Below are 72089 nucleotides of genomic sequence, written 5' to 3'. Positions count from 1 at the left end.
ATTATAAGATCATAGATGAATGTGTTCACGCAGCACAGTGCAGTGGGCTCACGGTATTCGGAAGCCTCTGCCTCTCTATATAGAATAATTTTGTGAATGCCACTATTTCCTTTCCCAAATCTTTGGTAAAGCAACATTGGATTCCCACTCTTCTTTTTCAGGATGATGAGATCAGGATAACAACAGTGACTTTTGGGTGTCTGTGGCCCCATTTCAAACAGTTTGTCCATCTAAGAAATATCGAGATTCTGGGGCTACTGATAAAGCAAAACTATCACATGAACCTTACAGAAAAAGGGGGACTTAAATTTAATGCGTTGTCTCTTCCTATTTGGACAGTGAAGACGCACTCCAAAATCCTTTAGACAGTTCCAAGCCACTAACGAAGCTGGGGAATGAAGGAACCAGTTGCATTTGCTATAGCCATTTTCCGCAGTAAATAAAGGTGAATAATCACTCTTTGCATTGTTCATTCATTCATTTAGCAAATGCCAGTACGTACTGAATGCCCACATGGCAGCTGTTATTCTAAGTGCTGGGGATATTAGCAAGAAAACGGCAAGCAACATCCCTGTTCTCATGGTGCTCATAGTGTAATGGAGAGAGGTATTACATGCGTACTCGTACCTTCCAGCATTGATATATGTAAAGTAATATGTAAGTTAGTGTATAAAGAAACTAAAAATGTTGTTTATATGCAGAGAAATGAAGTAGAATGAGTGAGCGAGTGAGTGAGTGAGTAGAATGAATGTGAGTAGGTTTAGTTCAGGCAGCATTTCAAGGCTTGACAAAGTGAGATTTATGGGAGATCCCTTATTAATCACACAGATAGGAAATGGTAATCCATGTGGACCCAAGACCTCCTTGTCGCAGGTGGACACAGAAAGACCTATTTCTGCACTGGTCCAAACTCAGTGAGTGACTCCTCTGAGTCAGGAGGATGGGTCTCTAGAAGAGCTTTGCTTAAATAAACCATTAGCTGTCATCACCTTAGTTTGAAATCAGACTGGATTCAGCCATCTGGTAGTACTAAAGGGACAGAAAGGCCATCAGAGAAAGCTGCCTGGAGAGACGGGGTCTGTTGGGTCATTACTAAAAGTGGGAGTGGGATGGAGGGGGATGGCGAACAAGACTGAGAGGCCACCTGTGTTGCCTACTATTGATGTATCCTCCCTAACGTCCTCTATGTTAAAACAGTTGCTTGTGAAGGTTCTCTCAGCCCTTCCCCTAAGCAAGCTTTTCTAGCTCACACAGAGCTTTCCCAAGCCTCACTACTGGGGGGAAGGATGTGATGAAGTAATGAAAGGGAGATGGGAGCGTGGTAGCAGCATATGCCTGGATGGGGCTTTTGTCCATGTTCTTGGTGGTTGACCTTCCAGGGCACAATGTACCAGTAATTCAGCTTTCAAAACAGTGGAGTATTCACAACAAAGAAACTCAGACAGAAATACTCTAAAGAACTACACGACTAGAGAGTTACAGATGCAACCTTTAGTGAGAATGTTGGCAGCCCGGAGGGTCTGCTCAGTGACAAGGTTGTGGCAGTGGCCTGCAAGAGAGCTACCGGCAGGTCAAAACCAGCTACTAACAGCAGCAGAAAAAGAAGAATGCAGCAGGTAGCTGGAATAGAGCACGCTACTAGGCAGGAAGGAATCCAGGAGGGTGACAGTAGGTGGCAGAGAGAGCAAGGTCATAAGGATTTGCATCAAGGACAGAAAAGTCCTTACAACAGAATTATTTCTCTAAAGTTTTGGCAACATTCTTAGAGAGAGAGACTTGGGTCCAGGGATTCACAAGCCCAGGACTCTCTCTGGCTGACAATAGGAGACTCTTAAGAAGGAACTATTCCCATTAGGTCATCGCCAAACTTACTCATATATCAGGGTAGCATGTTTGTACTAGGCATTTTATGTTTAAACTGGTTACTCAATTCTGCTCTATTTGCATAGTAGGTGCAGCTGGGATTCAAGGGACCACTTGTTTTTATAATAAAGAAATGTGAAGAGCATTTCCTGGAACAGAAATATCTGAATCCAGGTGTTCCTGTGGGCTGTGTACTAATTGGACTGCTTTTAGGCGAGGTCAAGGGGCCCTCAGCTGGTGTTCCCATTCTCACTAACTGTGGAGAGAAAATCAGATGCTATTGTTTCTCTGAAAGGGGGTGTTAATGATGACCTTCTAAAGAGGACAAGGACACATTTGCATCCTTCCCTCATGTAGTACAAAGATTTGCTTGTACATGTAGTCTGAGAGATGGAAGCAGTTAAGGATAGTAGTTCTACAACTAATCTCTTCTGAACTATAAGTTCTTTCTAAAATGTATTTTTAGAAAAGTTACCACATATGTTTTGTTTGTAGTTTTGTGTATTCAAATGGATTAAAATTAAAATTCCACTTGTGATCAAATGAAGCATTATCATGCTATAATTCTTTACTGCCTTTTGAAGGTTTCTTTTCTGGGTGCCAGGACGCAACTCTCCAAGTGTTCTGCCAGTGGCACCCGCCTCCCCTCTTTAGTCTCCTTTGCTGGATCCTCCTCACCTCCCTAACTGAGGACCTTTCTTCATCTGTTTCTATCCTCACTTGCTCTGTCATCTCATCAGTTGCTTGGCTTTAATTGTCAACTATACACTGTCCACTTACAATTTTACTTCTCCAGTCCAAACTTCTTGCCTAAACTCCAGATTCATAAATCCACCTGCTTGCTCAACCCCAAAGCCTCACCTAATTTCCTCCCTCCTAGTTATAGCTCCATCATTCCAGTTGCGTGGGCCAAAAACCTGGATATCATTCTTAACTCCTCTCTCTCTCTCTCAATCACATTGTCAACAAATCTTCCTAAATCTGCCTTCAAAACGTGCATAGAATGAGGCAGCTCACCATCTCTGCTGTGCTCACCCTGGTCCACCACCTCTCCCTATACTGATGTATTTGCTCTCTTCTTCCTCTCCCTGCTTCTACCTTTGGCCCCAGTAGGCTCTTCCAGCAAGCAACTCGGTCCTATTAGACCCCAAGTGGTATCCGGCCTTTCTCTATTCAGAGCTCTCCAATGACTTCCCGTTTTGCTCAGGAGTGAAAGTCATGCTTCTCCCAGTGACCACAACACCTGCACTCCCATCTCTTCCCACCCTCCACTGCTGTCACTCCCCTCCTGCCACGCTGGCTTCCTAGTTCCACCAACATACCCTGTATGCTCTCGCCTGGTGGCCATAGATTTACAGTTCCCAGACTGCTCTTCCTCAGATGCCCACGTGGCATTTTCTGAAACTGCACCTTCTCCATGTATCCTTCCCTGACCATGCTACTAAATATTATGTTTTTTTCCTCCATACCTTGGTCATCCCTGCTGCTTTTCCTGCCTTATTTTAGCCACAGCTCTCTTCAGCATTTAACATATCACAATGTTACTAGACATTAGTCCTTGTTGTTCATCTCCCTCCCTAGATTCCATAAGGGCAGCGATTTCATCTGTGCTGTCCACTGCTGTATCCCCAGCGCTTGGGCACTCAAGCCATTTGTTGATGCTCAGAAGAAAGTCTTTCTTTGTTTAAGAAGAAAATCGTGGAGATAAACTTATGAACCAAAATCTGATTTAAAAAACTAGCCGCCTTATTATGCCATGCACTCAGTAGACACACTATAAGACACATTTGAGTCAATAACATATTTTATGGATTTTTTTCTGGAAAAAATTGGATCATTGATGTGTGAAATGCAAAACTGTAAATTCTGAAAAAGTTGCTCCAACGTTTTCTTGGACATTACTATTAATATGGGGGCACTGTGCCCCACTCAAAACCATTATTGTAGATTTGAGGCTTTCATAGTCAATTTGATAAAGAATATTCTATTCACTTTGCAGCTGTACCCTCTCCATTAATAAAATTTAAAAAATTAAGTCTAGAATATGACTATGAAAATAATTTAAAGTCAGAAAGAATAGTTATACTGACTAATGCCAATGAAAATTGTTTTACTTCATTAGTTTTCGTTGGTGCTGGTCAAAGGTTGGTGTTACTCTTTAAATAATTTCACCAAAAATAAAAGTGCAAGCTGCACCCATATTTGGTTTCTTAATACCATTCTCCACTGAAAGGAACAAGAGCTTCCTGGAGATACAGTTGATTCCAGGTTTGAGGCGAGGAAAGTGCAACTTGTGCCTCAGAATACTGTTGTGTCTGAAAGTGAGAAAGTTCTCAAGAGCTAATAGGTTTATTTCAAAAGGACAAAAAAGATGCAATTGAGGGGGCTCTTCCTGGTCAAATCTGGGATAAGTTGAGCATCACACACACACAAAATAATGACAGAAACTTTATAACACATTGATTTGAACAAAATCCACAATACAAAAGTGACTTTCCCCAACAGAAAAGAAAAAGAGAGGTAGAGAGAGGCAGAAAGGTGTGTAAGAGAGAAAAGCTCTTCTTAAAGAAGAATGCCAGCTAATAAAGGTAGGAGGAATGACGCAATGAGAAAGCTATCATTTTGCAGCCTATGCTAAAATCATTGGGGGAAAGGCGGTTGGGTTACAGGGTAGCCCCATAGTGCCAAATTATCTATCACCCCAGAGATTGTTTGCTACTCATAAAGAGAAAACTTTAGCTTTTAAATGGAGGGAGATGGCTGTTACCACTTGAACTAATGGGACACCCTCACGTTACAGCTGCTTGTTGCAGTGCAGTGGAAAGTTTACGTGTCCCTGAACTGTTCTTGCCATATGGCTGTATCTGATCAGATCACTAGACCTCCCTTCTCCTTTACCGGAAATATGCAGCATAGATGAGCAGGTGAAACCCATGATGACACACACAGACAGATCTAGTCTAGAACATGGGCTCTTCTCCAAGATAACAGCCTTGACTATTCAAACAAATCCACTGTGTTGAGAAAAAAAGTAAGGAGAATATTCTAAATGTAAAAATTACAGAGATGCAGCAATCAAGTAATATACTGCAGAAAGTTAATTTGATATTGGATAAGAAAATAATCTATAAAAGATACTTTTAGGAAAATTTAAATATGGAATGGATAAGTGATGTTATGAAACTTATTTTACTTTTTTTAAGCCTTTTTCAGTTTAATAATGGTGTTGTGGTCATTAGGAGAATATTTACATTGTTAGGAAATGATGCTGTGAAATAAGAGTTAAGTGACATGATGTTTATTACTCATTTATAGACAATTCAGGAAGAAAAGCAAATAAGGGTGCTTTTATATACATACACATATATCTGCATACACATACATATATATGTATACTGTATATATATTTAAAGGCATGCACAAATGTGGAAAAATATTTAGAATTTTTTAATTGATAAAGGGTAGATAGGTATTTATTATACTTGTATTTCAGTTTTTCTGTATTATTAAAATTTTTTAAAATAAAAAGTTGGGAAAACAAAAATGCATGTAACTTAACTTTTAAAAACACACTACTGTTTTTGTCCTTTGGTGGAGTACTTTTGAAGTATTCTATCTGTGTCATGTCTAGATAAATTCAACTGTAATGTAAAATAGCAGCCACTACCAGGATGAAGAAAACAGAACTTTCTGTCAAGTTCTGGCTGCATAATGCACTGGCTGGTGACCTTGGGCAACTTGCTTTTGACCCTTGAGGCTTGGTTTCCTCATCTGCATAATGGTAATAATGTCCTACCCACTAATAAGACATTGTGAGATAATCCATAATATAAATAATTGTAAGACATGCCTTCAACCCAAGGTGATACATAGCTGGATTTCTTTCTCTCCTCCTGTAGAGTGAAAGTAACTTTGTGAAAGAAGAGCCTGTCACCCTAGGCATTCCTAAGGGACTGACTTACCTTTTAGACCACAAAGCCTGCACATGGCTGCAAACACTGTGGATTCCATCTCGATATTCCTGACACCGGCTTTATATGCTCTCTTCAAGTAATCTACCTTTTTTTCTCTGGAAAAGCTGCACAGTGCTCCATCTAGTCGACCCTGGCCTGAAAGAGAATGGAGAACATTTAGCAATCTGATACTCTCCCACAGTGGCAGTGGTGTCACTAAGAGGCTGTCTGTCTGTTGGGGTACTCTGCAGCTGACTAGAACTCTCATGCCTGCACCCCAGGTAGGATAAACCCCGCCATCTGAGTCTTCCTATCATTGGATCAGGAGCAAGGCTGTGCCTGACTCCAGATCTCATATGTAGAGAATAGTTTCCATGGTGCCGAGTGCCCTACCTCTGGGGTAAGTAACCACTGAGTGGCCACAGCAGCCATCACTGTGCCCAGGGACGATGGAATTAGAAAAATCATCATTTTGCAATGTATGCTAGAATCATTGCATAAAAGACAGTTGAGTTACAGGATATTCACACAGTGCCAAATTACCACCCCAGAGATTACTTGCTACTTTCAAAGAGAAGACTTTGAACCTGAGAGCCACTGAGAGACCTGCCCTTTGAGGAAAATCTCAGGTTGCTCCCATGACTGAGGGACGGCCCTGGGCCAGGTGCTGGGGGAGAAGAAGAGACCTCAAACCTCACCATGCTCTGAGCTACTTGAGGATGAGGACAGTGGTTTGGACATTGCAACTGTCCATCTGCCCTTCATGACAGTGGTGGCCAGAACCAGACATCCCATTTGTCCACCTTCTCTGCCACATAGCTCTCAGGCTGTCTGCCACCCTGTTGCCATCACCTTTTCCCTTCTAGGCTGTTCTTGGTGTTTATTGACCACTTAATTTCACCTGTACCAGCCAGTGGGGCTGGAAGGAGGTGGAAAAAAGTCTGATGATCTAATTCCTCATCCACCCAGCAGGCACCGGGAACAGACATCTGCGCCTCACTCCCAAGGACGGCCTGGATGAAGCAGGGAGGCCAACAGCACTCTGTCACCATGCACTATTTGCTTCCTTTCCTCTTTTTTTACCTTTCAGGCTCCTCCCACCCTAGCTGTCTGCTTCTCCTTGTTCCTTCCTCCTTAGGGCTGCCTGCCAACACCTCTAACACAGCATTATTTAAGCCAATTCAAACTCAGGTGTCCCAGAAGCCAAGCAGGTATTGTCAATGAAGTCTGCATGGTCCAGGAACAGCCTCACCTTGCCTCCATTGAACATAGCCCTGGATGTGGGCTGGGACTGGCCAGGCTGTCATGCATTATTTTATATTTTTTAATGCTATGTTATTTCAAGAAGCCAAAGCTATGGATTTTCATGTGAAATTTCAAGAAATTATAAATGTAGGCAAAAAATTTCACATTTAAAAAATTCTGTGAATGTCAAGGGAAACACTGACTCCAACACACTGTCATGTTCAAACTCTGGCTAAAACCCATCCATGACCCTCCCAACAAAGGGGCCAGAGGCTTTTGACAGAGGGTTTCAACCTTATCAGACCCAACATGATCCCTATTTTATAATACATATGTTATTAAATAAAATGTCACTAACCTAAAGTAACCTTTATAGACATTGTAGCCTATCTCCATACATAACTTAAAAATAAAAAAAGATCCAGTTAGGAAGGAAGGATACACTAACTGGAATGAAGAACAATTTATGGGGAATTAACAGTAAAGTGGATGAAGCTGAGAATCAAATCAACAATTTGGAATATAAGGAAGAAAAAACAACCAATCAGAACAGGAAGAAGAAAAAATTATCCAAAAAAATGAGGACAATGTAAGGAGCCTCTGTGACAACTTCAAGCATACAACATTCACATCATGGGGGTGCTAGAAAGAGAAGAGAGAGAACAAGAAATTGGAAACCTATTTGAAAAAATAATGAAAGAAAACTTCCCTAACTTGGTGAATGAAATAGACATGCAAATCCAGGAGGAATAGAGTCCCAAACAAGTTGAACCCAAAGAGTCCCGAATAAGTTGAACCCAAAGAGGCCCACCCCGAAACACGGCATAATTAAAATGCCAAAGGTTAAAGACAAAAAGAGAATCTTAAAAGCAGAAGAGAAGAGCAGTTAGTTACCTACAAGGGAGCCCCCATAAGGCTGTCAGCCAATTTCTCAAAAGAAACTTTGCAGGCTAGAGGGAATTCGCAAGAAATATTCAGAGTTATGAAAAGCAAGGACCTACAACCAAGAATATTCTACACAGCAAAGGTATCATTTAGAATCAAAGGACAGATGAAGAACTTCCCAAATAAGAAAAAACTAAAGTTGTATATTACCACCAAGAAAGCATTATGTGAAAGGTTAAAAGGTCTTTAAAAAGAAAAAGGAAATAAAAAATATGAACCATAAAATGGCAACAAATGCATATCTATTAACAATTACATCTAAAAACCAAAATAAACAAACAAGCAGAACAGAAACAGAATTGAAGATGTAGAAAACATTTTGGTGGTTACCAGATGGGAAGGAGGTGGGGGGAATGAGCAAAAAGGTGAAGGGAAGAAGTACAAATAGGTAGTTACAGAATAGCATGGGGATGTAAAGTACAGTTTAGGAAATGGAGCAGCCAAAGAACTTATATGCGTGACCCATGGGCATGAACAATGGGGTGAGGATTGCCTAAGGGGGTTGGAGGAGTGCTGGGTGGAGGAGGGCAAAGGAAGAAAAATTGGGACAACTATATTAGCATAATTAATAAAATATAATTTAAAAAAAGAAAAAGAAAGTTTGCCATAAAGATTCACACACAAAAAAATTGAATATAATAGCCTAAGTTTGATCCAAAGGGAAAAATTTATTTAAAATGAAATACTATGTAGTTTGTTGAACATACTACAGCCACACTACAATATTTCTAGAATGCCCTCCAAGGAATGGTGCCAACCCTGGTTAGAATCTTTCTCCTGGAATGAGCAGGGCCTGCCCTTGTCACTTTTTTCTCCTGGCCCCTCATCCCTTGTAGAAAAATGTATTTAACAGTTACCTTCAGTTTGTCCCTCTACTTGATTTGAGACCCCTTCAATCGTTGCTGAGATGAAAAGGACCACCCTGATATCGTCCATCCCTTTGGAATTCCTCCCCTAATATTTCTCCCCATTTTCTGGGTCCAACTCTTTCCAGAGCACCAGATCCCTTTTGAGGTACAGAACTGTACCTCAGAATGGCAGGAATATAGAATCAGCCTGTTCACCTTCTCCCAGAGTCATCAGTTGAAATTAAAGGCATAAACAGAAATAGGATTTTGCCAACATCATTAATTGCATGTTAATGTTCAATTGTCCTTGGAGGATTGAACCCCCTCTCAATATATATTCACCGTAGGTGTTTCTCTGCTGCTTATTATGTTCCTATGCTTTTGGAAGTTAAAAAGGCTGTTTCAGTTCCTTTTTAATTCCCAATTGGTAATTTTCTAAAGTGAAGTTTTTAATATAAATTATGGGCTTGAATAACAAAGAGTTGCTTTCACAATTTATACATTCTTCTCACCTTCATAAAAATCATAGGTACACATTGTATGTCCAATGAGAGCTGGGAAGTTGGGAATTTCTTTGCTGCAGTTGAACAGTTCCTCAGCCAGTTCCTTGTCAAGTTCAGTATTTCGGGTGACAATGTTGTCCAAGATTACCTGTTCAAATCTGGGCTTAAAGAAGGAGTCGACAGCTGTATCTGTTATTACGACAGACCCCGGTGCGATCCCTGTAAGGTGGGAATAAATAAGTGGTTACTTTTGACACATAGTATGTAATCTATTCTGCCAAAGATTAATTAATGCTACTTGCTAATGATTATCCTTCTTTTCATCCTTCAAATTATTTTTTCCAAGTGCAATTAAATAATAACATTCAGAACAGGCATTTACATTTGCTGTCTTTCCAGATTCACATTTACAGTGTGATGGGGTTTAGATTCCAAGAAAAACATGACTCTTGGGCATGCAAATTAGTATCAGCCTTCGGGCTCAAATTTGAATAAATTAGGTCAGGAATGAACTAAACGAGCCCGTCAGCAAGTAGCTTTCAAAAAGTGATGTGACTACTTGATAGCTAATCTTCTCTGCAGGCCCTTGATCACTGTAGTTTCTCTGCATCTCTATCCTCCCTTCCTTCTGATTCTTATGATACACATCCCTCCTCCCCTCTCCAACCCCATGTAAATTAGGCCACTTGGCTGACCTTCCAGTGCTACAGTCTGGCTTGCTCATGGGACTTAGCAAGTCAAGTCACTGGGACTTGAGAAACCATCTTCTGCCAAGGTTGTTCTTCCTGCCTGGAATGCTCTTTTGTCCTCCCCCACAACTTCTCATCAGACTAACACCAACTCATTCTTCAGGAGTAGGCGTGAGTCACTTCCTTTAAAAGGTCTGAATCCATGGAGGAGGAAAAAAATAAAAAGGCAACACATTTAGGTTACATTAAATTTCCCCAGGCCCAGGTTTTGACCGAGTGCTTGACCCATTCTGATTTCTGTTTAGAGCCAAAATAAGGGAACAGATAATGATAGTGCCCTACACTGTTCTAACATTCATCTTATTTTGTACAATTACTCATGTGTTTCCTATTGTCCTGATTAAACACAAGCTCTATGAATGCAGGAGCATTTTCACTATTGTCTCCCCAGGTCTAGCATTATGCTTATTACATTACAGATGTTCAATAAGAATTTGTTGAATGACTGAACACTTCCATAGAGGTGCCATAGGGCAGACATCTGCAAACTACAATCCATGGGCCAAATTCAGACTGTCTTTGTAAGTAAAGTTTTATTGGATCACAGACACACACACTCATTACATACCTATGGTTGCTTCCATACATCAATGGCAGAGGTGAGAAGATGCAGTAGAAACCATATGACCTACAAAACCTTAAATATTTACTGTTGGGCCTTTTACAGAGCATAGCCATATCAGTCTGGGTTTTTATAAATCCCAATATTGATCAACGTGGGGTCAATTTAGGAGATCCGCCTAGCGACCCAAGGTGGGCTCCAATGATAGAGCTTTGGTGGGTCAGATATTTTTTTAATAAGTCAAACAAGTGGCTCCTTGAATTATCCACTATGTTCTAAGAATAGGAAAATGATTGAAAAGGAAGTTGAAAATGTGGGCATCAAAAATGATGCCTTCCCAATATTCAGATGTTTTAGTTAAAGTCTTTCCAGGCTAAAAGGAGGGTATCCAGAAGGACCCAAATCTAACAATGATTGCAAACATTCTCCTCTTTCTGGATGGACATCCACAAATGTCTTTTTTTTTTTTTAATCTCATCTATGAGAGCCTTGGGTGGACTTTATTCCTGTACCACAGCTCTAGAAAGGGCCTAATCTTTTCAATCATGTCTTTCTAGTGAATCGTGTAGCTCTGTGATACTGGACAAGTCACTTCTCTAGTTTTTTAGTTTGAGAATTTCTGAAGGTCCATTCCAGCTCCAAAAATGTATAGTTCTAAGACAAAAATCTCAGCCCTTTTTATAATTCCCATTCAGTTCTGTCACTCTGTCAACTAAACTCTTCCAGTTACAATGTGCTGTCTTGTTTTTGCATTTGGTGACTTGTGAGGGAGTACAATCACTCCCTCACAAGGTCTGGTCCTGAAGAAAAGATTGAAAGAGAAGGCTTCTTTATAACTTGACCTCAGCTCAATATAGAAACATAAGCAAGGCCCCTGACCAGCCAGGAAGCAGGGAGAAGGGAAACTCAGAGAAAACCTTGGGAAGGATCAGCTGGCTCTTCCCTAAAGGTCCGGCTTGGTCTGTTCTGCTGTGTTGATGAGACAAAGACACAGCCAAGGAAAGAGATGTAGTCATCCACATGAGCTTAAAGCAGTATATTCCTAAAAACTTTGAGGTTTGCTTAATTAGCTGACAAACAAGATGATTATTAGTGATTGAAGGCAGTTATTTCTGCCATTTATAAATTCTTACATCGCAAAATTTAATGTAACCCTCAAAACTTACTCTTATCCTCAAAACATATTTCCTAGCAATTCTTTTACTCTTTCTCTTAAGAACACCTAAGTTTACCTGGGCAATAGGCAGTGGGATCTCTCACTCCAGGTTTTCATAGAGAAAAGGAAGGAAGATAAAAAGGGTAATGTATTTTTTAATTTCTTTAAATTTCAATTTCTTTCAAAGTCTTCAAGCCTAACCTCCTCACACTTTTTAGCCCATCAGGTTTTCTGCTTAGAGCCAAGGCTGGGCTGTGCTTTTGTTGGTGTATTTTGGCAGCTACTTTGTATGGGACAATCACTGGGATTTAATAGTAGAAATCAAGCATCTCACCTATTCCCCCTGATGTACCAATTCTGATGATGGTAACATCACAGCACTGGGCATGGTGCAGCAATTTGATAAGTTCATGAAGCATGATAGACATGGAGGGGATCCCCATACCATGCTGCCGAGAGAAAAGAGAAAGTCATTACACAAACTGACACATGCACAGCACATAGTTTCTTCCTTCATTACAAGTTAACAGCCCTCAGATACATTTACATAATGCCAAAGCTGAGGAAACCATAAATCAGCTCTAGCTGACGCCTACATGACAGGCTGATAGATGTGTCCATCTGTGAGGATCAGAGCGAGGCATCTCCCTGCCAGTTGAACTGAGCTCAGCCCTCACCATCAAGCGTGGAAGTGGGCGATGGCACGGTGCACTGGGTTGTCAGGGCACGGCTAGTTTTCATCTCCCCCTGGGCTCTTGACAGGGAGCCTTTGAAATAGAGCTTTTTTCAAGATTGACTTGATTTCAAGGAAATATAAATTTGGCTGCCATATAAATCAGTCCTTTCCCACCATATGAAATGAAATAGTAAGCCCATGTCATGGCTGTCACGTGCCCTTGTTCGTGTGCTGCCAGTTCTGGGGAGCTCTGAATGATACGAGAGTGGAGACGTGGGTTACATCCACACACGATGGTTCAGAGCAGATGGTGAATGCGCAGGTGAGGTAAAGTTGCCATAATCTTGGTTTTCCTCAGCATTTGGAATGGCAGAATCAGTGTCACCAGAAGAGTAGTCAACATGAGTTAAGGGCTTAGCCACGCCTGGTGGTCATATGTTCTAAGAACTCTCCAGAAAGGTCCTCCATGCCGGAATTTGTAGTAGCTGGAGCTGAGTTCAGAATAAGTGGCTGTTTCATTCCTAACATAATAATGTCAGAGAGTCAAATGTGTTCTTCACTTCTACTCTTGGCCACAAAGTTTGCATGCAGAAAATCACCAGGGGCATCTTGGTCTTTAGGTGACATCTGCCACCAATTCTCCCATTAGCACATCTGGAAAACCACTGCAGCCATGACCGTGATGTCCTCTCCTGGGTTCCCTCCCTCTCACCTTCAAGAATATTAAACTATAAAAAGTTTGAACCTCTAGGGTTCCCATTTTTGGTTTCCGTTTAATCTGTCCTGACTTCCAAATGCATTGTAAGTCTCCTGGAGACATGAATCAAACCTGAATCACTTTGCATGGCCAAGATTAATAAGTTTGGGCTTTGGCACTGACTCTGCCACTAATGAGTAAACTCTCTAAATCTCATTTGCTCAACTGTAAAAGAAGAGAATGAACCATGATTTGATCTATTAGGTTACTTCTAAGTCAGATATTTGATAGGTCTATAATTATCACTTATTATATAACATGGCGATAAAATGAAAAATGGGCTTGTGTGTTTCTGCTAACACTCTCTCTCTCTCTCTCTCTCTCATGCGCACGCACACACACCCCCCTCAACTGCTGGAGAGGAAGAATTTTCAAATAAGGGGCCCAAATTGGAAATCCTCTGCCTGCCTAGTGAGGCCCATTTCTAATTGGCTGACCTCTGGACATCATACTTATTTCAGCTCTGTTTCCCTAACAGGACAGCAAAATCCATTTACTGCTGTTTTTGTATCTTACTGTTAAGTTTTACTGCTTGTTTATGTTAATTTCACGTTTTTATAAACCTTACTTTTGTGTCCTTACCCATTTTTTTGTGCAAGAAAAAATGACAGTTGTAGTCTAAATGTCAAGCAAAAGTTAATGAGACAAAATCTGCCTAGATCAAACAATATTCAGTTTCCTTTTAATGTAGATATTCTATGAACAAATGAACAAATGAATGGATTCTCCCATGAGCACAAAGCAAGTTTCAGACATTCTTGACGCGCATGGGAGATCTATTTAGCTGCCCCACTGATGTTGTATAATTTTCTCTCTGTGCTCCAGGCTTCCAGCCACGATCGCCACCCTTCCCTCATCAGGTACTTGACGATGGGTGGCTCTTCCCTGGGTGCAGGAGCCACATACAATTCAGCTCCTTAGAACAGTCACACCGCTGCAGAAGATTCTTCCGCATTCCCTAGTATGACTGGCTGCCCTCTGAGAGGACTGCAGTACCAGATGTGTGACAGACAAGAGCTATCGTTTCAGAATACAGCCCTGTGGCAGAGGCAACCTTAGAAAGGCAAGCTAGGTGCACACACATACCCACTTTCCTCTGTGTATGCAACCCCGAGTCCAGGAGGGAAGTGGTCTACGTAGTCCCTAAACTCACAAATTATTCCACGTTCATTTTGTCTTAGGGCACTGTGTATGTCCATAGCTGTTAACGTATTTTAAATACAGGACAGTACTTCACAGGAGCTCTGTGGAAATGCATTTCCAGCTTTTCAGCAAGCTTATTTATTGTAGGGTTTAAACGGCAGCCTTTGGCAGTCTTGAAAATTGGCCCCTGTATACTTAAAAGTTCAACACTGGCAAAGCTGGAAAAGGGATGGAGGGGGGGAAATTACTGGTGGCTTAATCAGTTACAAACTAAAGAAAGGAAGTGTGCTTTGAGGGGTTTTTCTCCTAAGTTGAGTAGCTAAGTGGTAACTAATAATCTAAACGGACACCGAATGCTATGTTCTGCCCTTGGGACTTTTTCCTACAATGAATGCCACACCTGGAAGCTTAATTTAATCGTGTGAGAAGGCAAAGCAAGAGGGGGAAAAACCTCGTGTCTTCAGAAGTTCCCTGTCTTTCTGCCAGCTTGCGCTGACTCCCAGAGTGCAGGTGTGGGGTACTCACACTGACGGCCAGCACGGGGCCGGTTTTGTACATGCAGTATCTGTCCGTCCCAGCACAGATGTCTCTTACGTCTTCCCCACTTTCCTCCAGTCGGAGCTCCTTATGCATGAACAGTGCAAACGCTTTCATTCTGTTGGGGCTCCCGCCTACGCAGACAAACTATGAATAAAAATAAACAATTACCTGCTTTAATGACTGCGATAAAAACCAAGGGTCAGCTTTCAACATTAATATTTTTATTTTATTTTTCATTAATTTACTTAAGAGTATGTGTAGATGTTATGGGTTATGCTCGAGTTCACTAATTTGCGTCATTAACCTGTAAATAAGGCAGCCAGACACAGCGTTTGATGTAGTTCATTAGTAAAGAAGAAGATCATCACAAAATCAAAGTGAGCGTTGCTTTTGGTCTAGTCGGTGTTTGTTGGTGTTTTAGTTACAGTGAACATCAACCAGCTCTTAGCTGATATCAACAGCTTATTGTTGGGCATTAATGGACTACATGCTTGGTATGTAAATACCAAGCACATGAAATGTAAGTAACATGAGAACGAAGGGAGAACTAGGAGTCTTACATATGTTTTGTCATTCTACATCCCCCAGTCGTTATTGTAAAACATGCTATGTTAAGTTAAAGCTTTAAAAAGTTAATCACATGAAAACTTCCCAACCTCTCATTCAGAAGAAATTTTCTTGGAGCAAGCCTTATGGTGGACTCCAAATCTCACTACAGTATTTCATCAACTCCAAAAATTTGGTTTGGTTTTGTTTACATTTTAACATATCTGAAATTACAATAGGTATTTCAGTCAAGAGTGTAAAATCTAATGCACTATGGTCATAAAATTGTCTGAGAGTTTCTTGTGCAAGAGCCTGTCAGGGTACATCAGCCCCAGGAATGGGGGAGTGGGGGTCAGAGAGGATCGGAATGGCCGGCAGCAGCGTGGATGAGCAGCCAGCCTGGTGAGTACCAGGGTCGGCAGTGGTGAGGATGAGCAGCAGCAGATGTCAGAGACATGAGGGCACACAGCTCACAGAAAGGCGTGTGGCGCAAAGCCATCAGGGAACCGAAGCTAAATGGTGAGGCGCACAGTCTGAGGAAGCTCGGTCAGAGATGAGGCAACGCAGCGGTTAAGGGCCTACCTTTTGAGATAAATCTGGCTTTGCAGCCCAACTCCATCACTGGTTAAGTAACTTGCTAGTGTTACACCTGCACTTTCTACGTGCCTCAGATCATCACCTCCAAAGCAGAAAAACAAAGTACCTTTGTGGGGTTTTTGAGGATAAAACAGGATTGACTATGGCAGAGAACATTACACAAATCTTTCTGAGCACTCAGCAAATGCTAACTGCACTACTATTTGTCAGCTCATGTAGCAACTTCCTGGCACTGCTTTGGAGCTTGCGTAGTGTTTCTGTATTGCAGAATTCAGTAGAAATGAAGTTTATTCAAATCCAGTAAGGAAAAGGCAGTTGGTGGTGCCTGACTGATATGGGCAGCAACAGGCGGAGGATCAGAAGGGCTGCTGGCGAGGTCCCACGCCGGAGAGAGCATCTGTGTGAGGAAGTTCCTGACTGAGGTTGTAGAGCAGCACCCCCACTCACAAATGATTCGCTGTGACTCCTCGGTGGTCTGATTACATGATGCATTCTGTTCCCATTTAGCAATAATTCCCGTGTCACACTCATTTTCAGCTATGGGATATAATTGTCCTTTTATCCAGCCCCTCTCCTTCTCTTCTACCCCCATTATTGTCTTTTCTGTGGCTTCTGAAGAGTTTCCCTGATGGGGCTTAAAGTTGGTAATGAACTACATTGGAAGTTAACCATGCCGGCTGGGCAACAGACAGAGTAAGACCATGGTCTAAAGTGAATTCTTAAATTATTATTGATTACTTATGAAATGTTTCTCTCTATTGGTATAGACAATTAAGACTTAGCTCAAGATCTAAGTACAAAATGGGTTTTGCTTTGTGTGGTTTGGTTTGGTTTTTTACAGACTACAGTAGTTTGAAAATAATCTCATTGTGTGGTGCCAGTGAATGTAAATTACAACTATTTATATTGACCATAAAACAAAAACAGATGCTAGAATAGCCTACAGTTTGAATTCTTTGAACCCTAGATATTGCTGTAATCAACAGGAATTTCTGAGTGTTTCTGGAGACATAAAGATGATAGTTATAGACAGAAGCTTTCTCATTTTTGAAGCCTTACTCTTAACTCAGACTCACTAAACATCACCTCTAGACTCAATTTTAAGGCTGGCTGCTTTAATGAGAAGTAAAATATGGCTGAGGACCACCAAGCAATGCTGACCATAAGTGACACTCACTGTGATTTATGTCCTGAACAAAATGATCATTTGTCTGGCTTTATCAAAGAAGATAAAAGTACATTGGGAAAGAGTCTGAAGCATTGCAAAAATGTGTTAAGGACTTTGCTATATACTGTCCGAATTAACTCACTTTCGAACCTGCCTACTGTCTTAAAAGACTTATCTTTGCCATGTTGTCTTAACCTGGTGCTATTGCAGTTTACGTATGTTGTATATTTAAAAGGAGTATAAATAATCTTAAGACGCGTATTACAGAGTGTTACATGGTGATGCTTTTTCATGTTACTTGAAATCTCTAGGGAGAGATTGGAGGATATGTTAATAATTTTATAAAAGACATATTTGAATGCTGAGTTTGAGTAAATAATGTCTAATGCTCCTCCACTATGTTTTTTAACTGTTTGATTCATTCCAGTCAGTATGACAAAGTCTGATTAGCTGTTTGCCAAAGCTGTTTCTCCTTCTTTCCGGGCACACAGCGAAACTGAACTTCCCAGCCTCCTCTCCAATTACGTAAGGCCGTATGCCTGAGTCCCGGGCACTAGAACATGAACAGAAGTGATGGGTGCCACTTCCTGTCCTAGCCCACGGAAATGTCCCATTGGTGATCCCACAGATTGTCTTCTCCTGTCTGCTGGACAGGTGTTGACACTCAGAAAAATCTTTGCAAGCCACTCCTCAAAGGTGACAGGGCCCCAGGATGGAAGGAGCGTGGGTCCCTGAATCACCAGTTGGAGGAAAGCCACCCATCAACTGGAAACAGATATGTTATTTATTAACATAAATATGTTAAAACAGTTATGTTATTTATTAACATAAATAAATATCTGCTAGCCCCACCTAAAAGGGCTAATGTAAAGACCAAGTGCGACAGTGGATATAAAAGCTTGTTTGTTTGTGTTTGTAATTGCTAAAGAAGTGAATAAAAGTGGGATGGAAACTGCACGACTCTCTCCCGTTGGGACTGTGAATAGGTATAGGCCTTTTGGAACACAAAAATTCTTTAAAAAGTTTATTGCCTTTGAATATTTCTGTGAATATTCAGCCTTAGCAAATAGATATAAATGTAAAAAATCTTCAGGTCTGAAAATATCCACTTCAGTGGTGTTTATAATAGAAAAGACTTTTATATAAAAGTAGAAAGTGGACTATATAATGTGCATCTTGACATTCATAAACAATATATTTCAAAGAAAATGTCATAATATTGGGAAAATGTTAATGACATAAAGTTAAGTGAAAAATTCAGGATGCAAAGTTATACAATTCTAACTATTTAAAAATCTGTTTATTAAAAAGGATTGGAATAAAAGAAAATAGGTTGATATCTATGTTTAGATATCTATGTTTAAGGGTTTTTAAGTGTATTTTTAACAACTATTGGGTTTTTAAAAATATTCTTCAATTTAAAATAATGGACATAAGCTACTTTAATTATATATAATCATACATGTATATCATACATACCATATATCATATATATGACAAAATAAATACTAGAGAAGTACAATTTCCCTAGCAGTATTCCATAAAGAATTTTCTTTTCATATTTCTTGTGAAATAACAAATCTTAATAATATGAAATATTGAATAATGGCTATTTTCAGGATTGCATTGTTACTTTTGCTGAGCTATGGCATGCTTCCATAAAATGTGAATTAGTGAAGTTCTGCTCTAAATGCAGGTGTTAAACTGTGGACTGAATCATAATGAATTCTCAGCACCCAGCAGTGTTGTCAATGAAATTGTATTTATCTCTAGGAACCAGAGCAGCCAAACAATCACGTGTGAATTAGATTTAGTTTCGGGGACCTTTATGTCTTGTTGGGGTGGAAATGATTGTCCATGACATACACAATTTCAAGTTGTTTCAGAGAATGAGGATGACTTCAGTTCCTAGTGGGAACTCTGACATTTTGCTAACTGAATGGGTAAAGTTTGTGTTGGGAAAATAAGAAGGTATATCAGCAGAGGAAAGAAGAGTTTTTTTCCTCAAGTTAGAAATACTTTCTTACCTTTACATCCCCAAACATCTCTGGTAGGTTGTGTGTTTTTGTTCCTAAATCCAAGTGATAGAGAATGTCTTCATCCATAGAATCCAGGTAAGGATTTTTAACATGAACAAATCTTTTTCTGGGAAAGAGCAATATGAAAAAGATGTAAAGAAATTTAGATAGAAATCACACAAAAGAGAAAAGATATCAGTCTATACCTATGATAACTACTAACCCAAATCCCGGACCCAAACCTTCATTTAGGATTAAATGATTTTTTGAGAAGCAAATATTATTACAGTATTATAACAAAACCAACACCAATAATAATAATGGCTAATATTTTCTGTGCACATGGGCATAGCCTTAAGCACGAAGATTGCATACTGCCATAAAATTAATGTGTAATAAATACATTATATCATTTAATCCCATAACCATTCTATTAGGTAAGCAATACTAGCTAATCCAATTTACAAATGAAGGAGCCAAGACTTACAGAAGTTGAGAAACGAGCAAGATTTTACAACAGGTAGATTACAGAACAGTCTGTTTTCTCGAGTTCTATCTGGCCCTTGTGGTCATTTTCTTCTCTGTGTGGGAGGCTGTGTAACATAAGCTACTAGGATCTGTAGTCAGATTGCCTGGATTTCACTCCCGGTTAACTGTACATACATATATACAGTTGAAAGTTTCCTTATCTGTAATGGGTATAGTGAAAATAACTGCTTTGCGAGATTGCCCAGAGGAATGCATGAACCTAGCTGAGTTACTGTCCTTCCTCTCTATCAGTAAAATAATGCAAGACAGTGAACTGTCTTTGGTTATTACAGTAGTGATTATACACTACTTTAATTATTAGTGATAGATTATCTACCCCATATCACAAAGGGTCAAACCATCTTTGCCAAGAACTATCTGACTTCTTTGCTCTATGTTCCTTCCATTTCTCTGTAAGTATCTCTAAACATCTTAACAAAACTTTTGTATTTTTCTATATTTCCAGTGATCTCCAACCATTAAAAAAAAAACATTTTAAAAACACTGGTGCCGAGGATGCAATGAATTTAGACTCTGAAAGTAGGTTTTCAATCTTCCCAGATGATCTGATGGGCAATCAAAATTGAGAATCCCTCTCCAGGCCTTTGTTCCTGAAACACCCTTCCCCTTTCCCTCCATTGTTCACAGATCCAAATCCTACTCACTGTTCAAGGTCAAATTCAAATATTACCTCCTCCAGGAAGGCTTTCCCAAGCATTTCCCCTCGCCAGTTCATATGAATTCCCATTCCCCCACTGTGCTCCTAAAGCATTTATTTCACACCTAGGCTGAGAGATAGGATTTCATGTGCTAATTTTCTGTCTCCCCAGAAAAATTGTGAATTTCCTCATGCAAGCTGTCATATATATCGTTTTTTTAATCCCCAAGTCTTAGCAAATTATATTTGTTGAATTAAATTTAACTGTTCAGGAAGTGGAACCAAATACTATTAATTTTTTCCTCAAAAACAGTTAGGGTAACAGATTCTTAATTAGTTAGTGGATCAAAACTGGTTTCAAAAATAAAGCATTCCATGCTGTTATAAACTTTACTACTTCCGAACAAGCCTCAAAGCCTCAAAGCAAAAGGATCCCTCCTTTCTTCTCCTGGTGAGGGGCAAGAGGACATTTGCCAGTACCCCCTTGTTATAAAAACTGTGGGCAATAAACCAGCAGTGCTGTGGGGGGAACTTTTTAGAAATGAATAATCTCAGCCCCTGCCCTAGACCTACTGAATCAAAACCTGCCTTCTAAGCAACTCTTCTGTGATTTCCGTGCACATTAAAGTTTGAGAAACACTGCCATCCACTTTCTCTTCCAACTTCTCTTACACTTTGTTAGACTCTGCCAAAACTGCTTTCCCTCTCTGGAGGTTTTTCTTTGGATTCCCAACTGAATCTATAAATCCTTACTCTAGAAAAGAGTTTCCTTCATCTGCTCCAGTGATTCTAAACCCTGACTTCCTATCAGAATCTCCTGGGGTGCTTTAAAAAGTGCTGGTACCTGACCCCCACACCCAGAAATTCCGATTCAGATTGTCAGGAAGATATGAGCCTTGGTATTTTAAAAATCACTGATGTGCTCCAACTTTCCTATTTTCAAAAAGAAATTCTCCAACCATTAACTATATTCTCTTATATTAATTGTAATATACTGTTAATTCATTAGTTTAGGAGACATTCTTTGGTTTTCCTTGATCTGTTCAATAGTTAATGATCCCTTGGTCAGAAAGTGGGGGAGAGGGCATGTCTGTAGATTTGTATCCCTTTGGGCTCATCAAAAGCACTTGTGACACTTCTGGCCAAGAGGGAGGCATAGGTCAGTACACTGTGCCTCCTTGCACAACCAAAAGGATAACAACAAATTTAAAAAACAAACAAAACTGCCAGAAAATCAAACTGTATGGAAATCCAACAACCAAGGAGGTAAAGAAGAAACATTTATTCAGACTGGTAGGAGGGGTGGAGACGGACATCTAGAGCAGAGAGGACTCCCGGCAAGGTGGTGGTTGCAGGAGTGGGGTGGGTGAGGTGGCAGGCAGCTGGTGGACCAGTGGCCCCACATTTGCATGCAGATAAACTGGGAGGAACAACTGGAGAGTGAGGCAGACAGTGCAACCCAGGGTTCCAGCAAAAGAACCCTGGGAAAAGAAAGCCTCGATATCTCTAGCAGTAAAAACCTGCAGGGGTTGTGGTGGCCAGAGAAACTCCCAGCCTCACAGGAGAGTTCACTGGAGAGAACCACAGGGCTCTAGAATGTACACAAACCTACCCACCTGGGAATCAGCACCAGAAGGGCCCAATTTGCTTGTGGGTAGTGGAGGGAGTGACTGAAAGCTGGCCGAGAGCCGAGCAAGCAGCATTGTTCCCTCTGCATGTCCCTTTCTGACATACAGCACCACAATGCAGTGACATGGGTTGCCCCACCCTGGTGAACACCTAAGGCTCTGCCCCTTACTACGTAATAGGCACACCAAGACAAAGAAATATGGCCCCAACGAAAGAACAGATCAAAGCTCCAGAAAAAATACAGCTAAGCAATGAAGAGATAGCCAACCTATCAGATGCAGAGTTCAACACACTGGTAATTAGGATGCTCACAAGAATGGTTGAGTGTGGTCATAAAATGGAGGAAAAAGTGAAGCCTATGAAAAGTGAAATAAAGGAAAATGTATAGGGAACCAACAGTGATGAGAAAGAAACCAGGACTCTCAAATCAATGATTTGGAGAAGAAGGAAGAAATAAATGTTCAACCAGAAGAGAATGAAGAAACAATTTTAAAAAATGAGGAGAGGCTTAGGAACCTCCGGAACAGCTTTAAACATTCCAACATCTGAATTATAGGGGTGCCAGAAGGATAAGAGGAAAGAGCAAGAAATTGAAAACTTACTTGAAAACGTAATGAAGGAGAACTTCCCCAATCTGGCAAAGGAAATAGAATTCCAGGAAGTCAAGGAAGCTCAGAGAGTCCCAAATGGGTTGGACCCAATGAAGCACACACCAAGGCATATCATAATTTCATTACCCAAGATTAAAGATAAAGAGAGAATCATAAAGGCAGCAAGAGAAAACGAGATAGTTACCTGCCAAGGAGTTCCCATAAGACTATCAGCTGAGTTCTCAAAAGATACCTTGCAGGCAAGAAGGGGCTGGAAAGAAGAATTTGAAGTCATGAAAGGCAAGGACCTCCATCCAAGATTACTCTAGCCAGCAAAGCTATCATTTAGAATGGAAGGGCAGACAAAGTGCTTCCTAGATAAGGTCAAGTTAAAGGAGTTCATCATCACCAAGCCCTTATTATATGAAATGTTAAAGAGACTTATTTAAGAAGAAGAAGGAGATCAAAACTATGAACAGTAAAATGACAACAAACTTAAAACTACTAAGAACTGAACCTAAAACAAAAACAAAAACAAAAACAAACTAAGCAAACAACTAGAACAGGAACAGAATCACAGAAATGGAGATCACATTGAGGGTTATCAGTGGAGAGCCAGAGGGGAAGAATGGGGAAAAAGGTACAGGGAATAAGAAGCATAAATGGTAGGTACAAAATGGACAAGGGGAGGTTAAGAATAGTAAAAGAAATGTAGAAGCCAAACACATATATATGACCCATGGACATGAACTAAGGGGGGAAATGCTGGTGGGAGGGAGGGGTGTGCAGGGTGGAGGGGAATAAAGGGGGGGGGGATTGGCCAACTGTAATAGCATAATCAATCAAATATATATTTTTAAAAAAAATTTTAAAAAGCACTTTTAAGATGATCACTGACCAAAGGAAAGACCACCTTAAGGTATTATGCCAAATTCAATCCAGTATGAATCTGGCAATAACAATTTTTTTTTACAATGCTTCAATCTTCCCCAAATATATAATATTTACTAGATAGACTGTATGCACTTTTTCTCCTCTACCTTGTTTTGCATTTTCTTTCCTTTTTCTAAAATGTGAGCCCAAAGGTGGTGCTGGGAATACAGCCTCTCAGCAAACCATGACACAGCATGGTCAGTATTAGATACCGCTAACCAAAGAAAAGTGCTGGCCAAGAAGCAGTCTTTTCATTCGACCATTACCTACCTACATCTTCATAATTTTTCCTTTTCTGCTTCCTTGGCTCCCCTGAACCAATGAATGTGGTAGGAGGCTGCTCTGTTTGGGGTGGGTAAGTGGAACATTTTCTGAAACACCTACATGATGGAGGCTCTAAGCAAGGCATTGGATACAACTCAGCCAATCAGAAGGAATGCACAAAAATTCCTTAAGCTTCCTGAAGATTAATGCTCTATTATGTTCTGTGAACCTGGGGCAAGAGTTGGAGCTAAATTTGCAGACAGCTTTGGCAGATTTATGCCCACTCATGAGATGAATAACATAGATGGTATTTTAGAAGTGAATTCTACATAAAGTCTATCACAAAGCATATGAAATCACTTCATATTGTGCTGCAACACAGTTAAATCTCCCTTAGGCACTGGGAGGCCCCTGTAATTATTTCTCAGATATTTCAGTCCATGGTCCTGGAATTAAAGACTGAACCTCATGCAGGTTAGTTAATCTTAGTTAAAGACTTTATTTATTTAATTTTAGAGAAAGGGGGAAGGGAGGGAGAAACAGGGAGAGAAACATCGATGTGGGAGATATATTGATCAGTTGCCTCTTATACTACCCTAACTAGGGATCTGGCCCCCAACACACAGGCATGTGCCCTGACTGGGAAACCAACCAGCAAACTTTTGGTTCATAGGCTGATGCTCCAATCCACTGAGCCTCACCAGCCACTTTTAAAATAATTGAGATATAATTGGCATATTGCCCCACTTTCTTAGATGAGTCAAATTCCCCCAAGAACTAAGGAATGAAACTGTCATTGAAGAAGATTTGCATTGTATTTATTTTGTTTTGTATTCTGAGCTGTGTGTTCCAACTATATCATCTCCAAATGGTATAGTTGTTGATCTCTATAGTTACTTAAGAAATATAAATAACTGTAGAGGTCTATCTTCTAAACATTTAATATACGATCCAAAGAACATCAATCTGGTCAAAATAAATTAAAAAATTAAAACTACTTACCCAACATATTTATTCCTGTTAGATCCCATGGATGTATTGGAAGCAGGTAAAACTGAAGCCATACTTTATACTGTGTGGATAATCACTCTTCAATTGATGTCAGGAAATAAATATCAAATTTGATATGCTATCAAATTATAGGGCAACTATAATAGTTCAGCTCCAAGTTAGAATAACACCCTCCCTTAAAACCTATGTTTTCTTCTAAAATCAGTAATGGAACTTCACTCTTAGTATTCAAACTCCCTTACCAATTCAAAAAATATCCTCCCTGATATGGCCTTTTATACTATAGATCAGCTCTTGAAGCAGCACTTCCCTAAGAAGATAGGGCCATTTGAAGGTGTGGCATCCTATCTCCCCAACCAGGTTGGTTACCTTGTTGACTGTTGACCAGTGCACCCTTCCCTTACTCTGGCCTTTGTCCCAGCACGGGTCTGGTGTGGCACACCAACTTACTTTGGGACAGCTGTACGTAAATTCAAGTCCTTCATTGGTTTCCATAATAACTCCACCACACGTTGTCTCAAAAATGTGTCCAGTACACGTGAGAACTTTCCGTTCCTGAACATTTTATTTTCTTACCCCATCCTACCCCTCACCAACTTGTTTTCATTCTGTGTTCACAAGTAAGAAAAACATAAAAGTCATGACCTCAGGATGCCTCTTCATCTGAACTCTGCCCATCCAATTCACACAGAAGCTCTGATAATTAAACAAAATCTGTTTCCAGGGCTTCATTACACTAAACCCTAGGCTGCCCATAAAATCCAATGAAGCAGCTGTTGGAGGTCAATCCAAGTAGAATGACAAAATAAGGCCTAATGTTTTCAGAAAACAATCTCTTTTTAGAAATCCATAAATTCACTGCTTTTCTGCTGCTTCTTACTGTATACTTTTGGGATGGAAGAATCTAGAAGCCTTTAAAGGAACTTCATACTGTTTTTTTTTTTTTCCTCTCTCTCTCTCTCTCTCTCTTTTTTTCTCAGCTTCCATGGCAATGAGCTAAAGTTCTATGCTGGTAAGAGCTTTAAGAACATTCGTCTCCTGGCTTGCAAGCAAACCAGAGCTTAAAATGTCCACAAACGCCCAAACAGCAGCAGACACCAGGCATTTCATAATGTGCATGAATTTCTCTGTAAGAATGTGCATCACAGTGAAGAATCAAATGCTTACATCTTAACTTTTAGAAGACACTCCTCTTCCTGGTGATAGTCACTTTGGACAAACTCCTCGAATTCTGCGCTGGCCTCTTTCAGTCCATCTTGGCTAGCTAAATATTTACAAAACGAGAAGGAAAAAGAATAGGGAACTAATGCAGTACTCTAAATCTTGCTACTGCTACTACCAAATAGACATTTGTAACTTTGCCCAAAGGTATCCAGAAATCCCCAAGGTAATGACAACTTTGAGGCAAAATAAGTCCGAACTTCTGTGTTGCTTGTGTAACATGGGAGAGTAGGTCCCGTTTTCAGTTATAATAAAACCTCGTGGCCCACCTCAAAGTGGTCTGCCTGCTGGCAATTAATTAACCTCTACCACCACTGGCAATTTTGAGACTCAACATGCCCACCGCCCACCTCGGGGTGGGGGCACACCACACTTTTATTTATTATTTCATGCTGTATCTCTAAATATTTTTTAGGGTATAATGAAGAGGACTACCAAGTTCTAGTCTGGCATTTACCTCTGGCTCTGACAGGTGAAAATGTTGGCTAATTAAATGTGTTAATAATTAGTTACTCCATTGAATTAATTAGACTAATTAACATGTCTGTTTCCAGTGCAAATTGTCAGCCAATGATCTTGATACCAACAATGCCAGGGAACACCAGCAATGTTTTATGGACCCCATACAACTGCTCCTGATGACATTAAGGCAAGTAGTGTTCGTCATTTGGGTGAGGTGAAGAATAGTCTTGTAAAATCTATGAAAGTAGAGTACTAATTAATGTCTTCTGGATAATCTGAAATTATTTTCTTTAGTTTTCATTTTTTTCAGGTCTCGATCCTACCCTTAGAGTAGGTTGTTACTTAACCATTTTTTTTTCTTTTTGATTGTGTAGCAAGAGGTCAGTCACCTGAATGGGAATGAAGAGATGTCACATTTTTAGAAAGCATGCAACACAGAAGTGCACAAGGCAAACTCAGGCCCAGCCACTGGGCGTTTGTGAAAGACAGCTATGTGCCAGGTAGAGCCCCCTGACTCAGCACAGCCTGGAGACCAGTAGGGCCTGCCTCAGCTCCACCAGCTCCATGCTCCACAGTGTCTGACCTAAGACAAAACACATCACTTCCTCCACGGTGCCAGCATTCCCATGTTCTCACTCCCATGAGTTTTCTACCTGATGATTATACCTTGGAGCACAACTGGGTGGTATTTGCATCTCTCCACAGTTGGCTTGCTTTCTGTTGGACCAGTGAGATTCACTCATGTAGATTAGAACCATACTCACCCCCTAAAACAGTGCTGCTGTCTCCCTGGGGGGCATAGCTAGGAATGTGGGGCTCCCAGAACCTTGCTCTAACCTGGGCATCTACCTCGAGGCAGGTGCTGAGAACACAGAAGATGAGAAGGATGGCGTCTGCCCTAAAGGAATGTACTCTCTAGCGGGGAAGAGATGAACGGTCAAGAACATGACAGGTGCTATGAAACTCAGAGGAGAGGCCATGAACCCAGACTGGTCGATACAGGGTACTTCTGGAAGGACGGGATGCCTGGGCTGCATCCTGAGGAAAGACGTAGTCCCGAAAATATTGCTGAGGGTAGGGGCGGGTGAATATGAGAGGCCTGTGATCCTGGCCCTGGGAAGAGTGTGTAAAATTCATAGAGGTGAGAGAAAAGTCCCATTTAGAGAACTGCTAGAAGCTCTATGTGATTTTATTTCCACATATTTGCACCAGATCATCTCAGTTGGGGCTTTGTGGCTAAGTTTTTGAGATTCCTGCTATATTAGAAAATAAAGGCCAACACAGGGTTACATTAGTTATAATGTACTCATTTAGTCTATACTAGTCTGTTTTGAGGTAAATGGAGACTCCACATAGGAGATGTCACACTTACTACACAGCGACCATTAAGCACCTGCTACGTACTAAGTTTGTTCTCACTTGAAGTTGCGTAACAATGTAAGAGAATGGTCCTTGTTCTCAGGGTCATTTTCTGGCAACTTTCAAACAGAAAGGATTTAAATTACAACTGCCTGGGCCATTTCGATGGCCTTTCTCACTGCGATTACAATCCACACAGTGTGGCCAAGGCTTAAATTTACTGTTCCCCAATGACTGACCATAACCAACACCGGTGAGAAACCAGGGAAGACCAGCAGTGCCTCAGGTGGTTTGTTCAGCAGGGGAACTTGAGACTGAAAACACATGGCTTCTGAACACGCTTGACTTCAATGTTTAGAATGTTCCTGTTCTTAATGATGTTTGAGAAAAGGAAATGTGAGGCATAGGGTATCAAGCAAAAATTCAAGAGATGTTATTTTGTTGTAATGGAAGCATGATATTTTGAAATAATAGCAGTAAGAAATAAAATTTAAAAGCCTTTCTTCTTTTTAAAAAGTATATTTTATTGATTATGCTATTAAAGTTTTCCCAATTTCTTCCCTTTTATCCCACCTCTGCCCCACACCCTCCAACCCTCCAGCTCTCCCCCCCTTAGTTCATGTCCATGGATTGTACATACAGGTTCTTTGAGTTCTCTGTTTCCTATACCATTTTTGATCTTTCTCTGTCTATTTTATGCCTGCCAATTATGCTTTTTCTTTCCTGTACCTTTCCCCCCCTATTCCTCCCCTTCCCCTCCCCACTGAAAACCCCCCGTGTGATCTCCATTTCTCTGATTCTGTTCCTGTTCTAGTTGTTTGCTTAGCTTTTGTTTTCATTGTTTTTCTTTGTTTTAGGTTAATTTGTTGACAGTTGTGAGTTTGTTGTTATTTTACTGTACATATTTTTTATCTTCTTTTTCTTAGGTAAGTCCCTTTAACATTTCATATAATAAGGGCTTGGTGATGATGAACTCCTTTAACTTGACCTTATCTGGGAAGCACTTTATCTGCCCTTCCATTGTAAATGATAGCTTTGCTGGCTAGAGTAATCTTGGAGGGAGGTCCTTGCCTTTCATGACTTCAAATACATCTTCTCAGCCCCTTCTTGCCTGAAAGATTTCTTTTGAGAACTCAGCTGATAGCCTATGGGAACTCCTTTGTAGGTAACTCTCTCCTTTCCTCCTGCTGCTTTTAAGATTTTCTCTTTATCTTTAATCTTGGGTAACTTAAGGATGGATGTGCCTTGGTGTGTTCCTCTTTGGGTCCAACTTCTTTGGGACTCTCTGAGCTTCCTGGACTTCCTAAAAGTGTATTTCCTTCGCCAGATAGGGGAAGTTTTCCTTCATTATTTGTTCAAATAAGTTTTCAAGTTCTTGCTGTCGTTCTTCTCCTTCTGGCACCTCTATAACTCGGGTGTTGCAAAGTTTCAGGCTGTCCCAGAGGTTAGTAAGTCTCTCTTCATTACTTTGAATTCTTTTTTCTTCATTCCATTCCGGTTGGATGTTTATTTTTTCCTTTTGTTCCAAATCATTGATTTAAGTCCTGGTTTCCTTCCTGTCACTGTTGGTTCCCTGAATATTTTGCTTTATTTCATTTTGTATATCTTTCATTTGTTCGTTCATTTTTTGACCAAACTCAGTCGGTTCTGTGAGCACATTGATTACCAGGGCTTTACATTTTCTGTCAGATAGATTGGGGAACTCATTGCTTATCTCTCTTTCAAAAGTTTTGCTCTGTTCTTTCACTTGGGCCATATTTCTTTGTCTCGTCACACCTGATAAGTTGTAAGGGGCCCGTGTGTTAGGTATTCACCCCTGCAGGGCAACCCTCTTTGCTGCACTGCAGAGCTGCCCTGTGGGGGAGGGGCCAGAGAGGGGTAGTGCAGCTCACCTGCTTGTCTCTAGCGCACTTTCCAAAGAACTCTAGTGTGAGACTGGGAGAGTTTCCCGCCTCGGCAACCGCTGTAGTACACAGTCAGTTCTGAGTTTCAGTTTCCCCTTAAGTCAGCCCCACCCTGGTGGTCCATCGCCTTGCTGCGGGTTCTTACTGGTCTGGTTGGTCTGTTTGATTGTTTCTTTAATTCTAATTCCTTGGTTGTTGTAATTCCATGCAGTTTGATTTTCTGGCACTTTGGGTTGCTTATTGAGTTTAGATTGGTTATTATCCTCCTTTTGGTTTTGCGAGGAAAGGAAGGGTTTCTACCTATGCCTCCATCTTGGCTGGAACTGAAAAAGCCTTTCTTTAAGTTCAAAATAACTGCTTTCAACTTGGAATGGAAATCTGAAGGACAAGAAAAAATTATTTAAAGAACATGAAGAAGAAGAATGTCAGTAACAACAGGATAGGCTCTGGACTATCGCATTCAATCCTCACAACAACCCTGTGAGTTAAGTATTATTATTTTTTCAATTTTCAGATGAGGAAATAACAAACCAGAGAGGTGAAACAAGGTGTTTGAGACCCTATTATGAGTTAACCAAAGCCAGAATTCAGACCTACTTTTGCCCAGCTACAAAGCCATGGAAACTTTTTATATTTGCAGGTGCCCTGACCTGGAATCAAACCAGCTACCTTTCTGTTTGGGGAAGGCACCCAACCAACTGAGCCGCACTGGCAGGGGCAGATGTTGGGGTTCTTTAAAGAAGACAATAGTCCAAGGAGAATGGCATGAACAAGAGGAGAGAATTCAATCTGGATCTTAAAGGTGAAGTGGGAGTTGAATGAAAAGAGTGTCTCTTTACAATACACCTTTCTCTGCTGATTTCATTCATTTATGGAAAGGGGTACATAGCTAAGCTATAGTGGGTGTATGTTATGGGAATGCCACTGAAGAAAATGGCCCCGTTAAAATGATAAAAGCCTCGTAAATGCTGATTTTAAAATCACCTCCTTGCCAAAATTTAAAATGATCTTTAAAATGTTCCACAAACACACTTTAATTTACAGTTTAACTCATCTCAAGCTTACCATTTCCCTATGATTTTACGCAAAGAGCTGGGTCTGATCCAATATCCTGCCTGCAGCTAGTGCTGTCTGCTCCAGAGTGGGCCCCGGAGCAGGGGTAAAGGCACTGGGCTGAGAGTCTCCTAACTGCCTGTGGGGCTCCCATTCCGGTAACTTCATGCCCTGGAGATTAAAGCCCTGTTTGTTTTTAAGCACCAGATGAAGGTGCCCCAATCAGAACATAAGGTACCCTGGGAAATCTGTTGGAAAGAAGCTCTGTGAGTTTGACAAACCTCACACTGAAATGAGAGAAGGGGCTGTTTTTCTTGGAACTCAAGAAAGGCTCAGTCCTAACCTCTGACAAAAAAATGAGGTTATTACTGCTGCTGCCCAAGAGGGTTCAGATGGGAAAATAATGCTAATCCATCGTGGAGGTGGTGAATTCCAGCCCCAGAAAGTCATGAAATTTCAAAGCTGACTGATCCTAATTTGGGTTTGGCTAAGTGACAGATAACAGTGTACTTTCTTCTACTCTGCTAACACTACTAAGTGCAGTACTTTGAGTTAAACATTAATTTTTTTCTAAAGAAGTAGAAAACCTCGAGTACATAAACATGGTCACATTCACTTTTCTGTTAATGCTTCACCTCAGGAATGTCATGACTTTTTCAAAGTGTGATTCCTTTGAGTCTTTCACCTTGGACTTGCATTTCATTTTTGGTTGTGACGAATGGTGGTGTTTCTGTGATTATTTTATGTTGGTCAGTATTCTTTAAATTTTTAATTATAAAATATTTCAAACATATAGAAATGTGAAGTTTTAACAGATGTCTGTGTAGTTGCCACACAAATTTAACAATTGCTAATGTTTTGCCATATTTAATACAGACTTTTAAAAAAAAGAATCCATTAAAGCCCTTTCTATCTTCTTTACTTTTAGATTACTTTTGCTTTCTCCCCAGAGTAACCACTACACTGAAATTGCTGGATATCCTTCTGGGGCACACTTAAAAACTATTACTTTAAAAAAAACACAAATTTCTTTCTTTTTTATTTAAAGATTTTATTTATTTATTTTTAGAGAAAGAGGAAGGGAGGGAGAAAGAGAGGGAGAGAGACATCAATGTGTGGTTGCCTCTCGCATGTCCCCAACTAGGGACCTGGCCTGCAACCCAGGCATGTGCTCTGACTGGGAATTGAACCAGCGACCCTTTGGTTCACAGGCTGGAGCTCAATCCACTGAGCCACACCAGCCCGGTCTAAAAACTACTACTTTTTAAAAAAGATTAAATGTATTGGAGTGACATTGTTTAATAAGGTTAGGTAGGTTTCAAGTGTACAGTTCTATGAAACATCATCTGTATATTGCATTGTATAAAACGATTACTTTTCAGCACGTACTTAGTGTGTATGTACGTATAACTAGAGGAGCAGTTTTCCAGGTTTTGGGGTCCAATCCCCACCTACGGCAGCCAGGACCGTGAGTGTGTACCCTGTAAAACCCCAGCTGCCTTGGCACGAGGGTCTACTCCAAGGTGGATCCTCGCTGGACCACAATGACATCAGCTTGTGAGCTGACATCATCATTTCTAAATCAGGCTCAGCCCTTTCATACCTGAGAGCTCACCCATGTAACTTTTGCACAGCAGTCATTTTGCTTCCTTTAGAAGAGACGTCCACGTGACTTAGTAGTCCATGCTGCTTGCACGTACTTTGCTTAATAAGCAAAGGTAATACTGTAAAAATTAGAAAAGGAGTTTTTGAATTAACTTGGTCCTCAGGCAAAAGAAAAACATTGTTCAGTATAAAGAATATGGTACAGGGTTCAAGTTTTTCTTTAAAATAGCTTTGATTTTCATTAAGCACTAAAAATGGCCTCTCTCTCTGTTAAGCACTAAAGAACTGACACAAGCAGGTTTTGGACTTATGATCATGTCTTTCCAATATCAGCATTTCACACAATTCTGCTATATTGTGTTATTTTCTTCATGAGAATATGTCTGTGCCTGGTAATGCTTGATTTTTATGTCTCCAGCTCATTGGATGTGCAAATCGCTGCAAATCAACATTTAGAATAGGACACAGCATGACACACTACATTATTTAACATCAAATTTTATTGGAAAATATTTCAAAATAAATGTGTATAAGTCAATATTTTAAAAATGTTAAACATGTGGTTTCCTAACAAACAGCCCGGTTCCTGGACATTTTTCCTCTCTGCTCATCAGCACCTGGTTCTTTAGCCTTTGCTGGGATGAGAAAGGGTCAGGGAAACGAAAAGCAAAGGTGGTCCAAGCCTAATGCGAATCCTCTATTTCTTCGCCTAAATCCCATCTTCATTTCTACACCCATGAGAGCATAGTCTGGTGAATAAAATGCAGAGGCTGGGATTTTGGTATAAGTGTCACAATTCTGTTTCAAAGATGAAAAAAAAATTGCAAAGTTTTCCAAGTTTTGATTTGAGTTGAACTAGCTAAGGAAGAGAACTATGGCCTTAATAAGCTTGAAGAGAGTAAAGCATCAAGATTTATAAGAATAGACCAACAATATGCCAAATGATACATTGTCCTTGAGTATAATCAGTGTGTGGATAAATGGAAAGTCATTGTATGTAGAGAAAAGCTAAACTCTTGGCTCTGGAAGCAGAAAGAAACCGTAAACACAATTAAATCACAGAATATGGATGCTGCTTTGTTTCAAACCGGTAGACTAACAAATTGCACCTACGGAGGCAAATGGTGTACTGAAAATATCATTCTTATTAAGCCAAATGGACCCATTTATCATTGGACAAGCTCATCATCTCTCCAAACATTACTTTTGTGGGCTTGTTTTCTAGTAAAGTGGACATAATAGTAATGACCATTCAGGAGTGTTGGGAAGATAAAATGAGAAAATACATTGAATACCTGGTTTACAAGCACATAACAAAGGATGGCAATTACTATTTTAATACCATTTATTATCTTAACATACTTATTTTTTTTAATTATGGAACATGCAAATAAAGAAATATGAAATAGAATCAAAATGTCTTCGTCAAAACAGAAAGCTTTGAAAGGGAGATTCCAGGAGAGCTGCGGAGCCAAGGCCAGGTGTGTTTATTTATGTGTCTGTACTGTATCTAAGTGAGGCTCTGCCCCAGAGCCAGACTTCAAACACAGAAGGTGATTACACTGATCAGCCTGGATGTCTCTGTGCAAAGAGTGTCTGGCAAACAGGAAAGCGATTCCTGTGATGCATTTTGCTGAACGCAGTTAGTTTTCCATTTATCACACTGATTATGCCCAGGAACAATGAATCAGGCAGCATGTAGCTCACCCTTCTCTCAATGACTCTGACACATTCTAACTCATTTGGCCTTTCTCTGCTAGATGCGCACGCATCACTGGAGAGCACACACAGTCGCAGGCAGGGGAGAAAATGTTGGAAAACCTTTTCGTAATTCCTTTCCTTTAAAAAAATGAGATTCTGTGTATATATTCAAAGGAAATAAAAATCAGGACTTGGAAGAGAGATCTGTACTCCCACGTTCATTGAAGCATTATTCACAATAGCCAAGAAATGGAAACAATCAAAATGTCTGGTGACAGATGATTGAATAAAATAAAGTGGGCCCTGGCCGGGTGGCCTGGTTAGTTGGAGCATCGCTCCAGACACCAAAAGGTTGTGGGATTGATTCCTGGTCAGGGCACATACCGAGGCTCTGGGTTCAATCCCCCAGTCAAGGTGCTTCCAGGAGGCAACCAATCAACATTTCTCTCTCTCTCCTTTCCTCTCTCTCTGAAATCAATGAAAACATATCCTTGAATGAGAATTTTAAAAAGTGCTATATAAAAAAAGTGGTGTGAATAATATTAAGGCTCAATATTATTCAGCCTTAAAAAAGAAGGAAATCCTGCCATTTGTGACAGCATAGAAGAAATGAAAGGGAACTAAGCTAAATGGAATAAGCATCTATGTAGATTCTAGAAGAGAAACTCGGAAGCAGACAGTAGAATGGCGGTTGCCAGGAAGGGGGTTGAGAAATGGGGAGTTGCTGGTCAAAGGGACAAAGTTTCAGTTACAGAAGACGAGTAAGTTCTGGAGATTCTATGTGCAGCATTGCCACCACAGTTAACAAAACTGCATTGTGTCCCTGAAACTTGCTACGAGGGGAAATCTTTAGTGTTCTCATCACACGCACACACGTAAAGATAGGAAGAAAGAAAACAGCAATTATGTGAGGTGATGGATATGTTAATTCACTTGAGTATGGTGATTATTTCACAATATATATGCATATCAAAACATTGAGTTATACACCTTAAAAAAGTACAATTTTTATTTGTCAGTTATACCTCCATAAAGTTAAGGAAAAAAATATAAAAAGCACCTCATTCTTAAAGTCATGTGTAGTATCTCTAATTTTATCTTAGTGTAACATCATGTAACTGTGACAGTGTAAATAAAATCATGACCTTTTATAATCCTAAAAATAAAATAAAATAGAAGTGAGAGAAATGTGCAAGTAGGGAAATAATTGAGTGAAATGAAATGCATTCTGCATGACTTAATTGCCTTTTTATTTGTCTGCTTCTAATTGTGTCTAATGATGATAGGTGATTCAGGATGTGATCTCGTTTCCTCTTTGCAACCACCTTATGACGTAGATACTTTCATTTCACAGCGACTTTAGTGCATTTGCCCCAGGACCCTCTGGTGAGTAGCCCAGGTCTCTCTGATGCTAAATTCCCCATTGTTTTCCAAACCCTCTTTCCTCTACCTGAGAAGCATATCTAGGATCAAACTTTTATAATTTGACTACCTTACAGGACCATATGCAAATAGTTGTTTAATTAACATTTTTGGTGAAAAACATGAGTGTGGCAGAAAGGCAGGAGCACCAGATTGGGAATCAGGAGAGTAGGGTTCTAGTCCCAGTTCCACAATAAGCTGGCTGTGTGAATATAAGGAAACCATGTAACTTTCCTTATTCTCAGGTATCTATTAAATGGGTTGGATTCTTCACTCAAGGCAAGAAACTTGAGCATAGATTGTAAGGATGTCTGATTTCTAGGTAGGGACAGGTAGGGACATCTTATCTGGACTGGGTAGGGGTGTCTTGTGTAAATGGCACCAATGCGAATGGGAGAGCTGCTGAGAGCTCCAGGATAGTTCAGGTTTGGATCCATTCATGAGACAGGAACCACACAGTCACTCGAACAAGGGACCATTTAATATAAAGAATCACAAACTATAGAAATAGATTAGAGTTACAAGAGATTGGCTAGAAAGAATATAAAATAGCAGATGTGAGATCAGCCACTACACTGAAGGCTCAGACAGAGCACCTGGGAAAGAGCCCCTCCAGCCAAGGCTGAGAATCCACAGCTTGTTAGAGGGCATGGCTGTGGCTCACAGGATGCCACAGAAGTCCTTGTGGTGCCATAGCAGTGGGACTTGCTGGAAATCTCCTCTAGGGTGTCAGGGAAAGCTGTTCACAGGGAGGTGTCTTGCCACAGGTGTTCTGCTACAAGAGCGTGCAAAGGCTTCCAGGGAAGTTGCTGACCACTGAGCACTGCAGGAGCCAGGCGCTAGAGAAGTCATGTGCACTAAAGCAGAGAGATATGGGAGAAGTCACCCACTGCGTAGGAGCTGGGTGCTGGAGAAGCTCAACACCCTACAGGTGCTGGCCACTGGAGAGGTGGCTATGCTTCAGGAGCCAGGTGCTTGAGAAATCACCCACAGTGCAGAGCTTGGCACTGAGGGAGTCACTGCACTGTGGTGGCTGGCACTGGAGAAACTGTCTGCAGTGCAGGAGCCGAAGCTTGAGGAGTCACAGGCACTACAGTAGCCAGGCACTGGACAGGCTACCGCACTGCAGGAGCCCACCAAGAGGGCTCTGGGCATCAGGAAGCAAAACTCCTTCTCCTGCAATGTCTCTTCAGCACCACTTACTAACATAGCTTCCCTTGTGCCAGCCGGCATAGGAAAATTATTAAAGGGCCCAGCTCTGTTTTCACAGAGCAAGCAGAAAAGATAGTCACTTGCATAGACTGACAGCAAAAGCCATTTCCTAAAAGAAAAGATTATAGTTTCATGGAATATGACTTCTTGCACCTTCCCAATCATTCATTCCAGAGGCAGCCGGCCCAAGGCCTGATGGCCAAACCCAGGCCCTATGGACAGCAAAAAGTTTTAAAGTTTTGAATTTAAATGCTTGAAGAAAGGCCATCCATATTCAGGTTTCCCACAGTCTTCAGTAACTCCCTGTTCGCTTGATCCCTATGGTAGACTTCACACAAGTACATGCCAGGTCTCTGTGATCATTTGAATCTGTGAACCTTGACTGCCTGTCTGTTTCATTTTACAGATGAGAAAACTGAGGCTTCGAGAAATAAAAGGGCATCCTTAAACTACTTATGCCATCTCTGTCCCATTCAAACAAAATACAGATTTAGAGGTAATAAATAAACCTATCTTTCATATTAATTTGCACTGGATTTGAGCTGTTTGTATTGCAGACTTTTCTTATCTACCTAAAGTCAGGAGATTGATGGAAGAAATGTGTTCAGGTAATTCTCTGTGTCAGGAAATAGCCAGGAGCTTGTCAAGGCTCGTTCCTCCCCAGGTTAAGCACCATGATACTAAGTATGCCCTCATGTAGAATCCCACCCAGAACCTTTTAAAACCAAATCAGCACTTCACCATCTGTAACTGCTATGACAAAAATGATTCCACAGATTCTTATTTTATCCATCTCCTGTATTGTCAAAGCTATTACTTTCCATGTGAGGATATTATAGAGATTCCTATCACCTTACCAGAATGGGGAATCTATACTATTTTCATCAAACTAAATGTTAGGTGATTTCCAAATTTTAAAAAATTTCACACTCTTGGCAAGGTGAGGGAAAAAATCTTTATGTCAAAGTTGTCTCAGGATTGCTGACAATGATGATAGTAGTAATGCCTTTCTAATAAAGAATATGTGTGGTATATGATATGCTTTTCTATACATGATTTCATTTAAAATGAATCTTCAGAAATTTTATCTGCTACTACCCATTTACTTTTTAATAAAGAAGCCTAATTTGACATACAATGCAGCTTAAAGCTGTTAAGGTGAAACATAGACTTCCAGCCAAGATGGAGGTGTAGGTAGACACACTGTGCCTCCTTGCACAACCAAAAGAAAGACAACAACAATTTAAAAACAAAAAACAACCAGAACTGACAGAAAATCGAACTGTTTGGAAGTCCAAAAAACACAGAGTTAAAGAAGACACAATCATAGAGACACATAGGAGGGGCGGAGACAGGCAGCCGGGTGGAGAGGACTCCCAGCAAGGCAGTGGCTGGAGGACCATTGAGGCGGTGGCTGGTGGATCAGGTGGTCCCACATTTGCATGCGCATAAACTGGGAGGAACAAATGGGGACCAAAACAGACCACGCAACCGAGGGCTCCGGTGCAGGGAAATGAAGCCTCAAACCACTGATTGAAAACCCCTGGGGGTTGAGGAGGCAGTGGGAGTAACTCCCAGCCTCACAGGAGAGTTCCTTGGAGAGACCCACAGGGTTCTAGAATGTACGCAAACCTACCCACCTGGGAATCAGCGCCAGAAGGGCCCACTTTGCTTGTGGGTAGCAGGGGAAGTGACTGAAAACAGAGTGAGAGCCAAGCAAGCCGCATTGTTCCCTCTCTGACCCCTCCCCCCCATACAGTGCCACAATGCAGCAACATGGGTTGCCCCACCCGGGTGAATACCTAAGGCTCTGCCCCTTTATGTAACAGGCACACCAAGACAAAAAAAATGGCCCAAATGAAAGAACAGATCAAAGCTCCAGAAAAACTACAACTAAGTGACAAAGAGATAGCCAACCTATCAGATTCACATTTCAAAACTGGTAATCAGGATGCTCATAGAATTGGTTGAATCTGGTCGCAAATTAGATGAAAAAATGAAGGCTATGCTAAGTGAAATAAAGTAAAATGTACAGGGAACCAACAGTGATGGGAAGGAAACTAGGACTCAAATCAACAGTGTGGAACAGAAGGAAGAAAGAAACATCCAACCAGAAAAGAATGAAGAAACAAGAATTCAAAAAAATGAGGAGAGGCTTAGGAACATCCAGGACATCTTCAAATGTTCCAACATCAGAATTATAGGGGTACCAGAAGGAGAAGAGGAGGAGCAACAAATTGAAAACTTATTTGAACAAATAACGAAGGAGAACTTCCCCAATCTGGCAAAGGAAATAGACTTCCAGGAAGTCCAGGAAGCTCAGAGAGTCCCAAAGAAGCTGGATCCAAGGAGGAACACACCAAGGCTCATCATAATTACATTACCCAAGATTAAAAATAAGGTGAGAATCTTAGAAGCAGCAAGAGAAAAGGAGACAGTTACCCACAAAGGAGTTCTCATAAGACTGTCGGCTGATTTCTCAAAAGAAACCTTGCAGGCAAGAAGGGGCTGGAAAGAAGTATTCCAAGTCATGAAAGGCAAGGACCTACATTCAAGATTGCTCTACCCAGCAAAGCTTTCATTTAGAATAAGTGCTTCTCAGATAAGGTCAAGTTAAAAGAGTTCATTATCACCAAGCCCTTATTATATGAAATGTTAAAGGGATTTATCTAAGAAAAAGAAAATTAAAAATATGAACAGTAAAAATGACAGCAAACTCAAAATTATTAACAACCACACCTAAAACAAAAACAAAAGCAAACTGAGCAAACAACTAGAACAGGAACAGAACCACAGAAATGGAGATCACATGGAGGGTTATCAACAGGGGAGTGGGAGGGGGAGAGAGGGGGAAAAGGTACAGAAAACAAGTAGCATAAATGATAGGTAGAAAATGGACAGGAGGAGGATAAGAATAGTATAGGAAATGTAGAAGCCAAAGAACTTATAAGTATGACCCATGGACACGAACTAAAGGGGGGGAATGTGGGTGGGAGGGGGTGTGCAGGGTGGAGGGGAGTGAAGAGGGGGAAATGGGACAACTGTAATAACATAATCAATAAAATATATTTTTTAAAGAGCTGTTAAGGTGAAACATAATTTTAAAAACATTCCAGTTAATTCCAAAGAGAAACTTAAGAAATTTCCACAACCTAGTCATTCTACTAAAAAATAAAAGACATCTCCAGAAGTTGATAAGTATTAAAATTTTAGATAAATAAATGAATTTCAGAAATTAATGTGGATCATACTATTTATAACCAAATAAAGAATGGGTATGATCATAACTTGGAATTCGGACAACAGGACTTGTGGGTTTACATATCTTCTCTTCCAGCAATAGGTCATCACTTCACTTCTGGAAGTGTTAGTTTCTTAATCTATGATGCAGGAAGGAGTCCATATTTCATTTTTAAAAAATATATTGTATTGATTATGCTATTACAGTTGTCCCAATTTTCCCTCTTTATCCCCCCACCAGTACCCCCTTCCCTCCCACAATATCCCCTTTAGTTCCTGTCCACGGGTGGTCCCTATAAGTTCTTTGGCTTCTCCCTTTCTTATACTGTTCTTAACATCCTCCTGTCTATTTTGTACCTACCACTTATGCTTTTTAATCCTTGCACCATTTCTCCCATTCTTCCCTTTCTGCCCCCAGCCCAGCTGATAACCCTTCAAATGCTCTCCATACTTAGGATTCTGTTCCTGTTCTGGTTGTTTGCTTAGTTTGTTTATGTTTTTTTAGATTCAGTTGTTGGTAGTTGTGAGTTTGTTGTCATTTTATTGTTCATAGTTTTGATCTTCTTTTTCTTAAATATATCTCTTTAACATTTCATGTGATAATTGCCTTGGTGATGATGAATTCCTTTAGCTTTACCTTGTCTGGGAAGCACTTTATCTGCCTTTCATTTCTAAATGATAGCTTTGTTGGATAGAGTAATCTTGGTTGTGAGTCCTTGCTTTTCATCACTTTGAATACTTTTTGCCAGTCCCTTCTTGCCTGCAAAGTGTCTTTTGAGAAATTAGCCAATAGTCTTAATGGAAACTCCTTCGTAGGTAACTCTCTGTTTTTGTCTTGCTGCTCTCTCTTTATCTTTAACCTTTGGCAGTTTAATGATGATGTGTCTTGGTGCATTTGTCTTTGGGTCCAACTTTTTTGGACTCTCTGTGCTTCCTGGACTTGTATGTCTCTTTCCTTTGCCAAACGAAAGAAATTTTCTTTCATTATTTTTTCAAATAATTTTTCAATTTCCTCTTCCCCTTCTGGTATCCTTGTGATTTGGATGTTGTTACGTTTAAAGTTGTCCCAGAAGTTCCTAAGCCTTTCCTCATTTTTTTGAGTTCTTGTTTCTTCTTTCTGTTGTGGTTGAATGTTTATTTCTTCTTTTTGTTCCAAAGCATTGATTTGAATCCCAGCTTCCTTCCCTTCACTGTTGGTTGCCTGTAGATTTTTATTTCACTTAGTGTATCCTTCATTTCTTCCTTTATTTTGTGGCCATACTCATTGAGTTATCTGAGCATCCTCATCACCAGTGTTTTGAACTCTGCATGTGGTAGGTTGGCTATCTCTATTTTGTTTAGTTATTTTTCTGGGATTTTGTTCTGTTCTTTCATTTGGGCCATATTTCTTTGCCTCCTCAATTTGGCAGCCTCCTTGTGTTTGCTTCTGTGTATCAGGCAGAGCTGCTTTTAGTTCCTGTCTTAGTAGCATGGCCTTTGTAGCAAAGGCACCTGTAAATTTTGTGGGGCAGAGCCTTAGGTAAATGCCAGGGTGGGGCACACTGCTTCACTGCTCCACGGTTCCGCTTGTGGGGGAGGGGGCTGGAGAGGGGACAGTGCCACTGCCTGGCCTCTGGAGGTCTGCCTGGTGTTCACCCTGTTTCCAGTCACTTCACCCACTTCCTGTATACTATTTGCACTCCTCCAGCTGCTCCCCCAGGGTTTGCGTATGTTCTAAGTTTACATGAGCCTTTTAAGTGGCAAATAACCAGCAGTTTCTTTCGCTGCCCTAACACCAACTAGTTTATACAGCCAGATGTAATGGGAGTTTATCTTCTCCATGCTGGAACCCTGGGCTGTGCGGTCTGGCCTGGGGCCATGATCTCTTGTTCGTAGGGTATCCCTCCCAGTTTTTCTACCACACATGAATGTAAGACCATCCATGCTGCTGCCACTATTGCTGCTTGTTGGTGCCACACTGCCTCTCTGCCCTGTCTCCACAACTCCGCCCTCCTACCTGTCTGGATGAATGTGGCTCCTTTAAGTCCTTGGTTGTCGGACTCCAATCAGCTCAATTTTCTGACAGTTTGCATGTTATTTGTTTTGAGATCTTGTTGTAATTCTTTCTATGGTTGTGCAAGGAGGTGAAACATGTCTCCCTGCACCTTCATCTTGACTGGAAGTCCATGTTTCTTTATAACATTTGCCCTCACTATCCCCAGCAAAGGTGGATGCTCTATGTAGCCTTTATCTCTTTCAGAATTTACCATCACCATGGTAGGGAAGGAGATTTGTTTGTTTTTAACATAAAAATTATACTATGAGAGACAATCCCGATGTTTTTATTCATTCAAAATTTTGCGCACCTTCTTCCTCTGTCAGGCACTATTCGGTGTACAAATACAACAGTAAACCAGAGAGTTCCTGCTCTCATGCAGCCTCCATTCTGAAGGGGAAGACAGGAAAGGAGTTAATCAGGTAATCATGGGGTTCGATAGGTGGTAAGTGCTGTGGAGAACAGTGAAGCAAGAAGAAGACAGGAGGTGCGGTCACAGGTGGGCAAGGGATGTGGTTCTAAGCAGGTGATCCAGAAAGGCCTTCCAGAAAGGTGATGGTTCAGAAAAATGTAAATTATTCACTGGAAGACTGTGTTTATATTGCAAGTATTTCCTCTAAAACTGCTGAAGCATATTCAAAAGGGTGATTGTGAAGCTATGTCAGCTTGGGGGTGAGGGAAAAGGTAAGAAAAGAGGGAAAAAGAAGCTTGGATTCTTTCTAACAATAGATTGAGGGCCTGGGAAACATTAGGTACTCCACAAATGGGTGATGAATCTGACCAAGACAAGCTTATAAACTCATATAGATCAAGTTAATGTAGCAGTCCTATCAAGAACGGTATTTTGGAATGTCGGCGTGATGACCCTCCCTTATAGTTAAGCCAGCTTCTATCTCTGCACCTCATCCATCTGATGGTCCTGGGAAGGGAAAAAGAACAGATGTGATCTCAGGGAGATAAGAATGTAGCCTTTTAAGGAAAGTCCCAGACAAATGTGAATAGAGGGAACCCCTCCCCTCCCAGGACCAATGCACTATGGGAGAATGTTACAGTTTCCTCTTTGCAGCCTATCCCTGTGCCAAAATCTGGGCACAGTGGCTGGTGCTAAGTAGCGAACAGATGATAGATATGGGAGGATCCAGAACATCAGAAATCACACACTTCTCTTCACGGCCTGAGGAAAGCTGCATACCCTAGGTTAAAAACCTCAAATGGGAACACGTGCCCCAGAAGCAAAAATGTAGAAGCCAAGGGAAATGGCCAGAGAAAGTCCTGAGGCCGAGCTCCTGGCTCCCCAAGGCCTGTTCAGGGCCCCTACAACTGCACTGTCTAATATGGTAGCCACTAGACACATAGGCTATTTGAATTAAAATCTACAGTTATCAAAAGTAAATAAAATTTAAAATTTGGTTCCTTGGCCTAGCCACATTTCAAGTGCTGGTGGCTATGGTAGTGAATGGCACAGACATACAACATTTTCATCTTTGCAGAAAGTTCACTTGGACAACAATGGTCCAGAGCAGTGGGCACAATGTTTTCTCCAAAGAACCAGACAGTGAATAGTTCTGACACTGTGGACCAGGCAGTCTTGACCACAACCACTCAGTACTGGAGTCGGAGCATGAAAATTCATAGTTCATGTGTAAATGAATGAGCACGGCCATGTTTCAATGACACTTTACCTTTAAAAACAGGCTTTGCCTGAGGGCCATAGTGTGACCATCCCCGATCCAAAAGTTCCCATGTGATGCTGATCCTGGCCCTTGGGATCCGTGTGTTGTGGCTGAGATGAGACAAATTCACATGGACTACCGAGTCCTGTGGAGGAAAAGGGAAGCCACAACCACTCTCTGAAGAGGAGAGCACTCAACTCTTGCCTTGACAGGCTTTTATTGCTTTTCTGGGCACATTACATTGAGGATGGTGCTCATTTACAATGCAGTTGTTCGCTTCAGGCAGTTACAGAAAACAAAGGAGAGGGCGTTGCTAATTACATAAAAGAGGAAGGATATTTGCAAATGTAAAGGGAAAAGTGGTTAAACTGGTTACACTAGTCCTTGGAAGGTTTAGCATAGATTTTAGGACGTTACTTTAAAGATATGCAGTAAACGTTTGCTGCCTCAATTCAGGGTGGGGGAGTTTTAGCAAAAGCAAGTCTCATAGCAGCCGATGTACAATGCAGGCTTGATTCCCCACAGGAGAACCTATCCATGGGTGTGGGTTCTGTGTGCTGGACCTCTCTCCCCATTGGCCTTTCTGAGTGGGAGCTGGGCCCACACCATGCAGAACAGTCTCCTATACCCATGTGCCTCTGTGAAGAGACAGGAGCTCCTGAGAGAACTGATGGACTAGAGGATCCCTGGGATAGGACCTAACTGTGCACCCAAAGGTGATGCAGGTCCAGGTGCAAATGCAGCAGACAACCACCAAGGACCAGACAGCACACAAACTTGCACACATAGACTCAAGGCCATCTGAAGAAGGAGGAGCATGGGTAGAGGGAAGAAACCGAAAAGACCACCCCCAAGTAGGTCAAATGATCTAGAACAGGGTGCTCAAGTGGAAGAGACAGTGATAGCATTTGTTGGCAAATGTAGGTGTCACCAGTCACTGTCCCAACCCCACCACTCCCTCTTCCCCTCCCCCACACTGGGGGCTGGGGAACTTAGGAGGAAGTTTAGATACCTCCAGAAAACAAATAAGCCACCATTTTTTGCATCTCTCAGTTAGAGTGCAAATCAAAGTTCAGCACTGCTACACGACTTTTTCTCACATGCACGTGAAGAGGGCTTAGGAAAGGAAATCTTTGCACCCTTCCTAGGGGCTCTGGCATGGGTAACTCATCTCGGCAACCCCACCAGGGACTCCCTGTGGCTGATGACGTGCACAGAAGCACTGGGTAAAGAGAACACTGGCCTCGGAGGGAGAGAGTCTGGCCTCCACCTGTGTGGCTCCTACTAAACCCTTTAACCACTCTAGGCATCAGTGACTTATTCTGCCACATGGGAAGGTGAATCAAATGGATCCTAAGTTCTTACCCAGTTCAGAGAACCATTTCTGTGATTCACCTAAAGGACGTCTGAGTGGAGTTGGAGCCTGTAACTATAATTAACATAGTGAACCAGATCACAGGCCAGTGAGTAAAGTCTTAACTGTGTCAGTAAGTTTCTACTGGTTCACTGAAAAGACATTGGGTACTGAGATAGTTGTAAGATCATCTTACCACTAAAATGGTATTAGTCTGTTCAGGCTGCCATAACAAAATACCAAAGACTGGAGCAGCTTAAACAACAGACATTTATTTTCTCACAGTTCTGGAGGCTGGGAGGAGTCTGAGATCAGGGTGCCAGCACAGTCACATTCTGATGAGGACCCTCTTCCGGGTTGCAGACACTGCCTTTTTGCTCTGCCCTCACATGGCAGAAAGAGAGAGAGCCAACTCCTTGGTGTCACTTCTTACAAGGGCACTTAAATCATGTGGTCCCTCTCTCATGACCTTGCCCAACCCTACTCACCTCCCAATGGCCTCATGTCCAAATACCATCACATTGGAGGTTAAAGCTTCAACACGCAAATGTGTGTGGGACACAATTCGGTCCACAGCACAAACCTTCAAATTACTTTATATGGAGATACTGTATTCTTGAAGTTTGCTCTCTAGTCACGGACAAAAATAGAAAAAAAAAAAGATGCTCTTCTTCTTAGTAGGAAACTTTTGAGGAAGAAGTGTCAAATTGTGTCCCGCTTTTTCTGAGATTCAGAGCAGAGGTGGGATGGGGGAATGACTGCCTTGATTATCAACGATCACAATAGCTAACATTTGCCAGGCCACTTAGTGCTCTCTCCATGAAATAAATTATCTCATTTCACCCTGCAAAAATCTTATTACACCTATTGCAGAGATGAAGACACTGATACATACTTGGAAATACTAAGTAACGTGCATAAGGTCACATAGCTAATATGTGACTAAATCTGCATATGAAGTGTAGCAGGCTAATTCCTGAGCCTGCCCTACTAAACACCATGCTCCACAGACTCTCAGACTGGACACGAATCTTGTGGAGAGTCCCTGTGAGTGCGTGAGTGTGTGCGCACAAATATACACGCCCCCCCAGAGATGTACTGGAACAAAAGAACACACATTAATGTATTAATAATGTGTATTAGTTAATGTATTAATGTGTGTAAGCTATTTATACTTTATGATAGATGTCTTTAACCAGAAAAGCAAAATGCTTTCTCTTAACAACTGGTTGAGATAATAATTTCAGAAAAATGGGAGTTTTGATGAGTGGTGAAGAGTAAGAAGCTGTTGTGGATTGGCGTACTTCAAAGATGAGAGACTTGGATAAAAGGCTGACTTTAGAGGCCATGAACAACTAGGCATAAATGCAAAGGCTTAAGTGCTGGAGGGAAGAACAAGGGTGTAGAGAGAGGGGAAGCCATATTGAGGAAAAGAAGACAGAAAGATATTAAGAGTATGTAGAGTGGATAAAGTGACATCATAATCAGATTGGCATTTCTAAAAAATCACTCTGGCTGCAGTGCGTACAATAATTTGACAGGGGTGAGGTGGAGCTGGTAGACCAGTAAGACAGCTGTTGCAGTGATTCAGGTGCAGGCTGATAGTAGCATGAACCGGGGTGGTGGGGGAGGAGGGGATGGGAAGGTGTAAGTATACTCAAGAGATATAGAAGGTAAAATTAATTGGACTTGACAATGGATAGGTCATGAGGCTAAGAAAAAGTAAGAGAAGTCAAGGATGACTTCTAGATTTCTAGCTTGACCAAATGAATGGATGAACATGTCATTCAATGAGACAGAAAAACATGGGAAGCCTAGAATAAAACCAGCCTTGTCAAATGTCTTGGCATTTCTAAATGCATCGAGCTAGTTCGTGTCTCATTGCCTTCTAACATTCTGTCCTCAGGACTTGGAAATCTGACTTCTCCTTTCCCTTGCTTTGTGGGAACCATGTCGTCTTTCATAACATATACTTGTCACCTAATACAATGCCTAGATGTAAGGAGTTAGGACAACTATAAAGTTATAGAATACAGTCCCCAAGATTACTCTCACTTTTGACACCAACTGCAAGTTGAGAGGGTTCCCAGACAACCCTCAGGTTTGACAATTCACTAGAAGGAAGAGTACAGCTCACTAAGAGTGATTATATTTATGGTTTATTACAGGGAATTGATACAGATTAAAATCAGGCAAGGGAAGGAGTGAATAGGGCAGAGTCCAGGAGATGTACCCAACACAGAGCTTCTGTTCTATCCCAATTCTGTTCTATCACAATTACTGCCCCAACACCCAGGTGTGACAAAATGCAGTGAGTACTGCTAACCAGGGGAGCTGGCCGAATCCTTGGCATTCAGAGTTTTATTCAGATTCTACCACATAGAGCTGATGGACTGATTGATTGATTGTCCACATGGCTGCCGGGAATCCCAGTCTCTAGGTCAACAGCTATATCCTGGCCCCGAGCCACAGTGTTAATTTTTCTGATCTGGCCAGCCCCATTCTAAGACTTAGGTATGTGTGGCACTCAGCTGCCCTAGGTCTACGTGAGTGTGGCTAGCCGCCACCATGTTGTTGGACTAGCCAGTCCAACCCAAAGCTCTCAAGCACAGACACTCTTATAAATCTCCAAAGACCCAGAGATGACCTCCCAAAAGTCAAAGGCCAAAGGCAGACATCCACTTTGGGCAAGCCCAACATTTTGTACTACATTCAAGTGCACAGTAGGCTCTCAATAAATGTTAAGTAAGTGAAATAATTAGTTGTTGGCTGTTGTGCCATATTTGTTGGCTAGATGTGATATTACTTTAAAATAGAAACTCCTATGGAGCCACTTCTGTGTTTCCTCCGTACAGAGCTCAGCACAGTGTCACGTAAAATTCATGAGCCCAACTCCTGCTCATCGCGGCACTATTTATTCACAGTGGCCAAAAGATAGAAGCTGTCTGAATGTACCTTGAGAGATAAGTGGACAAGCAACACGTGGTGCATGCATACAATGGGAGCCTTAAAATGTGATAGAATTCTGACACATGCTACAATGTAGGTGGGACCTAGGATATTAGGGTAAGTGAAATAAGCCAGACACAAAAGGACAAATACTGTATAATTTTATTTACATGGGATATCTAGAGTAGTCAAACTCTTAGAGACAGAAACTAGAATGGTGGTTGCCAGGGACTGAGGGGAGGTGGGATGGGGCGTTAGTGTTTAATGGGAGTCAGTGTTTTCTCATCTTTCAATTTTGCAAGATGTGAAAAGCTCTAGGGATGGATGGTGGTGATGGTTGAACAACATTGTGAATGTACTTAATGCTGTGGAACTGTACACTTAAAAATTATTAAGATGGTAAATTTTATGTTGCATGCATTTTACACTGTTCATTGAACCCTAGGCTCATTGTTGAGTTTTCATTTCTTACCTACTTTTTCCTTCAGGTTCTTCCCTTTAGGCAAATGCCCATAACCCTCCCCACATACCTCTGGGTTGCCAAATAAAATACAGGACATCAGTTAAATCTGAATTGCAGATAAACAAATATTTTTTTTAGTATGTCCCATATAATATCTGGGACATTACACAGGGTGTCCTATTTTTTTATTTGCTAAATCTGGCAACCTTAATGCTATCCCAATATTTTTGTACCTAGAAGATGAATTATCCACTGCAGAGTGGAAGGGTATTTTTTTGGAGGACCTTGTGGATTAGGAAAAAGAGCACATGATTTGTTGTTAGGAGATGCATGTGCCAGGACAGCTGGGCAACCTACCTGTATTTTCATACACCTGTATACCAGCCCCACGAGAAGGGAACGATAGCACACTGCTCTCTGGTTTGTGAAGGCTCGGTGAAATATTGTCTGTGAACAGCATCATGCTTAGAAAGATTGTAGTAATCATCGTCTTCTCTCCAAGTAAAATTTGTTAGTTCATCTTAGTCATTCTATTCTATAGTTTGGATTCTGAAAAACAGATATGCACTCCTCAGTATGCTTTCAGCGCCTCAGCACTGTTGGATTCGGTCCCTGGTCCCCCTTCCTTCCCTAGCATCTGACTAAAAATTTTCAATGATCATTGAAGTTGATTTAATCATGAAGTTTAAAAAGCCTCCCTGGGTTTATAAATTCTGTAAGAGAAAAAGTTAAATTAAACAAATTAGGTTGCTATAAAGTGAAAGAGATTCCATATATATATATATATATATATATGTCTCAGAGTATCCCAAATGAATTTTAATAGTTCACAGCCAGTTATATTATCTTCTTCTTTGTGCCACCCCATTTCACATTCCATATTCAAATGATAGCAGCAAATAAAAACCCATATTTAAAAATTCCTTGAATTAGAACTTTTGTTCAATTTGTTCACTCAGTAAATTCCAGATGCTTCTTATTGTAAGATCTCTTTTAAAGACTGGAATTTTGCAGTTGGAGTTAATGTGGTTCTTCATCTTTTACCTTTTCAGGGAACACTGACAGGATCAAGTACTACATGAGAAAAAAAGAAAAAGAAAGAAATTAAGCCAGGTAAAGCATGTAGACAAATTGGAGCCACATTGTTTACTTCTCAGTCTTTTTTTTAAGTATGTTTTATTGATTATGCTATTACAGTTGCCCCAGTCTTTGTCTCCCCTTTATTTCCCTTCCACCATGCACCCCCCACCCTCCAGCATTCCTCCACCCCTTAATTCATGTCCATGGGTTATACATATAAGTTCTTTGGCTTCTCTGTTTCTATACTATTCTTAACCTCCCCCTGTCTATTTTGTACCTACCAATTGTGCTTCTTATTCCCTGTACCTTTCCCCCCATTCTCCTCCTCCCCCTCTCCACTGATAACTCTCCATGTGATCTCCGTTTCTTTGATTCTGTTCCTGTTCTAGTTATTTGCTTAGTTTTTGTTTTTTAAGTTTAGTTGTTGATAGTTTGTGTCATTTTACTGTTTATAGTTTTTGATCATTTTCTATTTCTTAGATCTCTTTAATATTTCATATAATAAGGTCTTGGTAATGATGAACTCCTTTAATTTTACCTTATCTGGGAAGCACTTTATCTGCCCTTCCATTCTAAATGACAGCTTTGCTGGACAGATTAATCTTGGATGTAGGCCCTTGCCTTTCATGACTTCGAATACTACTTTCCAGCTCCTTCTTGCCTGTAAGGCTTCTTTTGAGAAATCAGCTAATAGTCTTATGGGAACTCCTTTGTAGGTAATTGTCTCCTTTTCTCTTGCTGCTTTTAAGATTTTCTCCTTATCTTTAATCTTGGGTAATTTAATTATGATGTGGCTTGGCACGTTCCTCCTTGAGTCCAATTTCTTTAGTATTCTCTGCGCTTCCTGGACTTCCTGAAAGTCTATTTCCTTCACCAGATTGGGGAGGTTTTCTTTCATTATTTGTCCAAATATATTTTCAGTTTCTTGCTCTTCCTCTTCTCCTTCTGGAAAAGTGCTTAAAGTTTCCTATAGGTTCCTAAGCCTTTCCTCATTTTTTTTTGAATTCTTGTTTCTTCATTCTGTTCCGGTTGGATGTTTATTTCTTCTTTTTGTTCCAAATTATTGACTTGAGTCCTGGTTTCCTTCCCTTAACTGTTGGCTCCCTGTATATTTTTCTGTATTTCACTTTGCATAGCCTTCACTTTTTTCTCCATTTAGCAACCATACTCAACCATTTCTGTGAGCATCCTGATTACCATTGCTTTGAACTTTCCATCAGATAGGTTGTCTATCTCCTTGTCACTTAGCTGTTTCTCTGGAGTTTTGATCTGTTCTTTCACTTGGGCCTTATTTCTTTATCTTGGTGCACCTCTTATGTTGTAAGAGGGCAGAGCCTTAGGTATTCTCTAGGGTGGGGCAACCCTCTTTGCTGCGTTGTGGCACTGTCTGTGGGGGAGTGGTAAGAGAGGGAAAAATGCTGCTTGCTTGCTCTGCTAGCCCAACTTCCCAATGAACTCTCCTGTGAGACTGGGAGTTTATCCCACCTTCATGACCCCCACAGTATTTTACAGCTAGAGGTTTTGAGTCTTTAGTTTCCTGTCAGCCAGCCCTGCCAACCCAGCACAGTCCACTGCCTTGCCATGGGTCCTCTCCGCCTGGCTGCCCATATCCTCCCCTCCTACCAGTCTGGATGAATGTTTCTTTAACTCCTTGGTTGTCAGAGTTCCATGAAGTTTGATTTTTCTGGCACTTCTGGTTATGTATTGTTTTCAAATTGGTTGTTGTCCTTCTTTTGGTTGTTTGAGGAAGCAAAGTGTTTCTATGTACACCTCCATCTTGGAAGTTCTTCTTAGTCTTGACTTAGAGTCTTTGCCTTTATGCTTTTGGCAAAGAGTTGCTAACGGCTCTCACAAATTCTTAAAAGTGACAAAATGAGAAAATAATATGTTACCTGTGTCCTGGAGATGGTCTAAGTCAGCATGAGCCCATGGAAAACCTCAGGGCACAAAAATGTTTATTCATTGCTCATGAATCTCTTAGCTAAACACTCTCTGCTAACTGTCTGTGTTTGGAACAAGGCATAAAGCCCCCTACTCTCTGTTGTTGCCTATAATTCTTAACATTTCCACTTCTCCACTCAGGAAAAAACAAAAGAATAATAGATTGAGAAAACCAAGGAGATTGACTTTTAAAACTTAAAAAAATGAATCACCACTGTTAAGGAAGAACCCCAGAGCCAAAGGGACTTTTATTTTATGTTGCAATGGGGCTTTTGGGTCCAAATAAATCATATCACATAAGAGTCATTTTGCTCAAGTCTCTTCCAAGGGAGAACAGTTCACAGGATTTAAACAAATATGTATGAATTCTAATGTATTATCATAAAAAATTAATGGAAAATTTCTAAAACTTCTTCTCCCTGAGTAATATTACCCAGTTCACGTTAGGGTTCCAAATGAAAGCTGACGACTATTCTACTGCAGACTAAGATCTTCGCAATGGTCTTAGATCCCAAAGGCCTCAGTCGGTTAAAGCGCCTGTGCTCCTGCTTCCCGCAGAGCAGAAGAAAGTCTGATCGCTCCAGTCTGTTCTCTCCCCACGATGACTCGCATGCACCTGTTGTTCACAGTAGGGTAAAAGACCCCCTAGTGTATCACTCCCTAAAATAAAAAGAAAAGCTGAACGATCACTCTCTGCTGCTAAAAAATGAGGGCTCCCGAGCTATCTTCCCTCTGTTTCTCCCCGTGCAGCACATGGCATCTCTTTAAGTCAAACAAGTATTTAAACAACCTTGATATGAAGGAAAAGCAACACAAAAATATATTTTAACATTCACTGTTACCAAAGCCAGCCCAATGGGCGACTGGTCTCGCACTGCCCCTGCCCTAGTACACCCTTTTGGTCCAAATATTCCTTCTAACCACATACAGCACAATCCAGGAAGAGTTCTTGCAAAAACCTGTGTTCTTTCTTATTCCATGTCCATTAATGCTTAGCACCCCTTCACGATTGGGTGCTTGGGGGTGAGTCCCAGCAACCTCACCCTTCATCCATTTCTGGTTACACAGCTAGGTATGGGTTCTCAGGGGACCTACCCTTCTCCTACCCTGGGCTGAATGTAGTTCAAGACTATTCAGCCACATGTCTCATCTCTCTTCAGATTTTGAACTGTCCTGGGAGTAAAAACCCCACCAAACAAGCAAGTACTGTAATAAAGTAGGGCCGAGGTGGGAGGAACACTGGCTGAGAAGATTTGTGCCACAGCAATTTACAAAGAGCCTGGCATATAGTAAATTCATTATGTATTTGTTTAATAAAAATAAATTAATATTGAGCCACAGGGGCATTGGATAAAAACAATAAACTGTCCCTTGCCTGTAAATATAATTAAAGGTCCATTTATGTATAATTTGGCTCTATCTTAATCTATTTTTCAACAATTACAGCTGATATATCAGTGAATGTTATTTTCACATATGACACTAAGGAGTGGCACTGAATTAGAAAAAGAGTGCTTCTGGGCCTTCTCCGTTCATTGGTCTCCTGGTTTGGCCTCGGGTAAACCCAGGTTTAACACTGATGTCAGCTACCAAATCCTATATCAGCATGTTCCTCTTGTCATTGACATGAAAACTTGGAAAGGGCAGGTTTTAACTCATGCTGATGCTAGATGAATGAGTAAACCAGCAGCCACCTATATTTCCAAACACCCTAAGTCCTCATGGGGCCTTCCCATGGCTCACCAGGCCCATGCTTGTGCTAAAGTGTAGATCACCTGAAATGGGCTTTTCAACCGGTTCCCCTTAAATGAACCTCAACACCCCTGCTGTGTGAACTCATGGAGTTCCTGACAAAGATGTTTATGAGGTAGGAGCTACATTACAGAACACCTCAAAGTCGCTTTTCAATGGAATGAAACTTGGAATAAATGCAACATAAAATAGAATTATAAACTGACTTAGACTCTAAGCAAAAGGCTCTCAGATGCACATATAAAGAACAATAATAACTGATTTTCATAATTATAACCCAAAGAAACTGAAAATACTGAACTATCTTCTGAATCTTCAAACAAAAATAGTATGTAGTGTGATTTTAATTTATTTCTTTCAATGTATGTTAATTCTTTGAAAAATCAAATTCTACTTACAATATATAATGCCAACATCTCATTAACTGTAACATTTGAGTAGCTAGAATATATAAATAAAATTCTACATAAGAAAGAGTTGACTGACCCCTTGTCCTCATATGGGAAAAAGAAGTGAAATTTACAGAACTCCCTAAGCTTTACCTGGTAGGGGAGAAACTCAGACACAATTAAGGAGAGACCCAGAGGAAGGAATATGTTAAGTTAGAATGTTTTTATACCTTCACAGGGCACCTTCCCCAATTTTCCTTTTGTTATGACTTAAGCATACATAGAATAGTAAAGAATTGACTATTTCTATTGATTTATCTACCTCAAATGCTTTCCTGGAACTTCTCCTAGTTGTGGCTCTCTCTCTCATTTCCTAACCCAAAGGTCAGCTCTCAATCTAGACAACCTGGCTCAAAAAGGACAATCTGAGCCAAGCTGTTTCTCTGACTGGGGCGTCCTTGAACTAACAAATTGTGTGCAAATTAAACACTTAACAATGAGAAATGAAACTGTGAGTAATGATTTGGAGAGCAATGCAAAGTTGTCTGGAAACTCATGAGAGACAATTATTTTTTTAATTAGAGAGAGAAGAAAGGGTAGAGAGAGAAACATTGATTTGTTGTTCCACTCATTTATACATTTATTCTTGATTCTCCTATGTGCCCTGACAAGGGCTCAAACCTGCAGTCTTGGTGTATCAGGGTGATGCTCTAACCAACTGAGCTATCCAGCCAGGGAAATGGACCATTTTGAAGTGAAGTTTTGAGGGAGTGGAAGCTATGAGCAAGCAGACACTCTAGTGGTAGGGTTATAAATGTATTTAAATGACGATTCCACTGTCAAGAGAGAATATAGCTCCTTTGTTGGATTTATAACTCCTTTATTCTGCATTATGAGCCCACATCCACTGGGTAACAAAAGGAACAAAGCAAAATAAAACAAAACATTTTAGTCTAGTTCTCAGCATGAAGTAATAATTTTAACATTTCTTTAGGTATTACTCCATGTTTGAGAATTTTGTTTCTCTTCTCTATTTCAATATGGCGTCTGAGTCTTTGGAACAAGTGGGACTTAAGTGACCCTGTTGCTCTGAACAAAAGGAAGCCCAAAAGGCTTTTGACATCATTAATCTCCTCTAATCTCCAGCAGTGACCCTTCAGCTGGACCTGCCGGATCTCACAGCTGTGTTGGCTGGTCGTATCATTTGTGATTGGACAGTGACTGGTGGCCCTCCCTGGCTCATGTGGCCTCTTGCCACTCTTGCTGATGCTAAAGAGCTGTGACTCCCATTATCTGCTGCAGCATCAGACCTCCCCAAATTCTCAGTTTCCTTCCTGAAAAATCCCCATCACTGGAGCCCTAAAGGGGCCCCATCAGGAAGTTTGTCTCTTCTGCCAACGGCACCACCAGGTTTTCTTCGATGAAGCTCTCCCAGAGAGCTGTGGAGGGCAGCATGGGAAACGGCTGCCTTCCGCAGTCTCAGGTGTGGAGTGGAGCAGAGTCCTCATGCTATTTAGTACCTCAAATTACCTCGCTGCTCCTAAAGCTACCCACTGACCTTCTCCTAAAGCTACCCACTGACCTTCTCCTAAAGCTACCCACTGACTTTCCAGTTTGGCTTCGAGGTGGTGTGGTAAGAGATAACAGGAAGAGAAAAATGGGTGTCTTCACTTCAGCCTCTCTCCTTTCTACCAGAGTCCTATGGGCCAGAAGGGTGAGGTTTCCCATCAGTGTACCTGCATTAGACCATCCTGCCACCATTAATAGTCAAGCCTTGGGGCTTAACCACAGTATTAGATGGGAAAGATGCCATCTCCATACCCTGAGAGGAATTCTATGATCTGACCCTTCCAGGTTAGTTCCTAAAGTGCTTAAGGAATTTAAAAAATCCTCTCTCTCAACGAAGCCTGGTTTTCAAACCTGTTATTTTCTCATAAGACAAGGGACTCATAGCTGTGCTTCTGAGGCAAAAGTCTACAAAGAATATGAGTTGAAAGGGAAAATAAAACATATTAGTTTAATATTTTGCAAATATTATCCTCATTACACTATAGGTAATAAAATATGACTATATCTATATATATATATATACATATGTGTGTGTGTATGTTGTGTGTGTGTGTGTATACAAAGGGTGAGGGAGTTGGCCAGAAGTGAGAGAACTGAGATGCAGACACGTGGAGCAAAATTAAACCTGTTAAATGGTGGAGCATTAAAATGAAACACACCATCTACCAGAGCCACTTGGGTTACGGAAGACTCCAGTTGCCATCTCCCCAAGGCCTCCTTTTGTTTGTTTAGTTTTTCCTGAGTTCCATGCTTGCCTACAAATCTTTAATTACTTGACTTAACTTGTGCATCCCTGTTCCTTATAGCCAACATATCTGCATGAGCTTTTAGTTCAAGCTTTCATATTCTGCCATACATACGTTGTGCCCACGAGTGTCACTAAGTGTCATCTCAGGTTTTCTGTAAATGTTCTTCTAATCCGTCCTCCGCCCTGCTTTAGCCCACAGTTGTCACACCCCCGGATCACTGCGAGATCACCGCAGCTGGCTGGCCTGCCTCCAGGCTCTTCACTCCCTGTTATCCTGCAACCCTTGCCCCTTTAGCCTTCCTGAAACTCCACCTCACCCCATCCTCTCCTGTTCAGAGACTTTCATGCTCAGCTTCTCCCTCCTCTCTATCATATCCAGCTGGATCTGCTTCAGTCCAGTTTTCAGGCTCTGCCCTTGTAAACTAATCTGAATTCCTTCCGTGCTCACCACGCCTCTACTCTGGGCAGGCTGATGTCCAAACTGGCCTGGGGACAGGAACACCATTGCCTGTGTCTTCTCTCACAGTTTTTGCATGTCCAAAATGATTTTTGCACCTTTCCACTGTTAATTTAATCTCAACTTATTTTTTTCAAACCCACCTTAAGTCCACTTTATTTCCTGTTTCTCTAAACTGTTAGTTATTCTTAGGCCATGCCACACTCTTTTGGAGTTTAATTCCATTCCATTTTTGAGTAGTGGATAATTCCCACAGCCAAAATTTATTGTGAACATTTTATGGGCTGAGTGCTTCACAGGAACGGCTTGTTTGACCTCCACTCCCTCCTTGTGAGGTGGGCACTCCGACGTGCACACTGGAAGAAGAGGAAACTGAGCTTGCTGGTGGTTCAGAAGCTTTCCTCAGGTTACACAGCTGGTAAATTGATGGAGGCAGGAGTGGTGTCAAGAAATCAGAGAACTTTCAGTTCATATGGACTACTGTCCTCAGAGAATCGTTCCTTCTAACTTCAGGTGTCTTCATCTTATCTCCCCGACTAGACTGTAAGCACCTATGGGGCAGGACCATGACATCTGTGCCCTCTGGGTCCTCCTAAGCCAGCACATAGCAGACCCTTGAAAGATACTTCTTTTCCTCCTCTGACTGGCCTTTCCCATTGAATCATCATTTTTCAGACATAGAGCAACATAGCCCGTACATCCGAGGTTCACTCAGACGCTGCTGAGGTTATGAGCGGCATTTCTCCTCTTTCTTCCCATGGTGCCCTTGAGGCCCCGGATGGCTAAGGTGCCAACAGGCAGGGGCATCTGGTGCCCTCACGGAGGCTCCACTTCTCTCTCTCTCTCTGCCCGTCTGCCAAGCGTGACTTCTCATGTCCCCAGACCCTGGCCACCACCTGACGCTCTTTTGCAATGCCAGGGTTGCACAATGTTCCTAAATCCACCCTCCAGGCAAACCAGTCCCACAGGATTTTTACAAACAGAACTGTAGACTGTAGGAGGCGGTCTCGGGCCAACTTTCCAGAGGCTGGGCTTTTTGAACAGTGTTTAAAGGAGACCCAGAGATCTCTCATTGAAATGCTCAGCAGGCCTGTGATTTATTTGGAGACAAACCAACTGCCCTAGTGAGAGTGGAGAAATATGTGGTTTGCTAACAGATTTTAAACATTAGAGCTGAGGCCTTCAAAGGGGATTTCCCAAGGGCATTTCTCTTCCATCTCCTAAATGAGAAGCTATAAGGATTTAGAATTGCCTTAAGATGTGGTGAAATGGGGCTTTGAGATTGTCGACATTTGGCTTGAGTCTTTGTGGATGGTGTGTACGAGCTTCGCAGGCCTAGGCCTGGCAGAGTTTCCGCAGTATGGCGCCTCCCTTCCTCACCAGGCAGCAGAGCAGTCTCTCCAGTCTCTCCCTCTCTCCCTCTCCCCCCCCCCTCCTCTCTCTCATCACCCCCCTCCAACCCTGCCCCATTCTCTCTGCTTCCCCTTCCCACCCACTGTCCATTTTGGGAGGAAAAAGAGAGCAGAGCACACGCAAAAATTCTCCCTAATCCCTGATCTCAAGCTTCTTGTCATAATAAGGTCTGGCTGCAGAACAAGGAACAACAAGGTCAATGATGACTCTACACCCGTGATTTTCAATCAGTGTGCTGCAAGAATTTTTAACGCATGCAATACCTGTCTATTTAGTCAGGAGCACTGACCTCTTTTCCCTCAGATTGTCAAATAAAAAAATGACAACTGCCAACACAACAGTAGCTGTCCAGTGTGAATAAACCAAAACTATACCTATTTTTTTGTCACATCAGCAAAAGATACATTTTTATGGTGAGTCACATAATTTTGGTAATTAGTTTATGTGTGCCATGAGATGAGAAAGGTTGAAAATTGCTACTACATGATCTTTTAAGGATCCCCTGAAAAGCCCTATTGTTTGTTTAATTTTCTGCCCACAGCTGCCTGTTTAGGAAATCTAACAAAAGCACCATGAAATCCTGTTTGATCTCAGCTGTATTCACTGCTAATCCCACAGGACAGAAATGTGGAGTTTGTTACAAGATGGGGAAAGGGTAGCTTTTACGATCATGGTAAACATCAGACGCTTCCCTCCCAGACATGTCAGGGGGTGTTATGGGTTGTGGAAGGTGCTCAGGAAGAGAAAAGGTTGTTCTTTCCTGGCCTGCTTATGTCTTTAATCATCAACTCTTCTCGCCGACTGGGAAGAAAGACTTTGCAGGCCTGTAATAATCAGGGCTGCAGGAAATGAGAAAGGTGCCCCACATAGGAATTCACTCTCTTTGCAAGTAGGGAACCTATTTCTTTGCCTGCCCTACCTGGGCCTACTTCAAAATGGTCTTGAACCTGGCCCCTTGCCTGGAGAGAGGAAAATGAGGCAACATTTGACCCCCAACGCATCAAAGAAATGTGGATGTACCCTGCTCTAAGAGAGTGTGATTCCTGGAGATCCGGATTTATGAAAGTAAGATTAAGTCAAGGATTAGGTAGGTTTTTTGTTTTACTTGAAAAACATCAAAGGATGTCTTAAAATAGTATCCCCCAGCCAAGGATTCAGTCTGATTCTTAAGAATTTGATCCCAAATCATATACAGTTTTAGTGAGAGTAGGGGGACTCACTAACTACCTCTATGCAGTTCCAGGACTGGGCGAGGAAGCAAAAATTCTCAGGACAGAACAAGATTCACTAATTAACTGACAACTTTTATAATTAGTTCCCATTTAATCATAACTTCGCATTCATGCCAGCGTCTATCTGCACACGTGGCACTGAGGTCTTCGTGGGACACTCCCAGGTGGTCAGTAACACGATGCAAATCAAATGCAACTTGTCGCAACAAAGTGAAATTGTGTATCCTGCAGACGATGCAGGCTCTCATCCAACTCGGATGAGAGCACAATCTGAGCTTCAAAGGAGAGTAATTTAAATATCAGAGAATTAGAAGAGGCCCTTGGGAGAATAGATAAAGGTTTTTCATATTTTTGCAAAAAGTGACCCTTTCAATAACTGGGAAGCAAATATCAAATAGGAACTAAAGGGGAGGTCTTAAAATGTTGTCTGTCAAGTTAAACCAAAAAAACAACACTTGTTTCGTTTTCTGATATTTAAAATTATCAAATAATTGAAATTATTATATAAGACTCTGGTAAATGTAAGATAAATACTAAATCATTTTCATACATTTCGTATTGAACATTAAAATTTAATGAATATTTTAACCATTTATTGTGAATTTTTGGTTCCTGTTTAAAGTGATTTCTCTTTTAATATTTTTAATATCAACTATCCATGGGCAATGAGGACTACCCAATTCTTTGTCATTTCCTGTATATTATTTCATTTAATACTCACAGCCACTCTATTTGTTAGACTCAACAGCTATTAGCACCGCTTTGCAGGTGAGAAAATTGAGGTCCTGGGGAGATGATTCGACTAGCACTACAAAGTTAGTAAATATTAGCTTCAATTGTCCAGGCGGAGCAAGCTTTCCTATTTTGTAAATAAGAAAATTGTACTTAGTGGCTAACCCTTGGCCACATGGCCACTAATATTAGCCATATCCACACCCAAGACTTCTGACTCTCAGATCAGGCCTTATCCTACTGTACCACCAGATTTCTTTACAGAGAAAAATAGATCACGATACAACCAACATGCTGAGCACTTACTATCCACCAGGAACCGTCCTAAGTGTCTTATGTGTTCCTGTCATTTCTTCCTTGCAGTGATCCCATGAGACAAGTAGTATGCTTGATCTCTATTTTACAAATGAAGAAACTGAGTCTCAGAGAGGTTAAGTGAATTGCTCAGCGTCAGACAGCTGGTAAATGACATCAGCAAGCATTCGAATCCATTTGTCTGTCTGCCCTTAATCCATCTACTAATTTGTCCCTTTTCAGGAACAGATCTGTTCTGCAGGGTAGAGCTTAGGATCTTTTCCTTTAACCACTGCAGTTAGGTCCTCAGTGCGTAACACATTATATTTTCTGGGAAAATTGCCCTGGAACTCTTGTTCATCAGCTGGTTTATTGGAGAGGAGAAGCCTGAAAGGATGTCAGAGGACCGTTCAATTCACAGAGCTCTTTGACAGCAGGGTTGGCAAATAGGATCCTTCCATGTCAGAGGGCAAACCTGCTTGTTGGTAGAGACTTCTAGAATGCAGCCTAAGGCCTAATCTGAGCTCCATGGCAAAGAATATTGTGAGGCTGCCTCTGGAAAGGGGATTGGCCCACGGAGGGGCCACATATTTAATATTTTACTCTCGGGTGTAGGGCCAAGATATGGTCACCTTAAGATTCAATGGACTCATAAAGATGATGTTCTGTAATATTTCACGCTACTATGAGTACACAGGCTGCCTGAGGCGGCATGTGGGAGCAGGAGGTGAGCATAAAAAGAGTCAATACTCCCAATTCAAAAAAGAAAGAATGACAGCCTGTAATTACAGTAACAATTAACTACCAGGTTGGGTTTTAAACCCTTCCCCATCGGTTAATAACAACTTTGAATTGCTAAAAGCCAGCCAATCAGCAGCAGCTATACTTCAGCAAGACTTTACCTGGCAGCAGGTTAGCCCATCCCTGGCCACTTCTGCTTGTAAGAGGCCACCAATCTCTGAGTGCCACGCTGTCCCCAACCCCATGTAAGGGCAGCCACCTGCTCCCAGAGAGACTGTGGCTTAGGAACATAGGTGCCCCTTACTTAGCGAATAGTAAATTCTGCTTCATTTCAGATGTTGAGTAGTGGCCTCTTCCTTGTCCAGGGGCAAGAGCAGAAAAGGAAAAACATGTGGGAAAGCCATTGTTATTATATATCTGAAAAGACAAAAAAGAAATCTTTATCCAACATACATAATGGAAACACAGAAATCCTTGGAAATACATACACTCTCTCTGACTCTGTCTCTCTCTGTCTCTCTCTCTCTCTACTTTTGCCCTAAAACTGTGAAAGGGGGACCTCTAACATTTTCAGGAAACAGGATTGTGTTGCAGCCTCCATTGTAAGGAAGGAGTAATCAGTGTGAGATTAAATTATATGTTTAATTCATTTTAGATTGAGTTAAACTGGCACTGCAGCCATGAATACAACAGGCTATATATTCTCCTTCTTCAGTAACCCATTGGGCCGAAGCACCAGTGACTGAACAGTAAGCAAATGCATACATAAGTAAGACAAAAATAGCATTCAGGTGGTGCAAACCTAAACGTCCCGGCACATTTAAACCTAGCCCAGCAAGGCATCTGTGGGATCTGTTTTTATTAATGGATTTCTATTTCTGGCTTCTTTTTCCCTTCCTGCTCTAGTAATGCTAGATGTATGCACAAAAACCTAGATATTTATTCAGAAATAGGTACTTTACTACTGATGAGTTGATACAAACAATATAACTAGGGCCATTATAATGTTAAGTGAGTTTTGAACAAATAGAGTTAGAAATCCAATTATCTTTTCATGGAATGCTTTTGTGTAGAGCCATTGTTAAATAAAGGAGGGAAGCCAGTGGGAGAGTTAGAATAACCATTTCTCCAGCCTGCAGTAGGACACTGGAGAATTCCATCCCACACACCCATTAATCCGTTCGTAATGGCCTCCCCCCTGTAGTCAGCCCTCAAAGATCTCTTCTGGCCCCTGGAAGCTTTTCTTTGGAAGTAGAGCAGAGAGTCAGGAGCCTGTGGCTTGGGTAAGAAATTAAAAGATGAAACATAGATCCTTGCACTGGGCAAATGGCTCAGAACTGACTTAAGGAAGGAGGCAGCAGCACCCCTCTCCGGGCGCCTCCATCTACAGCTCTCAGAGCTCACCAGAGGTGACAGAAAACAGACATCCCTTGCAGCGGTTTCGGTTTGATTGGCCTCGGTCAGCCTTAGATCAGTGCCTCGCAAACTCACAGATCACCTTGGTGTCTGATTCAGTAGGTTCAGATTTAAAAATATGGAATGTGAGGTTCTGAATTTCCAAAAAGACTGCAGGTAACGCCCATGCTGTTTGTCCACGGACTCTGAGTAGCAAGAATCTAAATTAACCTAAGCCTTAGCGGGGACCCAGTCTGCCTCTGGACCCTCAGCAATGGCCAGTAAAGTCAGGAGGGAGCTTAGAGATCCACTGGTAAATTACTAGCCATGTGACCTTGGACAAGTCACTTTTCCTCTGTCTGCCTTGTTTTTCATACAAGGTTGGTTATGAGGATTAAATAAAATAATGCTTACTTCAGTGCCTTACACAGGGTGGGGCAAAAGTAGATTTACAGCTGTGAGTACATAAAACAGAGTTTATTCTTGTAATATAATGTATTAATTATTGTATTATTTTTCATACAAACAAGTGTACACCTACTTTGCCCCACCCTGTATTCATCATTTCCTTTGTAAGTACGAACTAAAACCATCTGGATTCACACCATCATTTTGCAGATGTAGAGGTAAGTCGTTCTGAAGTGAAGAATCTTAAGTGACACAGCATGCTAACGCCAGAGGTCCAGCGAAACACTGCCTCCTGACTTCTAGGTAAAAGCCCTTGCTGCAGTTTTGTTAGAGCCTGCTGCTAACTGAGGACGCTGGCCCCCGTGTGCACTCAGCACCCTTCCTGCCCCAGCCTCAGCCACCCGCAGAGCAACTGTGGCTGAACCCACACGCCCAAATATTTTTGGTACAGCTGGTCCTGATAGCTCAAGTCTTCTGCCAGTGAGTATGAAGATTACCCACATAATTGATTTAATTGGGAACAGAGAGTACCTCAGTGCGACGAGCCAAAATGGATTAGATCTCCTTGGTACAGCATGCAGAAGCCTTCTGCTGTCGATGGAAGGCATTCCCTCCCTGGGGAAAATTATGGATGCCCCAGCAGCACCTGTGGTATAGACCAGTGATTTGCAAGCTTTTCCATCTCATGGCATAACTGATTCCTAAAATTCTGCGGCACACCCAAAGATATACTATACTTATTGCTGATCTGACAAAAAATAGGTATAGTTTTGATTCATTCACCGCAGGTAGCTGCTGTGTTGGATGTTGTCATTTTCCAATGTGACAGTCTAAGGGGAAGAGGTCAATGCCCCTGACTAACGAGTCAAGTATTGAATGTTTTAAAAATTCTCGTGGCAGACTGGTTGAAAATCACCAGTGTAGACGACGATGCGTAACACCAGTCTTGGTGACCTGGTCCCCAGGGATAGAGTTAAACCTAGTCCAAGTGTTGGGCACAATCAGCCCTCTCCTCTTCCCTACCATCTATTGAAACCCAGAATCAAATTTTAATGCCTGCAGTTGACAGTGATGTCTTTGGGGAGGTCAGAAAGCAGAGAGAACAAAACATTCCCTCCCAATGTGGTTTTGCAGATGGGCATTAGCCAAAGGCTGTTTCAGCTCCCTGGTGAAGAGTAGCACACACTCTTTGCTTTACAGTAAAAGGAACAAAATGAATTCTTACTACAGCAGTGCTGAGATATGAATAACTGAACTGGAAAAAATATGAGCTGTCTGTCTAGGGTGGCTGCATAATACAAAATATATGACTCAGTGATCTGCCCAGCATCTGCACAGGGAAAAGCACAACCACACTGCAAGTGCATGCCACGGAGTATCCTGACAACGGCTGTCCCGTTCCTGGTGCAGTCAGACGGGGTTATCAGTCTGCTTCCTCCAAATCAACTATTTCAGTATCCACCTGTCCTGAAGACACAATGCTTTTTAACAAATCGGCTTCACATCCCTTTAACCTCTGTGAAATATTTTGTTTGTTTATATGTGTATTGAAGCCAAGCTGAGAGCCTGGTGGGTAGAAAGCTGGTGTTATCGATAGAAATACTGGGAGATGTGCTCATGGCATCTTCGAGTTTGTGAATTGAAAGTAAGGTGGTTCTGGGGGCAATGAAACCATGTTTCATCATGCTATAATGGCGATACACGTCGTTGTACATTTGTCTAAACCCATAGAATCCGCACCACCAAGACTGCACCTTGATGCAAATGATAGATTCTGGGTGGTAACCTGTCAATGTAGGGAGAAAAAAAAATAAATAAAATTAAGGAGGTCTGGGAGTTGGTGATGAGATACAGAGCCCATATTTTTTAAGTAACTGTTGACATTCTGATCAGAGCAGAGATGGAAAAATCGCAGGAAGGAAACACTTCTGTCTACTGTGGATACATTGCTGAATGTCTTCACTTCTGTCCAAGCCCCATGAACTTGCCACCACAAACCAAACCTATCTAAGATGTTACCTTACCTGTTTTGGTGATGTTCGTTATTTGATGGAGTCAGGTCATTTCTCATTTCCTATTATGAGTTGGATGGTGTCCCCCTGCCCCAAATATGTCCTAACCCCAGTACCTCAAAATGTGACCTTATTTGGAAATAGGGTTGTTGCAAATGTGATTAATTAAGGTGAGGTCATACTGGAATAGCTTGGGTCCCTCATCCGATCTTGCCGAGTACCTGTGAAAAGACAGCCACGTGAAGCTAGACACAGACAGAGAACATGCTGTGTGAAGGTGGATGCAGAGATGGGAGAGATGTATCTACAAGTCCAGGAATGCCAAGTATTGCCAGCCGTCAATCGCCGAACGTCACTAGAAGCTGGGAGAGGGAACTACCCTCTTGACCTTGATTCTGGACATTCAGCCTTTAGGACTGGAAGAGCAAAAATTCCTGCTGGTTGAAGCCACCCAGTTTGTGGTGCTCTGTTATAGTCTAGGAAACAAATATATCCATCCCCCTTAACCGATTGTTACTTTTCCATCCTCTCTGCCAAGTTAGACCGTGGCTGGCCCTTTGCAATAAGAATGAATCTGAGATTCTAGGAAACAAATGAGCTTGAAGGTAGGAAACTTTCTCAGCCCAAGGCAGGCTTTGGATTGGCTAGTGTTTTGTTGGAGATGTGTCACTTTATTTAAAGAACATGTAGCTGACCTTGGCTCTCCTTGACAGTCTCTCTGGGTCCTGCCAGTGTAAAGCAAAACACATTTGGAAATATATAATTTTGACTGCACCCCTTTCAACTCATCGCTGTTCTTTCATTCAATGAATATTTATCTGCTGCCACGGGGACAGGAATCTGACGTGCTGAGTACTTAGCAGTAACTGGCCTTATCTTCATTCGCCTTTCCACAAACAATCATATTCACAGCATCAGTGTCACAACCTGTAGTTGATTGATTTTGAAGTTGTGCGTTTCTCTGGGTTTTACACTAGCTTATGAACCAATAAGAGCTAGCAAGATTTCTGCTCAGGGTCTCCCCACAAACTTACAGAAGTGGTTATAGTTTACCCTGGAAAGTACGTTTCATCTTTCACGGCACACAGTGAGCCAGCACCCGCAGACCGGTAGCGAATGCCAAGGCTGATAGCTTTGTATTGAGGTCACTTACACAAAGCCCCCGGGGTTCGGTAGGATGACGTGATGTCTCTGCTTAGCGCAGGGGGTAGCGCAGCGGTGCTGGGCTGGATATCTGCACCACCTGCTCTTCAGGCTCAAGTGGAAAGGCTTCAGGTTAGACTCTGCCAAGCCCACAATATACCTTTAATAACAGAGCCGTGACACTATGAGTCTCGCAGAACAGCTTAAGAAGCTCAGCCAGCCCTTTCCCTAGCCCCTCTGTAATGGCAGTGTGTTTACTATCTCAGACTAAAGAAGGAAAGCTGGTATTTGGCTTTTTAAATGATCACTTTTATGTTCCGAGCTCATGAGCCTGGTTCCGCACAGGGCTCAGGAGCCTCCTCCTACTGTCCGAGTGACTCACAGTTCGGAGCTGCAACAGCGTCTCCAAGCCCTTGGAAACTATTGGTTAACTGTTTGACACAATCCTGTCCTTCAGAACTCATTGATCTAGGGTGGATGTGAAAATAAACTTCCTAGACATTCCTTATTCAAGCAGCTTGTGACCATAATAGCTGTTTTTTGAGGAAAACCAGTTTCATTGCCCATGCATTGGAACAATTGCCTCCCACTTAAAATAAAGACATCTCTGGGTCAGTCAACCCCATCCTTGGGGAATTGCATGCTGGTTTTTAGATAGCGTTAAATAGTTTGGCAGATCACATATCATCAACATTTGGAATATTTTCACTCCTTGGTTTTGGTTTCGGTTTTGTTTTTCCTCTCAGAGAAGGCTTCCCAGAAGAGGTGACGTTTTAGCTGAGATCTTAAAGATAAGTTGATTAGTCGGGCAAGGCGGAGAGTGTTATTAGGAAGAGGGAACTGCCAGTGCAAATATTAGCAGGCAGAGGATGACCCATTAAAAAAAAACCCCAAAGGAAACGGCATTTGTCAGAGGTGGACAACATGTTGATTATGCCCTTGTGCTTTCTCAAGTTAGGCTGCACGAGTTCAAATCACAGCTCTATCACGTACAGACTGTGTGACCTTAGGCAAGGGTTTGTTTTTTTTTGCATTATTATTTTTTTAGTTCCCCTTTAACTTTTTCACCCATGCTGAAGAAACAGAGAAACACCCATAGAGTGATGCCAACACAAACTCTGATTAGCCAGCTTTGGTCACAATCCCACTCCTGGTCTTAGAATGTGGTGCTCCATTAATAAGCCTATGAAGATCCTGTAAAATGTGGGAGGAGATTGGAACGAGCACAATAGGGATGTGATATTACGCTGATCAATGGGGACTGTGAGTACCAACATGCACTTTGAGATGCTGAACCCCTTCAGTGTAGGCACCCAATATTGTATATCTTTGTATCACCCATGGTTCCTGGCACTTCACTTGCAAATAACAGTCTTTCCATTAAGTGCTGATCAAAGGAAGGGGCTGCAATGAGCTACAGAGCTCCTCACCACACCTCTGCCTCACCCCTGTGAGAACCCAGTCTGATGCCAAGCCAGAAATGGGGCCCCGATCCAAGCTACAGGCTCTAGGGCTTCCAATTTGCACTGTTTTATGTGGGGGAGGATCACCGCAGTGTAGAACGGAGTCTGCTATGCCGAAGCACTGTTACCTCAGGCAAGGACTCGTTCACACAAATGTGAAGCCTAAGGCTGGTTCGAACGGGCTGCTTCTGGTTAAGGCCAGAACTGGGTTGTGCCCTGTGCCCGTGAAGCAGGCAGAATGAGCTGCTGTGTGGTGCCTCCCGATCTCCACCTTGTCAATCACCTTGCATTTCTCAGCCTGGGCTCTGGAGCACAGACTTCCTAGAATCCCCAGGCACGTGACACATCTCAGTTCTTCTCTGCAGGGGGGTGGACTTCCCCTCCTGGCTCTCCTCTTCTCCATTCCTCAAGGCCGCCTGGTCACTTGCACCCCTTCTGAGGGCTTTGAACACTCACTGGTCTGGAAAAGAGCTCCGTTGATTGGCGTCAGGCTGGGATCCGCTGCACATCTTAGAACTTGCTGACACCTGCTGGACGGTTTCTCTGTCTAGAAAGCTTTTGAGCAGAAGCCTTTGCTCTGCACGTGATTGTCCCTGGATGGGGACGGGAATGGAGAACTTGTCACGCCCCTGTGAGTGCAGTGGCTGCTCTGTGAAAGCGTGCCTCCTCCCTGCAGAGAACAGACTGGAGAATCTCCAGCCAGGCTCAAAGACAAAGCCGTGACAGTAAAAATGAGGGCACGAATGCCAGGCAGAGCCGGTCAAGGGCAAAAGGGTAGAATTGGTGATCCTGGTCAAATTCTGGATTTCTAAGTTTTTTCCTCTTGAAGAGACTGAACATAAAGCTGGGCCTCAAAAGCATTTATTTTAGATCAGATGGGTACTAGACTTATTGGAGCCATCACTTCATATGGTATATCCATTTGTCTAATTACTGTGTTGTACACCTGGAACTAATATAATATTGCGAGTCAACTGTAATTGAAAACTAAATTATTTTTAAAACCATTCATTTTAGAGTGGAGAGCTTTCTCCTGGGCTCTGCGTCCCCACAGCCAGAAGATGCTGCTTCACTGGGTGTGTGTTGGGTCACAGCATATTCTAAAGGAAGTGAGAGTGGCCCTCGGTCCTCTCTCCTCTCTCAATTCAAAGCACTGGTCGCCGTTGGCTGCCTTCTAAAACTCCTAACGATTTCAGGGCTGTGCACTCTTCTTCTCAGGGAGGAAGGAGACAATAACTAATTTATTGTATCCTCGTGAAATTGCATTTTTTCATGCCCTGAGTTTACTTACAAATACATTTAGTGTGTCGAATTCACCAGTTTGACCCTTTTTTCAAAGAGGTTGCACCTCTTAAACTACTCTTCTTCATATCTGTTTCGTGGATTAACTAAAACACCCTTATACTCATATCTTCAGCAGCGGGTGTGGCAAATCCAGACTAAAAGGACATAGTCATCACAACTAGTAACTCACTTGTTTTCCACTGAGAGTGACAGGTTCTTCCCCAGCCCCTCCTCAGAGTGGCTCCTACAACCACAGAGGCTGTGAACCTCCGAATGCCCCGTCCCGACACAGAGCCATGGGAAGCCCTGCAAAAGGCACAGAGGCTGAAAGCAGAGGCTATGGCAGTATCAACGTGGGTCTTTTTTCTTGACCCCGTTCCCCTCAAAAGTGCATTTTTAAAGAGAACCTCAGTGTGAGATTTATGCTAAAATCCAGTGAATCCATGCTAATGGTAGCATTTTAAACCTCAGACTAGGCTAATGTGGAAGCTATTGAGGGACTTCTGGGCCCCTTAAATCTTCAGGCAGCTCTTGTAGGGAGCAACGTGGTTATTGCAGACATGTTGGCCATGGAATGACCCTGCATGGAGACCCACTGCTGGACTACCTACTTCCCAGCTTCTGCTCCAATCACAAAGCAAACGAGCCCCGGCTGGCTGCTCACAGACTCACTGGAAGGTCCTGTCTGGACCACCCCTCCCATCTGCGGTAGCAGGTCACAGGAGCAAGCCCTAAGGCTCCTCTGAGCTTTCCTCCCAAAGAGCCCAGCTAAATGTCGAAACTGGAAGAACAGGCCAGCCTGTGCCTCAGAGGCCAGAGGGCCTCCCTAGGAGTGGAGCTACTGCCTCACTCACTCCGGGAGCACAGCCCATCCAGGCCAACCTCGGAAACCTCATACCTTCATTTTAGGCAGGGAATACCAACCTCAAAGGGCCCCCACCTTTTGTACCCCCTTCTATCCCCAAAATGCTTCAGGCCTGAATTTAAGGAGAGCTCTGAAATTTGAGTTCTAATTGCTGGGTGTTGCCTACACTTGCTGTTCTACATGACCTCTGGCCTCCTGGGGGTAATTATACAGTGGGCCTTGAGGGTTTAGGGGTGTGTAGGCTGATACTGGCAAATGCCAAAAGAATGTACTATTTCCCTTAAGAGCCAGTTAGGACTGGAGCCTCCAGTGATGAAAGAGGTCAGGAAAATGCCATGATATTACTTGCTTTCTACCCTTACATTTGGCCTCTTTGAGGCCCTACACACAGAAGCCAGCACTGCCTGTCAAATCTGAAAGGCATAGCTACTGAGCAACTCAAGTACCAGTAGAGAATTGACTCCAAAAATCTGGATTCCAAGGATTTCCAGAATCTGGCCTTTACAGTGGTCTCTCATCCTAGTGGTCTCTAAGCCTAGCCCTCTCCTCACAACCCCTCCTCCCTCCTAGGCATACTCTCGTCCCCAGCACAACCCTTTGTTCACGGTGCTCTCTGTAGCCCCAGCTGCACCCCGGAACCTTCCTCTCCACTTATCTGAGTCCCAGTTACGTTTCAGCGCCCACCTCATATCCTACCTCCTAATGAAGCCTCCTGCATCCCTCACTTCCCTCCCAATCCGCAGCTCTCAGCGTCTCCCCAGGCTGTGTCACATGTCCCTGGGCTGTGACTTATATTTTTACTTAGGCGTCCTTTCTTCTGGAAGACTCTGATCCTCATGGTGGTAGGGGTTTCCTCATCCATCTATCTATATCCCTGGTTCAGACTCGGAGCCTTTCACTGCAGGTTACCCTGGAAGGGGTCCTCAAAATGGCCACCCTGAAGGGGGCTCACCCAGTCTCTCCTCCACAAATACTTCTGGTGACAGGATGCTCAAGACTGCATCCCCTCCCAGCCCAATACTGAATAGCCCTACGTTTATTCAGTCCTTTTCACAAACCCACGTGAGCAATATCTGCTCCCAACTCTGCACTGTGGGCGGCAGCTAGCTCTCAATCTTTGAGGCTGGAGATCATCAGTTCTTTTGTGTGTTCATTTATCGTGGTTTCCAGATCCTGTACCACCCCGACGATGCTCTCCTGGGAACTTCGTGGTTTCCAATATCCTTAATGAAACGCGCTGCCCAGAACTTAGTGAAATTGAGGCAAAATGCATCTCACCGCACTGACTTGGCCATGAGTGTGCCTGCAGTGAGGGGCGCGGAAGCAGGTAGAGCGGCTGCTGAGACCTCTGGGCCCGTGAGGTTCCCGCCAGGACTCCATCCCCTGTGCAAGCCTTGCTTTGGGTTGGGCCGACAGCCTACACAGGGCTGACGAGCTATGTGGAGACCAAAGAAGGGAGAGTGGACAAATCTGTGCAAATCTATCCCCACTGATCAGAAAATCACTCTGAGCACCAGCCCCGCTCACTGTGGGTCAGAAACTTCATCTTCCAAAATGAAGTCTTCCATGCGATGTAAAAAACTCAAAAAGTTCCTTCTTAAAATTAACTTCCTCTATGGTCGCCCATTCTGACCTCTAAGAGTGGACTGCCTGAGTGTAAGTAAATCAGCGCAGGGCGGGGCACCTGTCCCCACGTTTATCACAGTGGGTGCAGGCTGTGGTTTCCCTTTGGGTTACCCAGTAAACTGCTTGCCTCAGTCTCGCTGACTGTGCTTTGCATTAAACACAACCCAGCACTCTCGTGACCATCAGCAGGATTTGGGCTCTTTCTAGGTGGCGTCCAGCTTTGGACAGCCCATCTCCCTAGATACAGATAATACAATGGAAAAAGGGTCTTGTCACGGGGACTGTCCCTTAGTATATCCTCTCCGCAGCCACACAAGCGGCTTCTCCAGCTGCCCAGCCGGCCGCACAGGGAAGGTTCTTGGAGGGGGAAGTGGGTACACAGTCCTGGGGACACACTTGTTCTGCATAGAGAACTTCTATCCACTCTGCCAGAGCTCTCACTAACTTTCCAGCAGTGAGTGGGCCTGCACAGAGAATAACCAAAGGAGGGCTGCCCTCAAAACAGCCAGGACTTCAAGGTCTTTGCCCTGGCCTCACACTGTGGGATAAGAGAGAAGAGAAAGGGAGAGAAACGTCTCAGGCCTCTTTCCTGCACTCTCCAAATTTCAGAGAAAATGGCCCCCTCAGCTTTCTTCTTGACAAGAGCTTCCCCCTCCCACTAGTTCTTCTCCCACCCAAGAGCACAACTGGAGAAACAAGGAAAAATGAGAGAGGAGAGCCCAGCTGTGGAGGCCTGTTTCCTAACCACCTTTTATGTCCTGGTGGCCCCTGTGGCTCCTTCAGTGATGCCGCATTGCCTTCTAAGGTTGCTTCCTCCAGACGAAGCCGAAGCTGAAATGAGAGGGTAGGATGTGAGGCCAACTTTCCCATGTGCTCTTGGAAGTGAAGATGGGGCTTTCAGCCCTCCACTCCTCCCACCTATGGACTTCTTCCGTACATCGTTCCTGTATTTGAATGTGTCAAGAACATCCTCAGCGCGAGGCTCTGGACAAAGGCCGCTCCCTGCACGA

At 42.1% G+C, this 72089-nt stretch overlaps 1 protein-coding gene and 1 long non-coding RNA gene across 4 annotated transcripts in view; one reads left to right on the top strand and one right to left on the bottom strand.

Annotated features, from left to right (window-relative positions):
- Positions 1-25338, bottom strand: part of UPP2 (uridine phosphorylase 2) — a 29975-nt gene extending 4637 nt beyond the window's left edge. Inside the window, exons 1-6 of one of the 3 annotated variants that reach the window (XM_024579824.4) lie at positions 24874-25338; positions 19279-19396; positions 14926-15084; positions 12159-12273; positions 9367-9576; positions 5826-5972 (exon numbers count right to left, since the gene is read on the bottom strand). In XM_024579824.4, coding sequence (XP_024435592.2) covers positions 5826-5972; positions 9367-9576; positions 12159-12273; positions 14926-15084; positions 19279-19396; positions 24874-24935 — 811 coding nt within the window. In that variant the 5' untranslated portion in view covers positions 24936-25338. Of the gene's footprint in view, positions 1-5825; positions 5973-9366; positions 9577-12158; positions 12274-14925; positions 15085-19278; positions 19397-22879; positions 22954-23877; positions 23963-24873 lie in introns of those variants that run through there. The other 2 variants (XM_045187478.3, XM_053918689.2) reach the window with 2 other exon arrangements.
- A 5133-nt stretch (positions 25339-30471) lies between these two features.
- On the top strand, positions 30472-49648 carry LOC123478658 (uncharacterized). The gene is made up of 5 exons (XR_006653934.3): positions 30472-30630; positions 35542-35573; positions 37228-37317; positions 42423-42518; positions 49588-49648. It is a non-coding gene; the product is annotated as an uncharacterized lncRNA (long non-coding RNA).
- The last annotated feature ends 22441 nt before the right edge of the window (positions 49649-72089 follow it).

Source organism: Desmodus rotundus, chromosome 2, assembly GCF_022682495.2.
Source record: "Desmodus rotundus isolate HL8 chromosome 2, HLdesRot8A.1, whole genome shotgun sequence".
Classification (NCBI taxonomy): domain Eukaryota; kingdom Metazoa; phylum Chordata; class Mammalia; order Chiroptera; family Phyllostomidae; genus Desmodus; species Desmodus rotundus.
The sequence above is the reverse complement of the archived record's forward strand: the minus strand, read 5'-3'. Positions and strand labels throughout refer to the sequence as shown.